At 40.2% G+C, this 72,089-nt stretch overlaps 1 protein-coding gene across 1 annotated transcript; it reads right to left on the reverse strand.

The window, feature by feature from the left end:
• Positions 1-25,006: 25,006 nt before the first annotated feature.
• Positions 25,007-52,548, reverse strand: Dsg1 (desmoglein 1). The gene is made up of 16 exons (XM_057789057.1): positions 52,501-52,548; positions 43,494-43,529; positions 42,897-43,025; positions 41,498-41,653; positions 39,656-39,800; positions 37,867-38,033; positions 36,308-36,442; positions 35,821-36,006; positions 34,180-34,439; positions 33,723-33,862; positions 31,949-32,296; positions 29,471-29,607; positions 29,082-29,154; positions 27,134-27,342; positions 25,222-26,092; positions 25,007-25,158 (listed from the first exon to the last, which is right to left on the reverse strand). The coding sequence occupies exons 1-16, from the start codon at positions 52,546-52,548 to the stop codon at positions 25,007-25,009; spliced, it is 3,192 nt and encodes a 1,063-aa protein (XP_057645040.1).
• Positions 52,549-72,089: the final 19,541 nt, after the last annotated feature.

Consider the following 72,089-nt stretch of genomic DNA (forward strand, 5'->3'; position numbering starts at 1 on the left):
TCATTCGCTCCTCTTTCCTGGCTGTCCTTATTTTATACTAAATTGTATTTATGGGAGGAAAGACTTCACACAATGTGATGGTGGCTTCAGTGAAAGGCCAAGGGGGCAATGGGGAAAGAGCAGCTCCTGGACTGTATTGGATACCATAAAATAAGCATGGTCCCTGTCGGAAATGTACCCACAGTGTGGAAGGAGTGGACTTTAGTGCAGCTGAAAGAGTTTTAGTCTTGTAGTATCGTATTCAACCTTAGACAGTCTGAATTATAAGTTTTGGCTTATTTTTTTCCCAAGTCTTACTTTATTCCCAATATAGGGAAACATGCATTTACTTTTCAGATTATGTTAGAACCACTTTATTAACTGCACAATGCTGTGTTGCTGTGATGTGACAGAATGGCAACACCATGGCAGACATTGCCCCAGTAGCCAGCTCCTCTTTGTCTCCGTTTAAGGCATCCAAACTCCCTTACAAAACCCATTGTCTGTATAAAAGCCGCCTCTCAGCGAGAGGGCGGGAAATGGTCTAATGTTATGTGCTAAAATGCATGTTAGAAATTGAATCTAGTCATTCAGTGAATCCAGTCATTTTGTTGACAAAAATAAATGACAGGCAATGTCTTTTGTATGCATCATAAGTTCTAATGTAAACTCCAAAAGAATAGTACAATATAAAATATGTCATTAGCAAATACCAGAAACTTTTCTTGGCCTTATGTTTTCTTTTAATGCTTGTTCCCAGACTATCTGGTGATTTTACATCAGCCTTATTACCTGGGCTCACTGCAATATTAAAATATGCTGTTCCCTTATATTCTGTATTTAATATTTTATTGAAAGTAATAGCTACAGAGTAAGGATTTTACCCCTTCTCTATGACTTGTCTTTTTGAAGTCAATTTTGGAGTCATTGGTACATCCAGAACCAACCTATTAATGAGCACTTCTTCCTCAAATAATGCTCATAAAAATTATTGAGTAAAGCAGTTACCCTCTTCCTAGGCGTATGTTCCAGATGCCAAGTTCAAGCCTAATTATATTACTTTTGTTTGTAATTGAAGGTATATCAAGCACTGGCCTTTTCGTTTGTAAGCCATGTAATTTTCTATGTAGAAAGGAAGGGCAAACATTTCTCATGCAAGTAATGTTCCAAGGTTTTATGCTGGTCACTCCCGTCACAAAGCCTATCATCAGAACTGGTCTGTGTCAGTGGGGGAATTCCAGATGCAATAGCACCTGGGAACAGGAAGGAAACATGACCACACCCCAGGCAACAGTTATGAAGTACTTTTCCCTGGATACTAGGCTTTAGGAAGGATCCATAAAACTAGGTATTTAGTATGCAGGATGTTCTTAAAGAAAGAGGAGTATCTTTTAAAAATAAAAAGCATTTTAGTCTAAAAAGTCATGAAATATTTTTGGAGCTAGATTATGTGGTGTGTGTATTTCTGTGTGTATCCTGTGTTTATGTGTGTGTGCATCTCTCTCTCTCTCTCTCTCTCTCTCTCTCTCTCTCTCTCTCTCTCTGTGTATGCTGTGTTTATGTGTGTGAGAGCGCGCACCTCTCTGTGTGTGTACCGTGTGTTTATGTGTGTGTGCACACAGTATATTCACAGGGGTGTGAGTGCATGTGCACAGAGGCCAGAGGTCAACCTTGGGTTTTGTTCCTCCCTTGTGCTATCCCTTGCTTTCTGAGTCTTTCAGGTGGCCTGGGCCTCACTCATTCAGATTGACTGGCTGGCCAGTGTGCCCAAGAGGTTAGGGGAAGATTTTTATCCAGCAACTCCATCTCTAGATAGATATTATTGAAAAAGCTGTGCTCAAGTTAGAGATTACAGTATGATAGTAACACTGGGTATCTTTTAGGATATGAAAATTATTCTTATGTAAAATTCCTGCCATGAACAATGCAGCAATTTGAAAACATGAAATTGTCCAGATGGTTTACAAAACATATGTACTATATACAAGTCTTCAGTCACTTACACCATCATCACTGCCATCATCACCGAAGTAAGAGATCAGATTTCATTCCAGATGGCTTGATGAGAAGATTAATAGCCACTGTAATAGCCAGGATAAAGCCAATCATTTAATCCTTTCTAGGGTTGGCTATCTAGTACAAAGGAAAATTCAGACAATGAGTTTTTCCACCTATTATCGTACTTCTGAAAGTTTGCTTGCCAATTTTTTAAAAGACCAGTTGGGTTCTGTGTATCAAAATAAAGTTGTTCACTGTGAGGGCTAAATTAACGAGGCTGAGTTAGTTCTAACGATGCCTTCGCATTTTAATGCCTGTTTTCAACTTCAGGTAAGATAGCATCATCTGTGTCCTTTGTATTTTACTTTCCAAGAACCAGGGTGTTTGATTGGAATGTTTACATCTCATTTGCAGCATGATTGGTCATCATGTGGGGGTAAAATTCTTATCTGATCAATGGCTATGTTTTTATTTTCTTATTAACTCTATAAAGTATAGACCTCATTTGGCTAATAACTGTACAACTTCTAATGATTCCTTCCTAGTAAAATGTATACAACCTATAACATTGCCCACCTCTTTCGATTCTCCAGGATATCTGGGAAAATCAAATTCCATAGCAGGGCATGAACTTCTACTGTATAAGATACCAGTAGCAGCAATTAGTGAGTTTCAGAGTTTCTATTGTGGAAGCAGCTTAGTGACATCATGTCTAAGTGCACAGTCTCCATGGGGCACAATGAGGCCCTGGAAGAACAGAACCTTTGCCAAAGCTCCCCAGTCTCCTTGAAGGGAACCATGACTCAAACCTCAGGCAGCCGAGTCTCCATCTGTGTCAATTGTTCCTCACCTCCCCGTCCAGTTTATGGCAGAAGGACATGATGAATTTCCTTAGGAGGAAAACAGCAACGCACCCTGGTACTGAAGTGAAACATCCCACTGGAAGCTCCTGAGTACCTTTAATTGGCTGTCCATCAAAACCTTGTCATAAGGACCTCTTGTGATTGAGAAGTAGCTGGCACAAAGTGTCAGTAACTCGGAGAGTTTGTCACGCCCTCCTAAGTGTAAGCTACAGTGATGCTCTGGACAGTCTTTGATTTACTTAATGAGAAAAGGGACAGAGCTTAAGGGAAGAAACTAAAGACAAGGAGGAAGAACACCTGCTTTCATGTAATCCCATACAGATTCTCGTCAGTTGTTCACGCTTGTCTGTCTTGACACATCTTATGGAGCTGTAGCAAATGCTTAGGAGCTTATATTGTCCACAGTTACCATGAAAGCCAAACAAAAGCTTCAGTTTTAGTGACAACCGAAGAAGAATGGAGCATCGGGGACCACGAAGATTACCAGGGAAAAATGAGTTAGCACTGCCCAGGTGAGATCCTGAGAACCTGAGTTATGATGTTCATTTCAGATCAAAGAAATGAATGAACTCTTCAATTAAACAATTTTACCATTAAACATGCCTGTGCAGAAAGCAATAAGCTGCATTGAATGCTTATTCGTTACTTTTAAAATCTTGACAGGTGCAGTTTCTCGTGCCAAAAAAAAAAAAAAGTATACTCCAGTGAAAGCAGGAAGTTGGCCCACAGAATTGCGACAGGAGGGACGTTCCGACACTCTGACTCTAGCTAGGAAGCACGAAGCAGCCTCTGGAATCTTCTTTCAGTCCCCTTTTTATCTTTTTATTAATCTTTTCTTACTGGCCATTCCAACAAGGCATTGCACTAATACCTGGCAATTTTTAGAACAATTTTTTAAAGAAATGTTTTAATAACTCGTCTCCTAAATGGAGGCTGGGATATTCCACCACTGTTACCATCCTCATTCAAGCTTGGGCTGTGCCCTTGGGCAGTGTTGGCACCTGTGCTGCCTTGGCAGACCACAGCAAGGCAAACTCCAGAATGACTTACAGTGTTGTCTGGTCAGTGATGTGTTTGCTTCATTCCTGGCCCTGCCTGAATTCCCTGACTGCTGAAAACATGCTCTCTTGAACCTGGATAATGCCGCTTGCCTGAGAACCGCATGGGTACCACTCTACAAGCTTCTGTAGCACACACATGTGAACGTTTCTGAGAGACTGATAGACAGCCAGGCATTTGGTGGTCTTTGAAGAAAGAGCTTTCTGCCTTATTGTTTATCTTATTTTAAGATATCCTTTGGCTGACTTGCTCTATCACTTCATTACCAGTTGACTTAAATCTGAAATCTGATCTTGTCTAAATTGTCTTAATTGATTCTTCAAACAAAATTTTCTAATTGGCAATAGTTTGATACCTCGTCCATCCCAATCTTGGCTTTCTTACAGGAATGGGATTAGAAATAGCTGTCATCCTCTGTCAAGGTTCAGATGCTGGTTTTGTTTACATGGTGGGAAGTGTTCCACACCTGAGCCCCGGCAGAGTGGGATGGAAGAGAGTCTATAACTCAAAACACAGTCCACTTTAAATAAACAGACCTATTAAATGTTTTCTTGTTAGCATTTCCTGTGGGAATGCTTTTATAGTTTAACTTAAAATATTTCATAAGAAGTTGCAACATAATTTTGACATAATTGGTAATCCTCTACTTTGTAATAAACTCACAGGAAAGGGGCTGGAGAGATGGCTCAGCGGTTAAGAGCACAAACCACTCTTCCAGAGGACTGGGGTTTAATTCCCAGCACCCACATGGCAGCTCACTACTGTCTATAATTCCAGTTCTAGAGTATCTGACACCCTCACAAAGACTTACATGCAGGCAAAACACCAATGCACATAAAATAAAAATAAATTATATATAAATAATTAATTATATAAATAAAAATATATATATACATATATATCCTGTTTCAGAACAAAAAGGAACTCACAGGGAAATAATTGGACTTGATCAACTTTAGCGCCTTTCAGATTTCAAGCCCTTGGAATTTTTATAGCACTCTGTCTAATTTCAGTAGAAATAAAAGAGAGTGGAAATGTTTTATGTCCACTTATGGACTTTAGAAATGGTGTTAACTCTGATTTGATGTCATGCTGAGATTAGTCTAATTCAACCCAGTCTTCACCCTGTTTCTCATCCCATCCAGTTCCCCCTGTCACAGAGAGGTCTTGGGGACCTACAGAGACTGAGCTCCTTGCTCTGTCTTTGCAGAAAGCAGATTAAAAATGAGAAAGTCCATGTAGAAAGCTGGAGGTGAACAGAGGAGACAGGAGCTGGACCTTTCTTCCAGACCTCAGTTTTCACTTACCATGAGTAGCATCAGAAGACAAATGTTTCTGAAGAGAAGCCAGTCCATTTCCTTGAGTCTCTTTTGCTCTTGAACCCCAGTGAGAGTCAGTTTAGTCCTGGCCTTGCAGCAGGGCGTGCTTGGAGGTGCTCTGTCAGGAGGACATGGGTGATAACTGTGATGCTCTCTGGGCAGAGGGATGAAGATATTCTATAATGACCCTGTTTCTCCACCCCAAACTCCTGGGCTGGTCTGGGAGGCTGGCATTGTTTGGGTTCTGGGTAAGAACTTAGACACACCTTGATTCTTATTGCAATGAAACCCTTTGTTGGACACCAAAGAAAAATCTTACAGAGCGAGGGCAAGATTTATGGGGAAGATACCCAATGAATAATAAATTACTCACAACATGAAAAATAATTAAAACGCTAGGGCCTATCATCATGGTGAATAAAATTAGAAGGTTCCTTCTGACTGCCAACATTGTAAAATCAAAATTACATAGACCAACAACACACACACAGGTACACACAGACACACATGCGCGCACACACACGTCATGTCCACTACACAATCAGCTTCAAGCAACAGAGGGCTGAGCAGCTTAGCAGAGGGCACTGTGAGAAACCTTTAGCTGGAGACTCTGACAGGGAGAAAGAGTAATAAAATTCTTGGCATTCTGGGGGGGGGGTTCTCTTTTTTGCTTAAGAAGTTCTGTGATTGAAAGACAGTCTCAATTTGAAAGATTTCATAGAACAGGCAGTTAAGTTGAAGAAACTCTGACCCAACTGGCACCAGCATGCTCCTTTCCAAACATGAGCCTATGGGATACAATGTTCGTGAAATTTAGCTTTCTTACTGCTCGTGGAGTTTGCATGAGAAACTGGTGCCAATTTCAAGCCAACTAATTAAGTAAAATAACACAGACGAGAAACGTGTTTTAAATCATCACACAGATTTGTTAAGAAGCTGAACTTGGAAATTAGATTACTTAGGAGAAAACAAATCCCAAAGCAGTTTCCTAATGATCTTGATGTCATTTCCCTCTTTCAATTCCTCTCTTCCTCTTTGTGAGGATACATCTTGAATGGAGTGAGAGTCTCTAAAGAATAAGAAAAAGATGCAGTTTGTCAGCCACACCAACAAACATAAAAAAAAAATGCAGTTAAATGTTCTCTGACTGCTAATCCACACTGATTGGAAAGTTTCACAGGCAAATTGCACTCAGATTCCCCTTCATTGTAACTCATAGATTATTAGGCAGACCACATTAATGGAGTATTTCGAAAAGTGCTTGACCTCTTGAGAAACTTAGTTTAACATTTTTGGAGGCATAGGACAGAGTATAGGCCATAAGAAGACTAGTGTGTTGTGCCCGAAAGAGGAGAAATGAATTATAAGTTTGAAATGCTTATGAAAAAGACAGAAGGGAGTTTTAGTTTTGTTCACATAGTGGGAAAAAGTAAGTAGTTACAAAGAGTCAATACTGGAAGATATCTATCAAAGTGAAGCTTTAATTTTTAGAGTATCTACCTAGTTCAAAGTTATATAAGGTGTACAAGTAAATCAGGTATCAGTTTTAAAATACCTGGTAGCCTCAAAGTTATTTGATGGTAAGTGCTATGGAGAATAAAACCTTTAAAAATGAATTTCTAATTAGAGCACAAACTGCTTTGTCTCAACAAATAGTTGAAAGGACAAAAGAATTTGGTTTGAAATCAGCATTAATTTATAACTTATTTCAGTGTGTTTTAATAGCAGAGCATGCGTTCGGATTGGCATGGTGTTTGGGGTATAGTGTTTAGAATAGCAACACAATAAACATTTACCAAAAATTTATTAACTCACAGTTATGTATTTTTAAAGGTTCTTAAACCAAAACATGGAGGAATAAGCTGTACTCAAGTAACCATTTAAAGATATTCTTTTATAATAGTTTCGTGTGGAAATGGGCTTTCATTGTTATATCTAGGGTAGAGCAGTGTCCACTTTCCACTAACAGTATGTGTGGTTGTTACTGATGGCAGTGAACTGTGGACGCTTGGGACACAGAGGAAGGAAGTGTCCCTTGAGTCCCAGTGTGAAAGAACTCTACACGATGCTGCTAGGAGACCATTGCAAGCAACAGAAGAAATGATTCTTTCCACTCTGTCAACCTTTACATTGGCTGTAGCATCATTGTGGTGTTTTTGAAAATTATTAGTTCACAAAGCATTTGGTTTAGTTTGAAATAAGAAAGACAGTGAGGATTTATGTTAGTCCATGTGGGATAACCCTTGGCTAAGAGTCTGATTTGTTTCTAGTCTTAGAGACACATTGTCAACACATAAGCAGGTTTGTGTCTCAGAAATCTTACATGCAAAGCTGATTAGACTTTGTATCATAGAAGCACTGGAGAATATGAAGTGTCTCAAGTTAATGGACATCTAGATACAGTATGGCAGCCACCTTTCTTTTATTTTCTAGCTAGTCCATCGTAGCTCCTGAATATAAAGCCTTTTTTGATCTCCATCAGAAAGGGAATATCAGAGGTTGTTGGGGCGTATTTAGAAATTTCAGTATTCAAGTGCTGTTCTCTGTGGATAGCAGCCAAAAATAAATATGAGAGACTTAAGATTTTAAGTTAATTAATTCATGTGTGTGTATGTGTGTGTGTACGTATGTGTGTGTGCCACAGCACTCATATGGAGTCAGGTCTGTCTTGTAGGTCCCAGGATTGAAACTTAGGTCATCATGTGTGGCTGTAAGTGCTTTTACCTGCTGAACCTTCTTGCCAGGCTGTGAAAGACTTGATTGCCATAGAAACTGCAGTGGTTCTGCAGAAGGCCCATGCCATTACAGAATGCAAGTCACCAAGAAGAATTCTGTAGTGAACTCACGGTTACAGCCCATGGGCCAGCCAGAACAGAAGGGAACTAAGGAAACAGGAGAAGGCAGCACCCAAGGCTCAGTGATGGTTTTCTCTTTGTGATGGTTTCAAGAAGACCCTGAGGTAGTCTGAGCCACTGTGTCTCACTAACCTGCATCATCCAAATTTCCATTGTTCAGCCAGCTAATGTGGTATTTTTGTTTTTTCACCAATGCAGTATGGAATTAAGATAATCTTATTTTTCTGAAAGAGTAATGTTACCAGTTTATATCTTTGTGCCACATTGGTTTTTAATAATTGTTTTGTTATTGTTATCTACATGTCTAATGGGCAGATGTTATTTTACGTGTTTTGTTTTTCTGAAAGATACATAAAGCTTTCTATCTTCACACACACAATTAATAGAACAAGTATTTTTTTTTAAATCAAGCAACAGAAGTGCCAGGTTGTTTGATTGTGTTCCTGTATTTGTAACTCTTGAGTTTAGTGTCTCCTAAAACCCAATCCTAGAGGTTTTTACTTATGACCATGTATCACTCTTTTGTTGCTGTTGATGCTATGACAAAATGCCAAGGGCTAAACACTGTAAAAACTAAAGAGATTATTTATTTATTTATTTATATTTCTTTTTTTTTGAAATTGAAAAGCACAAGATTGGATGAACCCATTGGTGTGGTTTTTGATGAAGATCTCTGGTGATATTACAACATGGCCAATGGCATCATTGGGCAAGGTACACGTGTCATATAGAAAATTACAAAGCAAATAAGAGTCAGAGTTCAGCCTTGCTCATTTTATAACAACACACTCACTTGGGAACTGACCAGATCCCTCAAGAACTGCAGTAACAGTTTCTGAGCTCAGATCCCCAGTGACAGTCTTGAAAGATGAAGTGTGGTCACGGGTCTCAGCACAGACAGAAGAGCCATTATTCTCTTTCTCCTGGGGACTTCCAGGCACAGTAGGAGCAGAGCAAGAAATATTAGTGTGTGAGGTCCAAGGAGACCTTAGAATCCAGTCTCTCTTCTCTTCTTCCTCTGAGAACTTCGTTTCATTGGCAGCTCAGACAGGCAACGGTCCCATTTCCTGCTTCAGAACCAGCGCAGATTTCTAAGCACCAGCAACTTTTCAGTATTAGTTGCATATGTGAAGGTAACAGTAGTTGATAGCTGAGTGCTACAGCCAAAAATGACTTTCCCATACTTTAGTGTTTACTAAACTCTTGAGTTTGGTAGTCATTCTTAAGAGCAGAATGATATTTTAGCTAGTCCTTTACTATATGCATATCTGACATCACACTAGTGGTATTTTGCCAGAAATGTGCTCCTTGAATTTTGAGGATGCTCTAGCTAGTTCATCATTGTTCACGCTTTATTGTCATGTTTCCAAAACAGCTGAGCACTCTCTCTCACACAACTGTGGGAAACACAGCCAGAACTTCTAACACTTGTGATTTTTAAAGTAATGATACAGAAATTTTTTAATGTGATTTTCCCTAGGACAACTTCTCTTTGGGATATAAAAAGTACCAATAACATACATAGGCCAAGAGACTATGGCAAGAATGTAGAGTGAATATTTTTCCTCACATCATGACAGTATAGGGCTTCCAGAAAGTGCTATTTAGCCATCTACAGACTACTTTTCTCCTGAAAGCTGATGTTAGAGAAAAAGCCATTCAGAAATGTTTATAGTTGTGAAATAGTTTGTCAATCATAATACAATAGTTTTAGAACTGATGCAGGTAGGGAAGTTTTTATTAGCCTGGTCTGGGGATATGGACAATCATAAGCAGCTTTGTTTTTGTGTTGACCCAGAGTGGTTGCTGTGACGATGTGTCTGATGGGTCACCTACAGCACCGAAGATAAACATTCCATGCCCTCATTACAGCTAATATTGGTATGGTGACGAAGGACCAGCCACCAGGTTATTTGTAAGTGTTAGAGATCATGGAGGTTAAATGTTAGTTTCCTGAGGAGTCATGTTAATACCATAAGGGTGATGTTAGTTTGCACCCTTAAATCATACATGCACCCTAACTGAGGTGCACTGCTGATTTTCTCCCTGTGAGGGTGTATTCCAAACACATAGACACAGACTAGCTTGGCTTCTTCTGTATTAATTAAAGTGTGCCGCTTACATATTCACTACATACTAGACTGACAATGGCCTCTTCATTGGCTTCCGAATTCCGGTTTTGACATAGGCACCCGTACCTGTTATTATCACTTAGATGTCACTCTGACTTGCTCCAGGCCACTGACTGTGCCCTTCCTGTGGCAAAGCTATACTGGGTATATTGTTCACCTTTGATATGTTAGCTCTGTATCTGGCCAACTTAAATATAGGACCTGGGCAACTCAGTTTGAGAAAGAAATTCAGGAAGAGGATCTCAAAGTAGGTGTGGCTTTTGAAATGTATTTCTTAGATGATGTGGGGAAAAAAATGAAGATTTCTTGGCCTCTGGTTTACTGGATTAGAATATGGGGCGAGTCAAAGAATTACTTAGTTGTTACATACTCCCAAGGTAATTTGGGGTTTGCTGGCTGGAGTTAAGAAATGTTGACTCACGGGTCAGTGAGATAGTTTAGTGGGTAAATGTGCCTGCCCCCAAGCTTGACAACTCGAGTTTCCTGTTGTGGTGGGTTGAATGAGAATGTCCCCCATAAGACCAGGTGTTTGAAAACTTGGTTCTCAGTCATTGGAACTCTTTGGGGAGATGGTGTAGTTTGCTGGAGGAAGAATGTCACTGGGTGGGCTTTGAGAGTTTATAGCTTTATCCCATTTCCACTTTGCTCGGTCTGTGTCACGTTTGGTGTTAAGAATGTAATCGCTCAGATTCTTGCTCTGACTGCTTCCTGCCATGCTTCTCTAGCCACTGTCGACTACCTTTGTAAGTGTAAGCCCAGGTAAACTCCTTCTTTCATAAGATGCTCTTGATTGTGGTATAGCAAATGGAATACATCTTCAGAATCCACATGGTGGAAGGAGAGAACTCATTCTCTAAGCTGTCTTTGACCCCCTCAAATACACCATGCATATGTGTGCCCATTCCTGCATGCCTACATACACCATATGTGTGCCCATTCTTGCATGCCTACACACAAAGTAAACAGCCTGAGATTAGAGCATTTTAAAGAACTCTTGATTCAGAGTCATTCTCTTATTCTACAGATGGCTCAGAGGAAGGACAGCGTGTAAATAAGAACCTTATTGTCTTCTGCTTAAAACTATTATTTGTTTATTTAGTATGTGTATGTGTGTGTGTGCATACCTATGTGTGGTAGCATCTTTATGTGCCACAGTGTACATGTAGAACACAGGATAACTTGTCAGAGCTGATTCTGGCTTTCTTTCTACTGTGTGGACCCTACTGAATTGAACGTAGGTCATTAGACGTGGTAGATTAGTGTCTTTACCCACTGAGCCATCTTGCTAGTCTGAGGACATTTTTCTAATGTAATTTAGTATATTTTAATATCTTTTCATGGAAGTAGGGAGTATTAACCATTATTTATTTTTATATAGCGGCGTTGCTCCCTTTCCCCTTCATTCTATCTTGTTAATGATATAATTACTGCTAATTTATAAATATGTCAACTTATTTAGAAAATAAGTGCAAGTGACACCTTTAGGGAGTCTGAACTTCCATGTTCCCTCCCCTGTCAATCAATGACGTGGACCCAGGTTTCCATTATCAGGTAATTTTATAGTTGCTGGATGTCCCTATGTTATGATGGATTACGTCAATTTTGGAGAACACTATACTCCTGTCTTAGTTCATTAATGTTGCTAAAACAAAAAGTCAGAGACTGGTGATCTTATGCACATTTGCTTCTTACAGCTCTGAAGGCTTAGAGGGCTAAGACCAAAGAACCACCAACTCCCATGCATGTCAGGGGCTTGCTTCTGCCTCATCAGTGACATCTTGCTGTTCGTTTTCATGGTAGAAGAGGTATGAGCTTCTTTGGGTCTGTTTTTATCAGAGTGATAATCCCATCCGTGAAGGCTCTGTACTATGCCTTAATCATTTCTTGAAGGTCCCACTCCTAATATTATCTCCTCAGGTCTAGTATTATCTGAATCACTTTTCTTTTTTTTTTTTTTTTTTTTTTTGGTTTTTCGAGACAGGGTTTCTCTGTGGTTTTGGAGCCTGTCCTGGAACTAGCTCTGTAGACCAGGCTGGTCTCGAACTCACAGAGATCCGCCTGCCTCTGCCTCCCGAGTGCTGGGATTAAAGGCGTGCGCCACCATCGCCCGGCTTGAATCACTTTTCTTGTTGCCATTACAAAACACCTGGCAAGAAGCAGCTTCAGTTAGGGGTGAAAGAAAGGTTTAGTTCAACTTGCAGCTGGGGATACCGTCCATTATGGTGAAGACGTCACGGCAGAGGTGCTTGATGTGGCTCATTACATCTCGTCCACAATCAAGAAGCAGAGAGAGATGAACACTGGTGCTCAGTTCCCTTTCTCCTTTTTCTTCGGTCCTGGACCACGGAATGGTGGAGCCCATGGAATGGTGGAGCCTGTAGTCGGGGTGGCTTTTCCCACCCCAGCTAACTTTCCCTAGGTAATCTGTCCTCACAGGTCAGGAGGCTTGTCTCCTTGTGGTTTTAGAACCTGTCAGATTGACAATCAATATGAACCATCACGCAGGTTTCAATGCACCGGTTTGGAGGCTAGACAGCACCAATTCTGAAATACAGCTGGAAACAGAGTAACTCTACTAGGTGTGCTCAAAGTTGCACATGGCTGAGGGTCACTACAAATGTGGCCCAACTTACACCTCTAAACTTACTCGAAACATTACGAGGTTTGGGTGCAAGTGTCATTTTTTTTTTTTTTATTAGATTGCAGGGTCCAAGTGCTGGAACTTTGTTTTGCTTTTTGAGATAGGATCTTACTCTGTAGCTTTGTCTAGCTTGGAACTGTTAAGTAGACCAGGCTGGCCTTGAACTTGTGGGAATACTCCTGCTTTTTCCTCCCAAGTGCTGAGATTGCAAGTGAGCCACCACACCTGGCTTCCAGGATTTGTAGATGACAACGTCAAAGGCTGGAAAATTGACTCAGCAGCTAATGCTTGCTTGGAAACCAGGGGGACTGCAATTTGGATCTGTGCATCTGTATAACTAGCTGGAGAGCCACAAATTCCAGCAACTCCAGCTACTCGGGGTCTGATGCCCTCTTCTCCATGAGCTTCCATGAGCAACGGTGTACACACCCACTGTGCATATACACCCACAAAGACTCACATATATAAAAATAGAAATTTAAAAACCAAGAATTTGACTTAAAAGAAACAAACAAAAAAGGGGACATACCTGGGAGATCTTCCTTATTTGGATGTAGATCTCACTAGATATCAGACGTTCTTTGTGTTATACGTGAATTTCATTTGAGGATTAGTTACCATTTTCAAATTCCTCAAGGAGAGGGATGATTTTCCATTCTTATTTTTCTCTGGCTTCCTGAAGCCTGGTAGAATAAAATGCATGGATTCTGCCATTTTTTTACTGAAAAGCCCTATTCCTTCATTTATCATTATTATCTGGCCTCGTTGCACAGGAGTTCCAATGTGCTTCCATATTTAAAGTCTATCCCAAACTGTGGATTCCAGTTTTCTGATGGCTGTCAAATTAGATCCTTATCAGAAGTTAAATATGTCATACCCGTGTGAAAGCAGGAAATACGGGGCATTTAGATCTGCTTCCGCCAGGGCTATTCACTTGCTGTTTCCCCCACCTCCCCGTGCCTTAATTAATTTCTCTTAATTATAAATTTCTCCTTCTAGTTCCTTTGGGAGTTAAATTAGGTATAATTATGTAACAAACTAGTTTATATTAGCTTCTCTTTAAGCAGTAATTCTTTTCAACTTTCTAACATATCTAATCTTTAACATATTTGATATCTGTTAAGATTTATGGCACTAGGCATAGCTATAAGCTGTTTTCTACATGTTAATATATTTTTAATGTTAATAACTAAATATAGGTTTTATTTTTTATTCATTATTCTCATTCATTAACATTTCCTTTCTGATAATTTTCTCCTGTTATTTGAAATTTTATTCTGTTTTAATGTGTTCTTGTCTGTACTGACTTTTCAAGTACATCATATATCTATCATATATCCTGAATATATCTATCATATGTTCTGGTCCCTTTCCCTTGCTTCAGAGAGGGAGGCTTGCGCTCTCCCCGTGAAAGGTTCCTGCAGGCTCACGTTTGTCCTTTTATTCATCTCAGAAGCAGCTCTTTTTCTTGGCAATGAAGTCTCAGCTCCCGCTGACAGAAGATTCTGCACAAATAAAGGGTTGCTCTGTTAATTAGTGTGGAATAAGGCTGCCTGTGAATGAGAACCATGCTGCTCCTGTCTTCTCTGCAAAGAATGACCTCTGCCTGCCCTAGTGACCAAGGGAATAGTCTGAAGGTTGCCTGGTCCTCAAGAGCAGAGCACGATGAAGGGATATTTTGACATACGTCATTGCAAAGAGACTGAGCAACTGTATCATTTTTCCCTTACAGAGGAAATACTTCTCTTTTTTCTTGCAATGATCAGCACTTGGAAAACTTGAGAAGTTTTTATGGATTTCACCTCACCAATTGGGCAGTTTTTAATAGATTGTTTGTTGTGTTGTATCTAAATGTTCTCCAAAGTTTGTATGTTAAAGTATTCGCTTCCAGATAGTAGTATGACTGGCAGGTGGTACAGCCTGTAGGAGTTAGGTCTAGCTACTGTAAGGAGGGGCTTAGGAGGGTGTGCTGGGTACCTGTGTCTTTCTGCCTCTCTGTGTTTTCAGATCACAGTGCAGTGAGGTGAGCAGGTTCTGCTACTCTGTCTGCCATGATGTTTGGTCACACCATAGTTCAAAAAGCAGTCCAGCCGAGCGACCATAGGCTGAAACCTCTAAGGCTAAGCACCCTTTCTCTCCTAAGCTCACGCTCTCAGGCACTTTGTCCTCTCAGCAGGAAGTGACTAGAACCTTGTTCTTTATCTATCTATGGCACTCACTGAACTTGGGACGTATTTCTATTTTACTGTGAGTTTGGTTTGAACAAAATCACATCCTTTACCCAATTTTGAGAGTTTTGTTTTAGAGAAGAAAGTCTTTTTCAAATATTTAGAAAATATATTTTTTTTAATTTTTATTATTTTTATTTTTTCAGTTGCCTTATGGTTTGAAAAGACATTAGTTAGGTTGAATATTTCTGAATACCATCTTTTCCCTGAAATATTTAAAACACTTGACCAAAATGCATCTGCATTCTGACAAAGTTAAGATGTTACTCAATTCACAGAGACCTAATCACACCAAGAAGCAATTCAGAGTAAGCAGCCGTCTCTGAAGGGATGGGCATTTGAGGGATAGTGTAATGTGGTCCAGGGCTCAGTTCTCACACATACATCAGAGCAAGGATGGATTTCAGGATGATGTTGTGATATCCTAAGCTAACCTGTAAGCCCAACTGCCAAGGACCAGGTAACTTCCTGAAATGTTGGGAGTTGTAGTTCTTGAAAAACAACAACAAAACTACATGGGAAGGTATGGTATTGGCCTTTTGGGTTTTCCTTAAATAGCTCTGTAACATGTATTTGTGGGCCACTTGGCTGGGAAGTTCCAGGGAGTGGTTCCTACCAAAGGTCAGTATTTAATATTTAAATAAAGCTTGCTTTAAATTTGGCTCAAAATGGTTGAACTGAGTTTTCTCTGGTGAATGTCAGAATTAAAAATGTGAAGAGTGAACAGCCAGCATTTATTCATATTCAGCAAGCAACTGTCAAGTTTCTATTTAACATGTTAATTTATAAATCGTTGTTTATTTATTCAAAATTTGCTGCTTAAATTTATGCATATATATATATAATCTTATGACAATGCAATTTTTTTGGTGTGCCCCATTTTTCCATTTACAGTGTCTTATTTTATTTTACTTATACTGAATAAATTTAGAAATCTCATTATTAAGCAAACCCATGTTTTCAGATTCTGTCTTGCTTCATGTGGGGCTATGACCTATAGATCTAATTCTGAGTTATTCCATTTTCTGATTTAATTTTTTAACTGTACAAAGTTACATGAGGGCATTTTTATGTATGTGTGTAATATCGTTTGAACATATTCTCCTCACACTCTCTCAGTACCCCCTTTCTCCTTCCCTCTATTCCTGTGAGTTAATCCCCTTTATTCCCCAGTTAGCTTGCTTCTTGCCATCAGCACGTCTATGCTTCAATGTCTCTATACTGTCTAGGGTCCAGAAATGAGAGGAAAGATGACATTTCTCTTTCTGAGACTGATGGTTCATCTAAAATGACTGCCACCAGCCTCCTGCACACAATAGTTTCTTTCTTCTTCATGGTTCTGTAAATGTCCACTGTATATAAGAGCAACATTTTCTTTATCCAATTCTCTGTTGTTGGACATCTAAGTTGGTGCTATTACTTAGTTGTGAATAGCGCTGTATTAAACATTGAGGTCCCTTTTAAAATCAGCTACCTGTAAAGTTCTGTCTCATTCGGAGTACACTGGCATGACGCTGCTAGCGACATATTGGAAGACGCTGGGATCACGGCTGCAGAGACAACTTTGATGAACCAGTCACCTTTATTTCTCACAATAAACAGATTCTCAAACATTCATCTACCCAGATCATTCCACAATAGGCAAAGTCATGTATTAGAAGTGAGTGAGTGCCTGGGCTCCCAACAGGGCAAGCATCTAATTGATGTAGGTGCTATAAATACCAATGTTAGTGACAAGGGAGCCTTTATACCCTCTGGCTTTATTACTCAATACACCAGTACCATGGATCAGGTCTCATCTTTATAGCTAGAATGCCCAAGTAAGTCCTGTCCCACCAGGACACGCCGAGTGTAGGTGACAGATGCCAGGTGACAGACAGATGGTCTTGATAAAGTTCTCTCCATGTTTTGCTCATATCCACCTATTCAAGCAATTAGCATATGCATTTTTTTAACTTCAGTGATGCCCAAGTTGCTTTACCCACCTAGGTGGCAGGTGGTCTGGGTTATTAGCTGGAAGCATATAGATGTACAATCTCCCTTACAGTTTGTATGCTCCTGCGGTGGGCATGAGATTCACCGGCTCCCAGTTGCTGGTCAGCCTGAGCTTCGGTCGCCTGTGGTAATGGTTGGTACTGTATTGTGACTTTCATTGGCTGCCTCCCCTTCTGCTTCTCTTTCCGTGTCTTTCAGTGAGTAGCTCTAACCAAAATCATCCCAAATTCTGTCTTGTGGTCCAGCTCTGACCTAGAATAAGACCACAGCCCAGATGAACCAGGCCTGCAATTGATCAGGGCATTTATCTGAAAGGAATAGCTCACAAGTTGAATATGAAGGGGTTTTCCTGTGACAAAATGTGACATTTGCATCCTGGATGGAAGCACATGTGAGTCCTGTTGAGAACAGAGTCTGGCATTCTGACGTTCTGGGGGCAGAATCTCTTTCCCCTGGGTTTTGTATAAGAGAATCCCAAAGAACAGATAGCACTGGGAAATTGGGGTGTACAGACTGGGTTATTCAGACTGGGGTGCATGGTCTGGGGTGTCCAGATGACTGGGGTACGCAGACTGGGTGCCAGACTAACAAAAGTCAGTCTCCTACGGTGTCAGATTTTATCTTATTCGAATTCAGACACCAACGGTGCGGCAAGAATGTGGCACCATTAAAGGTGTGCACCACCACACTTGGCATTTACATACCGTTTGATCAATGGAATGTTCTTATTAGTCTCAGCTTTTTCTCAAGGTGATGCATAGTGAGATTTAGATTGACGTGACTGACATGGAGTGTGTGCACACCCTTCTCTCAGACATTCTTCCTGGGAATCTCCTAAGAGTAAACCTCGTTCGCTAAGCCAATTCTCTTGCACACCTTGGGATCTAGGATTTAGGTCTCAAACTGAAGTAACATCTAATGCTGGGCAGGAAATACCCTAACCCAAAACACAAAGCGTCCCTAGATTCTCTCTGAGATGAAACCTCAGAAGCCTCCACCACGAGTGTCTCCAAAGACACTCAACTCCTACTCTTTCTTGAGAAATACCGATAGACTCTTGAACCCCGGCTCTCCCATGAGAAGCCCCTACACACTCTTGGATTTCTCTTTCTCTTTTTCTGAGCTCCTCTCCTTCTTTTAACCCCCATTTTGAAACCTGTTGAAAAGTCTTCTGTTGAACTCCAGCTCTGCTTCATACTGGCTCATCCTGAAATTCTTTGCTGAGGCAAAACCAAGCCTTCTGCTTTTGCTGGGTGGAGATCTTGGAAAAGCCCTGCTGGGCACTGCAGGAGGCAGCGGGGAACAGTGCTTCTGCTGCTGCCAAGGTTGACATGGTTGTGGGTTTGTCCATCATCTGTGTGAGGCATTGTTGGTGTCTTTCTTCAGTGACTGTAGGTGCACTGTCATCCCCTTTGCTTGCATGTCTCTGTTTTCTCCCAGTGACTCATGTAATGTGCAATGAATGCCATTGACACCAGAGAGAGAAATCCCATCAGGGCTATCCATACTATACTCCTAAGGCAAATGAAACAGTACACAGAGAATCCTGAAGGGCATCATTATAAGGACTCTTCCACCAATATTCTAAAATACCCTTTTGCCTTCAAAAGATCAACTTGAGACTGCTTTGAAGCAAATTGACTTGGGGTGCACCCAGAGGAACCTGTTTTATTAAACAGCACATCCTGGATCCAAAACACATCTTGCCTCTAAAAAGAATTCCTTCAGCTGTTGACAACATCATGGAGCGATACCTCATGGTGTTATATCCTCTGCTTCAGTGACAGGTCTGTAGAGGAAAGCTGCAGGCACAGGATGGAGCCTGCTCCTACACAGAGGTTCTGTGTGTGGTAGGAGGCAGAGCTGAAAGGGAGGAGCTACCCATGTTATTTGGAGCCCAGACAATTCCATCATAAGCCTCATACTAGACAGGTGGAGCTACTTGACATGCAGGTATAGGATGTGGTATTTGCTACATTGGTTTTGTCCAGTTTATCCTTGCTGTGTCTCTTCTTCTCACTGTTGGAACTAAGATTTTTACTCTGGGCTGTTGTGTACTGACAACATGTAACTTGTGATTTTCCAATCCACAGACTTAGGGGGTTTCCTTGAGAGTGTCGTGCAGTTGGTGGACTGCTTAGTTAGCATACATAAAGACCTAGGTTCAATACCCAGCCCATAGAAATTTAGCATAGAAGACACACCTGTAATCCCAGCATGTTGGATGTGGAACCAGGAGGATCACAAGTTCAAACTCATTCTTGGCTGCCTAGCAGGTTCCAGGGGAGCCTTGGGGTGGATGGGAGAGAAGAGACTTCCTTGAACCTTTGAGTATCAGGACTGTTACTGACTGTGGACTTTTGTGGTCCAATGCGATTGAAAGCCTGCTGCCCGCAGGTCCCAGACCCTTGTGGAAAAACTGCTGTTGTTTTGCTAAATGGACGTGAGAGACCCGCGGAATTTATTCTCTACATAACTTGTTCACACCCGGAGGTTAGTGCTGTGTTAGTTTTGCTCAGAGAATCTCTTCTCTGCAGGTGACTGCCAAGATTCATAACTGGTGAAAGAACTGGGAAAAAGGGACTGATGGAGTCTTAGCCGTAAATGGGATGCCTGTATCACTCTCTTCGAGCTCAGGGAACATCGCAGAAGAGATGGAAAGAATGGAAGGGCTGGAGGGGGCAGAGATTGGGGAGTGCTATACAACTTCCAGACACAACAGAGCCATTGACCTCTTGAACTCCAGCAGCTGTGATTACACTGACAAGATCTGGACAGGACTGGGTCTGTCAACAATCCCTCATGGAAGGGGGAGGGACTCACGAGGTCTCCTCCCTCCCTCGCCCTGAGGATTTATATACACTTGATAGTTGATAGGAAAGGGGAGATGTTTTCTTCAGAGGTGTAGTCACTGGTAAAGTGCCCACGCTCCTGGAAACAAGCCTCACCTGCGCTCATATAGCCAAGCCTAATGAAATACACTGGGACTCCCCCATCACACACCATGAAGTAGAAAGTAGACAGAGAAGAGGAAGGAGATTGGTGAGAGTGGAACTGGAGCTAGAGAGGGAAATGGGAAAAGGTTAAATATGATGGAAAAACATTATACATATATATGAAAATACCATAATAAAATCAAATATTATGTATAATTAGTGTACTGTAATAAGAGATAAAAACCCAAAGGCAGGCTATGGAGACTTGTGAGGTTGCAATGAAAGCATCCTCCTCTATGAGCTGGCCACCAGTCCACTGGGGCAGGGGCAGAATGGTTTGGTTTGAATGTGAAATGTCCCCAGGCATTTGTCACGTTCAGTAAAGCCCGATCATAATTTGAAGATGAGCCAGTATGAAGGGGAGCTGCCGTTTATCAAAGGGCGTTTTTCACAGAGCTAAGAACGTCTGTTCACAGATGGAGACTCTGAGGGAAGGAATGAAGTGAGCCTGAGAGGATGACTGGGTCCTCAAAGGAGAACTGTACTCCACGGTCTTTACAACAGCAATAGGCAGGATTTGGGTCATTTCCGATGTTATTCTCTTAAATGACTGCTAAGGAATTCCAATGAAATCCCGGGGTGGTTTCTGAGGGCCACCTCACAGGCTTGCAATTGCTGAGGTGAAAGTGCAGACAGCAGGGTTGTAGGAAGCTAGGGTACCTTCACTGGGCACAAGGCTAATAGTCTTATTTGTGAAACTTCCAGCAAATGCCAGAGGGTAAGGGGAGGGTATCAAATACACTTTGGCCTTAAGTGTGGTTTATTGCTGTTGTAACACTCTTGTTTACAGAAATATTTCCGTATAAAAGAAACACTGCCTCTTAAAAAGTTTAAATGCAAGCCTTATTATTGTACTTCAGAGTGTGGTGAGTGCGCTGGTGACGGCTGCTCTGTGTGGTCACTAGGCAGTGTTGGGAAGAAGATGCCTACCAGTAGACACAGAATGAAAGGAAGCTAAAAAAAAGAAGAATGAGAAGATATGTAAATATCATGACAGTAAAATAATGATCTCCCTGAATGTGAAATTAAAATAATAACTGGACTTGATACACTCTAATTATTTCTTCTAATCTAAAATCTCCCTAAACATATAATTTCAGGAAGAAATAGAGGCATATTCATCATTTATTGTTGTAAATACAACTGTTCAGGAATTACAAACTGTCTTAAAATAGTCAGCAGACGATGAAGCAAGGGACTACCACCCATATCATCCCCAAGTGTTTACAGTGAAAGAAAGCAGCTTGTCTCTAAACACTGCAAAAGCTGGGCATGAGAATTTAGAAAGCTTGGAAAACAGTGTAAGAAAAATGTGTTAAAGTAAGTACATTTTGGTCAGAATGTGTTTGTGGAAATACAGCTAAAAGGAAGGGAATGTAGAGAATAAAAAACCAAATTATTCATCATTTTAAAGTATTTGGTGGATGGTTGGATGATCTCCTTGAGCTTTGTCCTAACAAATAATGAGCAATCTGGAGGCAGCGGCAGACTGAGCTGCATGGATGTGAGAGCTGTATTGTGGCTACCCCAGGGCAATATGCAGTGAGCCTCCAGACACCAGAACTATCCCAAGGGCTGGGGCTTATTAAACACGTGGGGAAGTGTGCTAAGCACTTGGGAGTTTATTTGGATTTTCAATGTTTTCCCAAACGAGACTGTAATGTTTTTAAGGTTCTACTAAAATCATGCAAGTTGTACCTTGGTTGTCAACTAAATCTTGGCATGAATTTAGAAATAAATGGTATAAATGAAAACATCTACTCAATATAGAAGTGTGATTTTTGAAGATATATAATTAAAATTCTGTTAGCACATTACATTGAGTGAAATAGGACAGTAAAGTCTTTATACATCATGTTGAACAGATGTCCAGATGAACTTATATCAAGACTATCAAGAGTACTTTTTCTGTAAAATTTTCTGTGCACACATAGTGCATCCAACAACATTCATGGAAGAGGTAAACAGCACACAAGGACACTTCTGGAGGTATATATCAAAATCAACTGAGCATGTCATTTGGTTCATATTCAACAATAAGGAATTTGTGGCACACCTTCTTCTGTTCCTAGGGGACTACCTTTTCAGAAAGCCAGATGTTGTAGTATGGTTTATTTTCAAACTACACATGAATAGTATTATATTGCTATTTGCTTCTTTGTCCTTTGGTTGAAAGAAAGCATGTTGGTTTAGGATTCAGCCTGGTTTATGAACCTAAAATTTATCTATTTATTTGTGAGAGGATTCCATGTCTTTCCTTTATTCGTAGAATAACGCTTGTGATTCAGATTAAATCACTGAAAGAGAGGGGCAAAATCCTTCCCAAAGGCCATTCATAAACAACTGCCTTTCAAGGATGCAATGTTAAAAAAAAAAACAAAAAACAATTGTAGTATGAGGGGCTAAACAAAACACTGTTGTACAATCCTGAAAGTAGTTTGATCTGAAGTTAAGTTTCCTAGGAAGATGGAAGATAATTTCTTCATTTAAAATTTTATTTTCCCAGGTCTTATATAACAGACGAAAGCTAATCACATTATTAAAGGTGGCCATATTGTCACTTGTTAGACACCCCTCCAAAATCTTTGGAATTCTGCAGATACCTAAGTAAAGATAGACGGGTATCTTTAACATAAGACAATGAATACACTTTCGGTAGCAGTAGATCTTTCCTTTGTATGAAGTAAATACATAAGTAAAAATATATTAGTTTTATCTGTTCAAACTTCCAAAGTGAGGCATCCCAATTATATTTCAGCAAATACCTTTTGAGGTTATTTCTTAAAAATGGCATATTCTTAAAAATGGCATAATGGAAATTGGGATTGGTATGTAAAATGAAAAACGGTTGCTTAAGAAAAAGAAAGAAAAAGAAAAAATGCCATATCCTCAGTGTATTAACCTAAATGTTAGAAGAAAACAGAAGACTCCCCCTGAGTGACTTTATATACACCTCTACATTTTAGCTTACTTCCAGTTAGCAAAATTTTACACGCATTCTACAGTTGAAATTAGACACATGTGACATTTACAGTAGTCAGTGCATCTGCTCTTATGTAGAACAAAGTAGCTCATCAACAAGCTGGGCTCATCAATCACTCCTAGATCTTTGGCACGTGCTGGAAGTTATATACAGATGGTATGATTCTGTAGCAATGGAGAAATGAGTAGTAAAAGAAAAACAAATCTTTAAAAGTTGCATGTAATTCACTACTCCAGGGCCATTGTTTTCTCTCTCTTTATTTTGTCATATCCCATTTCACTTTAGTGCCCTTATTTTAACATTGAGTTTAAAAACAAGATTCCTCTACCTTGCCATAGTAAATGTACCTGTCTCTTAGAAGGCTTTGGTTCTTCTGAGAGATTTTAACTCAGCTAACACCACATGTCAAACACACAGAAACAACACATCATAAATAGCACATGACTAAATTTCAAAGCTAGAAAAATATATCATACCATAACTTATAAACTGTCTTTAAGTCAGAACACTTAGATGTCAAGAGATTATTGGCAGATCAAATGAAGAATTTCTAAGTCGTGTGCATGAAAATCTTAGTTAAGGAGTGGATTTGTCTAGTCACTTTCATTCTTCCCAAAACAGCATCTGTTCTGGGAAAGGGTCCTGGGTGATCACTCCCCGTGACAGCAGAGGACTATCCGAAGAGAAGCACCAGTCTCAATTAGCTCTAATAGTAGGGTATTCCTTAACTGAACAAACAATTCTGCTCTAACATCCCACTCAAGACAGTTTTTATGTTCCAGAACCAAACACGTTTTTTCCCCCTCAGATCCCCTTATAATATTACCCTAAAGCTTAGCCACACTGCAGGCTCCCCTCCCTCCACCCCACCCCACAGCTCAGTCTTAGAAAACTATTTTATCTTTGAAACTGTGCACCAAAGAGCTGCATAGCAGCGAGTGTCACTTCCTGCTTAGACTGAAGGTTTAATACCGCCCCGTCTGCTTACTGAGGAGGTGACTTAACACCGGTGATGGCAGCCGCATCATGGTCACTTGCTTTGGTCTAAGGTAAACTTGGCAATTTTCCTTTATTATTAATTCACTACAGCGGCAAAGAGAAAAAATGAGCATTTGCCCTACAACCTCCCCAGTAAGCAACACTCTTCAAAATCATACCCATGAAACATAACTGGAACCCGAGACACACCTGTGAAACACAACCAGAGCCTGAAACACCACACCGTGAAACACAAACGGAACCTGGGAAGTCCTTGACTCCACCGGAGACTTAATGAACTCAGTTTGGGCTAAATGAGTCTCACCCTATTGCTACTGTCTGTGGATTTCCTTTTGGACATTATTTCTTAATTTGAAAATTATTCCATCAAGTTTAGATGTGGTCAAGGTAAGGATAACTGGGGTCTTCTACACTTATCTATGTAGTTACAATTTCATTAGCCTTGGCTTGAATCTGTGGGAGGGATTTTAATTTGTATTAAAACAGACAAGGTATGTGGGAAGAAAATGTCAGCCTCTCCTCACCCAAGCGAGCACAGCCACACAGCAAAATCTTTTCGGTTACTTTCTGAACAGCAAGAAGAATTCCCCCAGTTGCCACTTAAAGTCAATGCTTTTACATAACCACATTTTATTCATTCAACATGCTGGCGATGCCCTACAGGACACACATATTAAACAAATAAACAAAACCAACCCTGTAGACCACATAGCCACAAATAAGACTGTGCCTCAAGTTCACCGTCCTTATTTCATCAGTGTTAATATAAGAAAAGTTTCCCAATGCGAGGGAGCACTCTGCCCCATGCAGTGTTTCCATTTTTCTCACTGTGGCTCCTCACCTCGCTCCACAGGTCTCCTATAACCTTCTCTGCATCATAAATTGCACTGTTAGATTTGGGGGGCAGGAGTTGAATGTCAGTCACCACGATGGTGGCGAACACTACTCGGGGACCCTGACTACTTGGTATACTGTACCGTACTGTACTTTGTGATTCGACTCCGAGCCATGCTGGGGGAGGCAGACCCAACTGTCTGGCTAAAGTGATGGTCAGAAGAGCTCCTCATGTGGCCAATAGTGGCTGTCCCGCCCACGCTGCTCATGCCCCCGCCTCCACTGTAGCTGGTCAGCCCGGTGCTTCCACCGCCTACTCCAGCCCCACTCAGACCCCCACCACCAGCACCCATGGTGCTGCTAACCAGGCCGCCGCTGCCTATGCCTCCAACACCACCTATTCCAGTCGTGCCGCTAATGCCACTTACACCGGCACCGGAAACCACCCTCTCTGTCACAATCACGTTGTGGGCATTTGATAGCTCAGGGCTCATGCTCAGGTTACCCACCATGCTGGAGGTTGGTTGGATCACCCTTTCTGTCACAACCACATTTGAAGACTCTCTAGGATTAGGGAGGGTCAGAGAGGTGGGTAGACTCGAGCCTGGGGCTATTACTCTTTCCGTCACGATAACATTGGATCCATCTCTTAAGTCAGGGATATCTAACATTCCATGAAAATCAGCACCAGGGATGGGGCCCACTACCCTCTCCGTCACCACCACATTTGAAGCCTGTCGGTTATCATGAAAGTGGACAGAGGGCTTCAGAGTGCCAGAGGTGGTATATGACTCCATCACAGTGACATTACCATAGCCTAGAGGGTCAGGAATCTGCATAGGGTGCTGTACACCAGGGCCGGAGGGGTAGGTGTTCTCAGAAATTACTGTGGTAGTGCCATAATGTGGGGAGATGGGTGGGTGTCCACTAATATGGGGCTCTGTTTGCTGGGGGCACATGGGCTCAGTGCTCTGAGGAGGCCAAGAAGGTTCGGGGTCTGGATATGAGTCTATTTCTTTTCCCAGGCTGATGTCTGCCAGTTTCTTAAACTTGGGCCCCAGGGTATCCAGGAAGCTTTCATCTAGATCTTCTCCGATGAAGCTGCAACAGCCCACGGAGCCTGCCGGGGAGCCTACACCTTCAATGTCGTAGATGAGTAAACAGTCATTGGACGGGCGTCCTTCATCTTCATCAGCATAAGCATAAGCTTTCTGAATTTGCACAGGAGAGAGAAAATGAAACAAAGAGTAACAACAATTTTAGAGTTGAATGTATCTAAATTCTAATATTCACTAGAATTACTTTAAACATGAGTTCCTGGATGCTTGAAAGAGTTCAGGTCGAAGTTGTTTTAGCTACAATTCCAGGACATTTTGATCTTTAAATTTTTCTGTAGATGAACTTGCTTTAAATAGTGCACTTTGAACACAAAAATCATATTCCAGTATCCACATGCTTATTTTTATCAATAACTTAGAAGGAGGGACATAAAAATAGGGTGCACAGAAAGTTAGTGGGAGGGACAGTTTTGGTCTAAAGGAATACTTACAGTTGACGGGTTCACTCGGGATTGCATTTATTTTTTCATTTTGGCAAGATGAATGCAATGATTCTGGAAGCTAGTTTTGATATTTTTTTGACAAAATGGAACAATTTGATTCTGGATTCAGGTTTTATTGGCAACATCACGTAAATAATTCTTGGGTTGGAATTATAAAAATAGGGGCCATAAACTAACAAACTTTTGGCAATGATAAATTATAAACTGTGTTAAAAAGAGCACAACAAAGTGTGCAATAAAGGTGGATCCTGTTCTGGATGAGAGAGTTCACTGTTCAAAACAACAGCAACAATAGCAAAAAACAAAAAACAAAAAAAGAAACAACAACAAAAGAAAGCAAAAAACAAAAAAGCAACAACAACAACAACAACAAGAAGCCAGCATTGCAGAGTGGACCAGAATGACCAGAGGCTCACGGTGAGCAGTCGGCTGTGAACAAGGCAAGTGAGCTGAAGCTGAGGGGTAGATGCTGTTGTGAGGTGGCACCTGAATCATGAATTAGAAATTCATTCTAGAGACAAAATAGAGCCCATGGCAGGAGAGTAAAATGCTCCGGCCAGAGCTTCAGAAACATTCAGCAGCAAGAGGGGCTGTTGGGCATGAAGATTAGACTACTGCCATGGCCCTCGGAGGAGTCGGTGGAAGCTTGGAAGATGACGGATGGTGAGAAGCACGCGGCTAAAAGCCTTACCTGGCAGAAGTAGCTCTCCATGAAGTTCATGTTGAGACCTCCGTCTCTACATTCTCTCATTGAGTTTCTTCTTAATGTTCCTGAATAGTCTTGGCAGATCTCAGGTGCGGCGGATGTTTTAACTCCATCCATCATTTCAAATCCTGTAGTTCTTTCTCCTCCTCCCAGATCTTGCATTTCTCTGCCACAATACTCATTTGTATAAACTCCTAAAAACATTGAAAACATCAAATTCATTCCTCTAGTTAATGTAAGCTAAAAACTAACTTACTATCATGGATAGCTTCTTCATTCCAGGCTGTATTTGTGAGTAGAGAGATGAAGTGATGCACAAAGGATAGATAATTGTGATATTTAATTCCAAATAATATTAACAAAACCTTACTAGTAATTGGCTTGCTCATTTTAGTTATCTGTTGGCAGACTTCTCTATATGATGCGCTGACAGACGGGCAATGAAGTAATAAACATTTGTGGACTGAATAGTTTGATCTCAAATTGAACTAATTTGTGTTAAGTATCTCTAAACCTAAAAGTGAAATAAGGACTTCAGGGTCCTCCCAACGGGTTCCTGGTTGCACGTGGCATCCTGTAGAAGGCATAAGAGCCACTGGGTTTCCAAAAGAGGCTGTAGTTACGATGAGAAGAAAGATATCTGGAAGTATCTTGGATAAGCTCTTGGGAGTAGAGGGGAAAAGTGTGTTACATGCTTGAGGGGTGAAATAAAAGGTGACCAGAAGCGGGGGATCCACACTAGGATCCACGCTCTATGACACAGCACTCGAACTTGAGTTTGGGGGAGACACACTTTTCATATTCCAATTATCCTGACGCCTTTCATACTACTTTAGGAGCTGTGTGAAAATTCAAAGACTTAATGAAAAATTGGTGCATAAATAAATATTGGTGATTTTGGTGAACTGATGGGTCCCGGGAACCAACTGGGGACTGGTGGGGTAGATGTGATCCAATGAGGACATATTGGCAACACTAACAAAAAATGGAGACATCAAGATGAGAAAATGGGACTGGTGATCTACTGTATCGGAGATATATGGACTATTGAATCCAATTCTACAAAATAGAATCCTTTCTGGTGACTTTTAAAGCACTGGCTGCTCTTGCAGAGGACCTGTGTTTGGTTCCTAGCCCCACATAGCAGCTCACAGCTGTCCAAGTATAGCTGCAAAGGATCTGACGCCCTCTTCTGGCCTCTGAGGGCACTACACACACATTGCGCAAAGACATGCAAGTAGGCGAGCACTCATGCATATTAAATAAAAATAACAAAATCTTTAAAAAGTAATAATTTCTCAAAAAGATTAAAGGAAACTGATGGAATAAGTAACATTTACTGTTAAAAATATAAAATAGACTATTTCTAAAACTATAAAATAGTAAGACTATGTCTATTGACAGAAGAAGAAGTTATTTTAATTGTTCTTTTTAATTACAGTAGTAGCTTCCTTGTTTCTCCTTGGGAATTAGTCTATAGATGTTTGGTTCAAGATGAGTTGTAGATACCCAGTCTTAACTCCATGTAAAGAGGAACTTGCTCATGTGTGCACAACCTTAGCTGAAGGCTTTGGAAGGTTTTGAAAGTGTTTTGTCTACTTGCTTTCAGTTTAATAAATGAAAAAAATTGTTTTATAGGCTAGTGTTTATACTAATGCCAATAGTGGACATATTTTCTCCATTAAAAAAAAATGAGTAGGTAGCTGGGCAGTGGTAGCACATGCTTTAATCCCAGAACTTGGGAGGCATATACAGTCAGATTTCTGAGTTCGAGGCCAGCCTGGTCTACAAAGCAAATTCCAGGACAGCTAGGACTGTTACACAGAGAAACCCTGTCTTGAAAAATAAGGAAAACAAACAAATAAGCAAAAAAAGAGTAGGTAAAGTAAAACAAAACTAAATAAAACAAAAACTGAACCATCCTCTTTCTTACCTGAGTTGTCAATACATTCTATAATATTGGCATTACCAGGTGGCATTTGTGGCACGCAGATGGTAGCTATGCCCTAAAAGACAAGAGACAACATTTTACTATTAATAATAAGTCTTTTCTTTCTCTACTTATGTATTTTTTATTCTAAAATTGTCACAAAATTCCTAAAAGAACACTATTTAGGAAGCTTTTGAATTCTTAAAAGTCAAATCACTTGTTTAAGTCTTCCCTGGTGACTTCTGCCAAGTTTTGATGGCCACTCTTCTTCCTTACTCACTACCCAAGAACCAAGACTCATATAGACTGAATGATTTCCACCATTTTAGGCCATGTCTGGACACTGGGGTCTAGTGAGTCCCCAAATTCCATTCTTACAGATAAACACTTACATCGTGGGGTTCGGGCTGTGGGCCTTCTACTGCCCATGTGTGAATTGCTCCATCAGAACATTCTGGAACAGGCTCAAAGCCAGCTCCACCACCAGGGGCACCTCCGCAATCACAGCAAAGCAACAAGAATGGGACCACTGTGGAAGAGAGAGAAGTAAGGGGTCAGCAGTGGGCTATGTTGAAAGAGAACAATCTGATTTCCAAACATTAAATGAGAATACAACAAATTAATAAGAGTCAGACCCCCAGATAAACATGAGCTTGGAAACACCAGACTTCAGTGGATTTTAATTTGTTTTATTAAAATTACAGATAGAATCATGTGATTAAAATGGTTGATTCTTTTTCCCACCATCCATCAGGAAAACAAGAGAGACTAAAGAAAGTTAAATTCAGGCAGTGCTTTGGAACCTTTGTGCCTGTACTTACTATTCCAATGCACACATTTTCTTTCTCTTTTTTTAAAGGGAAAATCTCATTCAATTACTCAGTTATCCTCACGAAGGTTATTGTCCCCCCCCCCATGGAGTCCTCTTTTCTTTAAATATTTCTCACATAAATAAACGCTGTCATACTTCTCTTTCTAATCTGTTTGAGGTTTCACTCATGTATTCCCTAGTGTCATAGAACCTTGCTAGATCTTTTTGAATGAATGGATACAAAGAGAAGGTGTACAAATGGTAGAAGGGAATAAAGATGGGCATAGGTAAGAGGGGAGGAGAGGAAGAAAGAGAAGGCAAAGAATTTGATGAGTCTTGCTTGTTTAGGTTGGAGAAGCTTCTCGATCCGAAGGCTTATGTATAACATTGAAAGTCTTTATTAGTCACCTTATCTGATGTTGGACAGTGATATTAGGGAAACTGAAAATGAAAGCTAGCTATTATTTAGGGGGTCACCACCAGCTCTTTGGCATTTAGTTTGTTTCAGTAAAACAAAGACTGGACCAGAAATTGTGAGGATTATCTCAACTCTTGTCCACTTCACACTCACTCTGCATTCTTACATCTCCCTTTCTTTGTTTCATTTTGATGAAAAAAAATGTGTTTTTAAACTCATCATCTTTCTCATAGAACTTTTCCTGGTCCTTATTTCTTTTTATTTCTATTTATGATGAGCCAATAGCAATAAATTTCTGTTACTTAACACAGAGCAATTATTTATCTTAAACGTATTTCCAATTCTAGGGACAGTGCTCAATTTTAAACTTCTCTCTCATCATGCCCAAATTTCTCTGTGATTTAGATGGATCTATGTCAATGAAACATCATTTAAAGTCAGAGAAAACCTAGTATCCATTTGTAGCTATTCGCAGCTTAAGAGAAAAGAAGAGCAATTAGGGAGGTGGCTCAGCAGCTAAGAGCTCTTGCTCTTGCAGAGGACCCAGGTTCTGTTACCAGGTTCTGCACCTCTCAACAGCTTCAGTTCCAAGAGATTTGTGGCACTCTCTATGGCCTCTGCAGGCACCAGGTCCACATGCTTTATGTTTGCATATGTGTAGGCACAGTAGCCATATGCATAAAATAAAAACAAATATACCTTTTTGAAAGAGAGAAATGATGGCAGAAAAATATTTTAAAATTTTGTATGTGAGTTATCTCAATGAAAATTTTGTGAATAACTAGTTAAGTAGGTGAGGCATGTTTTACCACCAGTATTTTATGATTCTACACTTGAAAATGGCAATTTTCACATTTTTGTATTTATTTACTTGGAGTTTTGCTCTATATATCTCATGCTTGTTTCAAACTCATGATCCTCCTGTCTCCACCTCCCAATTGCCTGAATGGCAGATGTGTGCCAGCTCACACAGTTGCAGATGTCAACATTTGCGTTAACTTATATGACAGTGTGTAGGCTTCAAGATAGTACCCTCCTCCCTTTCCATTCCAGCTCCCATCATAATCCAGGGCAATGGTGAAGACCACCTGGAACATCCAATGGACTCTGTGTTTGTATTTCTGTCCATAGCTAAAGCTACTGCAGTGGCCCCAGGACGTGCCATGGACTTCACGTGTGCCAGCTTTCCATCATCTAGTGGTGTTGTGAGGGAAGTAGCAGTAATTATTTTGCAAGAACAACAGCAAAACTCATAACTGTTAGGTAGTTCTTGGAAGACATGCCTTGTTAAGTTGAACACCTGCCCTGTTTGGTTCTTTTCATTAAACTCTGACACCTTGCATTGCATGCGATCCTCCAGGATCCAGCCTGGCTTCCTAGCTGATCCCTTACCACACAGACCGGCACAACTTTAAAGTCTTCGCCATGGGAATTCTCTATTTTAATGTGAAGCTTTTCATGCTCTTGGCTTTTTATGTAGACCCTGCTGCCCCCAGTAAATTCAATACCAAGCACAGACATTTCTGGATGATTGCATACTGTAAGAGGATGTAAATTATATTTTATCAAAGAATGAAAATCCTATTTCTTTCCCCATCCTTTTCGAGAGGCCCACACCAAAGGAAGTGTTGGAACACTTACATCCTAGGATTAAGAACCCCATGACGAGCAGCCCGATGCCTGCAGGACCCAAGTGAACATTGTCTCCAGGATTTCGTTGCTTTTCTATTGAACCATCACCGTTATCGTAGCTTTCACCGCCGCCATTGTTGTTATTGTTCATTGATCCTGTGGTGACTTGTGTTTCTTCAGTGGAAGTGTTTTCATTTGTGCCACCTTCAGAACTGCTACCACTTCCGGAAGAGCTACCACTTTCTGTACTGCTTCCTGTATTGCTGCCACCACTTGAATTGTCCTGTGTGTCTCTCTCATATCCAGAGCCACTAAGCTCAATGATGATTGTTCCAGTGCAGGTCCTTTGAAGATTATCTGTAACAAGGTTCACAGTGGAATAGCCATCTGTACACAGCCTAGTAATCGCCAGAAACACAGAGCCGTTTTCTCTTCCCATTTCAACTTGTTTCTGTCTTTATCCCATCAACTCAGTAACTTCCTTCAGTCTGTGTGGCTGTCATGCATCAGTGGTTGGATGTGGCTGGGGGATAACCTCACGTGTAGAGCCACAAGTGTTACCCACTTCTTGTTTGATTTTACAGGGGCTAGGCTGACTGACCAGCAAAAGACTCAGCCCAAGGGTCACTTCCCCATTGCCACTGAGATTACGAGTGGCGACAGACATGCCCAGTTTTTTGTCCAGGTTCTGGAGACTTCACCAACTGATCTGTCTCCTTTGTCCTTCTACTCAGATCTTAAACTAGTATCGACTAGTATTATTTTAACTAACTTAGTCATTATTACCAGCGATATTGTTTACTGGGTAGTTTATAGTGTTGCTGGCTAGATATTACATCTAAACTGAATAATGCAAAACCACAGTCGGATGTGAGTTGAAACCCATAGTGTCAGTACGTAAGGACAACTTGTAGATGCTGTCGTGATCAGTTGTCCTTATGATAAATCTCAAGTTGCTTATGGTCCATCCTACTTTGAATGGGATTTGAAGGTTGTTTTCTAAACTTTAAGCTGCACACACTCTTTCATGCTTAAGTACTCATTTGATTAACATAATTTCTGATGGGTATATAATTTTGTATCAAATGGACGACAGTTTCATTCCTCAGATACCTGTGCATCTTGCTTTCAATAGTACCTGGGGAACACAGTGCTGTTAGCATCTCCGTGCAATCAGCCTTCTATATTTAGCTCTTCCCCAAAGATTACTGGAAGTGGGATCATCAGAGAGGAGTCAGGCCATGAGCTGGAGTTGGGGTTGTGCTATTGCAAGGCTATGATATGAGTCTTACTTTCACTGACAGAGCCCCAGAGCCTGGCCCAAGAGCCGGAATGTATTTACTTAAGACTTAGTCCATACTTTCTGAAGAAAAGAATTAAACCTGTGGAGATGTGCAGCAGGCATAGTTCTAAGGCCACTTATCTGACCTTGAAGGCTATCCCCTGCATTCTATGACATTCATGCTATTGTTACATGCTTTGCTATTTTTATCATTATTGGCATATATTGTTATTGACCCATTTTATAGAAAACTGGGGTGCAGATGGGTGAGATGGCTTCTGTAAGATCTAGGAATCAGTAGGTGATGGGACATGACAGCCAGCGAGTCTCACCTCAGACTTCAGTCTTAACCTCATGCTATTGACAGTTTGCATACACGTTGCTCAACATGACACCTCTTATTGAAAAGGGAATTTCTTTAAAATAGAATCGTAACTTTTAAATCATATGGGAATATTTAAGCTTGGCTTACTCTGGAAGGAAGTTAAATTGATTTCTTACCATCTATCGACAGTACCGTTCCCTCGTATCTTCCATTAAGCATGTCGTATTGTTCCTTAGTAACTCTGTTTCTTAAAGTTATTATGCCTGATCTTGAGCCAATATCCAGCAGGTTGGCCGGGTTATTTCCCATTACATATCTGTACTCAAAAGAATACAATAGAAATGAAAGCTACCATTTAAAAAGAAACTTTGTAAAATTAATTTTTAAGGTAAGTATAAAATAATAGGTTTATTGATTGTGTCTTTTCATAAGTGTGTGTCACACACTTGGTTCTCCTTCATCCTTTTTTCCTCTCCCGCCTCACACCCTGCCATCCTCTGACTTCTCCCAACAGCTCTTGCCTACATATCACATGCAGTCCGTTACCTGCCCCTTCCCCGTTCCCTTAAGGTTGCTTCTTCCCTCCTCACAAACCCCGAAGATTATAACTTTAGCTGGAAAACACCAGCTTACCTAACATTTGTTGAAATTTGGTTTGTGTCCAGGTCTGTGGCTACAAACTCTCCCACTTTGTAGTTTGCTCCCATCTGGCTGTTGATTACAAATGTCTTTGAGCCTGGCCGGAACACCGAGCCCTCCACTACGTTCATCACAGTTACAGTGATCATAGTTGCTGTGATTCTGTACTGAGAAATGATGGACTGGTGGAACTCAGCTACGTTTCGAACACCAATACTAAGTTGCAGATTCTGCGTGGCTTCATAATCTAGTGGCTAGAAAAGACAAAAAGAATTAGTTTTCCTGTGAGAACACCCTTCAGAGGACAGAGAAACCCTCTGAGACTAGTCAGAGTAATTTATTGAGCTCTTCTTTTGGTTATAAAATTGAACATAAATCCATTTGATTTACCTAGTCTACTTTTATTTGTTGGGTATTTAGTTTAAGATAGACACATGCAAATGTAGTAAGGGAAAAATTGAGTTGTCTTGGATCTTTTGTTGAAAAGATTAAAAGCACAGGACATGAATCCTAGTCGCTCAACAGAGCAGTTAAATACTTAAATTCAACATATGATTCAATTCATATACTTGTAGTGCAAAGACAATATATGTGAGCTGACAACATTGCATGTTTCTGAGAAAGTAGCTCTTTTCATAACAAAATATGAGTCAAATATATCAGAGAACTGATCATTTAACTAGTTTTATCCTTGTAGAGTTATTTTTAAAAATTGACTTCAATGTGACTTTTTGAATGTCAATGTATATATACATATATATGTATGTGTGGGTATATATATATATAATCAAGCAATAAGTTTTCTTACAGAAATTGATACCCAAATCCACAATTCATAAAATTTGCCAAATACCTGATGTGTTCCCCATATACCAAATATATTTTTCTTAATGTTTATTGTTATTTTAAATAAAAATATCCATAAACTGAGCTCTCTTATTCATTTAAAATTTTATGCGAAACAATTAGTTTTATTTACAACTTAAAATACCAATTATAGCACCTATGTGTGTTCAGCATGAATGCATATATACATACACATATATACATACCATAATTATATTACCTCTCTATAATTAAAATAAAGGATTTAAAATATACTATATATTTGGGAGAACTATCCTAGTTTTTACATAGAGATATTAAGAACAAATAAGGTAAATAATTTTTAGAGTAATATAAAATTGAAGTGAAATAGATTAGAGATTATTTCCCTAGTATCCAGTCCTAGATAATATTGCTATACTCCTGTGCACACACCCCACAGAGATATAGAGACACACACATGTAATTAAAAATGATAAAAATAAATCTTTAAATAAATACAAATAAAATTTTAACTTTAAAGGTTAATCATACTTGGTTGTTTGAAAGTCCCTTGTTTACAAATCACCCTGATGTGATCTTTGGAGGACTGTATTGAAAAAAAGCGTTTCAGATTTTTAATGTTTATTTTCCTGAAGCAATATAAGCACATATATTCATATTAAAGGTATTTGCATTTTATATAATTTTAAAGCACAACAAATTTATCATTTCCCAGACTCATTAATAAAATGTTGCTATCATTTTAACTTTGATATTTTGAACAAGAAAAGACCACAAAACAAGTTATTTAGGATAATTATGCCATACCTTGACAATCTTCAGAACTCCTACATTTGTTCTTTCGTTCATTTCTATTTCAAACCAGTTTCCCTCATTTCCAGAGATAAAAAAAATGACTGCCTTCCAGTTGTCTGAGAACTCCTCGTCCAAATCAATGACTCTGATCTGCACCAGCTGCGAGTGCAGAGCGTTTTCTTCAATTTTGATGTCATACTGAAACAAGAGGCAGAATATCAGAAATACCAAAATCTCCAAAGCAGGGGAGAGAACCCGTACCAGGCTGTCCACAGCTTGTTAACTATTCAGAAGCAGCAACCTTGCTTATAAGTGCATACTTCATGGTCCAAACCCACTTTTCCTACTGTAGAAACAATTTAAGGAAAGCATGTGTCTACACCAGTGTTGTAGACAGCAAATGTAGCGAGCACACCTGAAAACTGAAGGGGCACCTATAGGAATTGGAATGCAATGAATGTAGAGTCCTTAAATCTAATTCCCAAGAGCAAATGCTTACAGATGACTGCTCCAAGTATGGGATGTTGTCATTGACGTCCAGGATTTTGATGACGCACTCACATTCTGCAGACATGCCATCTGCCCCACCATCACGGTCTGAGCCTCTCACCGCAAGAGAATACTGGCTGTATTGCTGAAAAAGACACATTACAGGCTATGGCACACTAGGCACTGACAGTCTGTCCTACGCAGAGGTCTCTTAAAACACTGGCTCAACATTAACATACATCCACGATAGAAGACAAGGTAACAGAGATGAAACTAGAGACCTCACATCACTCAGTACAGAATTGGTCCCTTCCATTTTCAGTGATTTATCCAGCATAATCTCAAAGAAACAACAGTTTTGTTAAAGACTTCATTTCTTGCTCATGGACTGTCTGAAGGGTGAGACAGGCCAGAATGTTCAAAACGAGAAAGCTATGATCCATCAAGGATACATGTTAGGAAAATTCCACACTATGAACAAAGATTCATTGTGTGCTCAAGGCAAATAAAGAGTATCTAGTGGCAGGTGGAGAAGAAGGAAATGGAGTCTGATGATGTTTCTTGTTTTGGTTCTATTCAGAGGTGCCTCTACACTTTAAAGTCTGTAAAAGTTATGGAACCTTCCTTAGACTTGTGCATAAACACACTAATTCTTATTATTGGTATAACTTCAGGACATCTCTTTATGATCCCAGAATCCCCTGTGATTGTGGAGGGCCATAAAAATCCCCAAAATCCCAGCACTGAGGAGAAGTGGACACAAAGAAGCTATTTACAACTGATACCAGCTGGGAAAGTGAAAGCAGTTTTCTCCGGTGGAATGACACTAGACACATCAATTACACACAAGGACAGGGCCCATGTCCAGGACTAGCTGATCAACACAAAACAGACACCTATTTTTGTGTGTGTATGTGAATCCTTTATTATGATACTTTTATCTTATTATTTTGTTTTAATTTGCTTTGATATTTGTTTTCTTTTGAGAGAGAGAAAGAATGAAATTGATAGGGTAGGGAGGTAAGAATCTAGGAAGATTTGGAGGAGGGAAAAGAATATGATAAAAATATATTGTGCACAAAACGTTTAAATTTAATTTTTTTTTTTTTTGGATTTTTGAGACAGGGTTTCTCCGTAGCTTTTTGGTTCCTGTCCTGGTACTAGCTCTTGTAGACCAGGCTGGCCTCGAACTCACAGAGATCCGCCTGCCTCTGCCTCCCGAGTGCTGGGATTAAAGGCATGCGCCACCACCGCCCAGCTTAAATTTAAAATTTGATATAAAAAAATAGGACTAGCGAGATGGCTCAGCAGATAAATGTAGTTCCCACAGTGCCTGACAACTTGAGAGCCATCCCGTATGCTGGAAGGAGAGACACAGCCCTGAGAAGTTGTCCTCTGATCTTGACAAGCATGCCACCGCTGGACATGACCACACTCCCCCAAATAAAGAAATAAATATAATACACATATGCAGCATTTGAACACATTCTTCTAGTTTTTTCCCTTAAGTACTTTTACCTTTATTACCATCACCTTTTGAATAAAAATCTTTTAAAGATGAAGAATTACCTCTCTGTCTAGAAAATTATTCATTGTTCGTATTTCTCCAGTTTTTCTGTTGATGATGAACATTGGTGACTCTGAAGGTTCCTGTCTTATGATCTTGAAAGCTATCTGTGAGTTCAAGTTATTTGGCTCATCTGCATCGGTAGCGTCGAGTTTCATGACCAACGTGTCTAGAAATCAAGGGCAATTGCCACAATTGGACAAGGAACATTATTATGGTCCAATATGTTATCTGTGATTAGGCAGTGTGCATTCGACTTTCTTTGATTTGTACAACATCAACATACCAATATATTAACTCCTTTCTTTCCTTTTGTCCTGATAAAAAGACCACATTTGAATAGGAACCTAGACATTACTGAAGGGAAATAGAGTCTTTTATTCTCACTCTATTTCTCATTCTAATATAACTTCTTTGAAGCAAAATGCTTATGGTGAAATAAAGTAGCATTAAAACTCAATTAATGTTTTCCCAACTGTGCTATGTGACCTTATTTCTACTGTGTGGTTCTGTCCTTACTTCCCATAGTTATAAATGAGAATTACAGTGACACCACACTCGTGAGAATTCAATAGCAAATGAAGATACTGACTGATGCATCTACTGAGTAATGCACTTTTGATGAATATTATTGTCCATTTTGGGCATTTAGTAAGTGGCATTGTTGTTTAGGTTGGAATTGACTCTTGTGTAGGTGCTGTGTATCTAGGAGCGTACATGAAATAATTGTTTAATCACATACACAGCCCTGTCCTTGTCTTCTTTCTTGATCTAATAAAGGATTCAATGAATGATATTAGTGGGCATGAAAAACTGCAAACATTCATTTATTAATTGGAATTCTGCTCCACTTTCTAAACTGTTTCCAAAATAATTGCCAAAATGCGAGGGCATCTATCCCTTCCTTTTTCTCCTCTTTCCCCCTCTCACCTCTCCCTCATCGATCCATACCTCTTGAATCTTCAGTGGTGTGCAAATGGCTAATATCCATTGCAGTCATCTAGAAATCATTTAAAACCTATGGAACTATGTATGTGAGTTTTATGCAAACAAAACATCATTTGTAAAAGGATGAGAACTCCATAGATCTCTTTATGTTTAGGGTTCCTGGAGCCAAACCCAATAGATAAGAAATGAAGACTGCATTCATTAAAGCATGCAATTATTTCTTGGCCTTTCTTTGTTGTTAATTAAGAAATGTTTTTAGCATCAAAAGAGATGACTTGGAACAGATGTCTTTGAATGACACTAAAATAATAATCTTCTTTCTCTTTCCATTACTCACTGCTCCCTAGTCTCTACTGGCCACTCGTCCCTTCATCCTTCTGCAAGGGTGCTTTGGAAATGAGTGAGAACACATGCCTGGCTTGGCTTGTGTAAAAACAATGACCATTAAAAAGCTCAGTGGGGTGACCAAAGTTACGATGCATGAGCTCTTTGGGGTTTTTCTTCTTCAGCCGAATAGGGTAATCTATCATACATATCAGAATGATTACGAAAGATGAGTATGGAATTCTTCGTGCTTACTGGTTATAGACACAGAAATGCTCTCGATCGTTATTTGATTATTACGCTTTGTGTTGAATAATGTATACCCAAAAAGAGGTACATTTCTTATGTCTGAGTTAACAACAAATTTGAAGTAAGGATGATGACCACATGTGAGTAGGATTGGGTTTTCTATAGTTTCTCTCCCAGTTCATGTTTACCTTGACACAGCTCAGCCCAGTTGCCTAGCAACAGTAACTTAGTCATCAACACATTGTTTCTTTAGTAGTGCAGGTGACTCACTTGCATTAGAATTTTCTTCTATTTGTCCTGTAAATGTAGTCATGGAAAACACGGGAGGGTTGTCATTTATATCCATAACCCTGACTCTGAGCTCCAGTGGGTTCTCCAAATCTTGGCCTTGGGCATTCAGTGCTCTGCAGTAGATCTAGATGTGGAAGAAAGGGATCTCTGGTGAGGTATTGCATTTGTAAGTTCTTACAGAATGAAGGTACTGCCCTGGTACCACATAGGATTAAGGGGCACCATATTATTATTTCCCACTAAAATATAGACATGAGCAAAACATATAATCAATAAGAAAAGGCAAAGAAGAGTATAAGGTGCCAGTTTAAAAAGGTAACTTCTGTTTAAAAAAGAGTAGTAGGGAAGGGCTCTGGAGAGTGTAGTCAGAAAGGGTCAGGGGAGCGCTTCCAAAGCACTGTGGCATTCTCAAGTGATGGGGTAACCATATGGCTTTTTATTCATCATTGCTACTTCCCTTGTGAAGACCGATAGTGAGCATTCGTTTACAGAGGTCATCTGTTCTATGTCACAACGCACTGTGTCTTAAGCTGGACTGCTTTACTGATTTGCTGGATTTGTAGGGAGACACAGTGGAGGGAAGAAGTCAAGAATACATATTTGGACGTGGAGACTAAGGAATTAAAGTAATTCTAGAAATGCAGATGAGCAGTGTGAATGAAAACAGCAAGGACTCAAGGATATTTGGAGTTAGTTTGGAATATTATTTTTTTTTTCAGGGCTGGGAAATGAACCCAGGTTTTCACAAACAATAAGCAAATGCTTGATATGGAGGCTACTTACGTTGCATTCTCAGACCTTTAATGGGATTTTAATACAAGAGGTTAAGATCATTGAAAAGATTGTTTTTATATTATTATTGTTTATTGTTGTTGTTTTTGAGACAGGGTTTCTCTGTGTAGTTCTGGTTGTCCTGGAACTGGCATTGTAGACCAGGCTGGCTTCCACCTTACAAAGCTCTGCCTGATTCCATGTCACAGGTGCTGGGATTAAAGGCATACATCACCACTGTCCCGCTTATTTTATTTTATTTTTTGATTAAAAAGTGTTAACCGTGATGACAGATGGAAATGGAGGCAGTCAATGGCTAAGAAGAACACAAGGGGGAAAGTAGCTGATAGGATAATTCTCTTCAAGACACAAGTATCAATGGGGAGGCAGACATGTCGTGGAGAAAGAGCCAGGAGAACGGAATGATGATCATGTTTTCAAACTCAGCGACGAATATGTCTCAGCCAGAAGACAGAGTGCTATGTATACGTATGGGAGGTATTGCGATAGGTGGCTTGGTTTTGGGGTGAGCTGCTTAAAGAGAAATGAGGCGGAGCATTAGAAGAGAGGTTGCTTAAACTCTGCGACAACTTTTACAAGGAATGCGTGTGTGTGAGAGAGAGATTGAGGCTGAGTGAGTTTCCGAAGTTTCTTTAGAGCTCAGATGATCTTGACCAGTGTAAAATTATGATGATTTATGTTCATAAGGAACCAAGAGCCTCGAGGAGCGCCAGGCTCATAACTTGGCAGTGGAGTGAAAAGAAGGCATCAATTTCCACTGATTTTGTTTGTTTTAAGATAGAGTAAAAGTTTGCCCTTCTGAAGAAATACTCTAGTTTGTCATGGAGCTGATGCTAACTAGCATTTTTACTAACATATAAGGGAAAAGTTTCTATATTAATTTTTTCTCATCTATTGGGGTACCTGTGAATTAAGAAAGATCTCAGAAAACCTGATTTGAGGACTCTTGAAACTAAGTCTGTTATGGTCTAAGATTTTTCCAAGAATAATTTACACCCGCATACAAATAGCGACACAAAGTCCACTTACAATGAAGAAGGGGGTGACTTCACGATCAACGATGGATGTTATATTGATTTCACCGGTTTTTTGATTAATAATGAAGATTCCATAAGGTGGCTGGTCAATCCCGACTCCAGAGATGCGGTATGTCACTTGCTGGTTTGCGGCACAGTCAGAATGAATCTGTACAGAGACACAGGTTAAGACATTACATCGGCTATGTGGATTTCTATATGTGCTGTATGACAACCGTTTTCCCTGAGAACTATTGAATGTGCTGTCTGTAACATCACTTGAGAAGTTTTGAAAACAGGGAAATATACTTGTGGTAGGTCCATGGTCAGTGTTGTATTATTAATGGCAATTAGCAATGGAATAAAATAATTCCATTTCTATGCCCTTTTTAAAAAGTTTTTTGTTTCTGTTTTTTCGAGATAAGATTTCTCTGTGTAACAGTCCTGGCTGTCCTTGAACTTGCTTTGTAGACCAGGCTGGCCTTGAACTCACAGAGGTCTGTCTGTTTCTGCCTCAAGAAACAAGTATCACCCTAAGAAGTCTTTATAGGTGTCATGCATAGATGCCATAATCATCAAGCATTTATAGTTTTATTTTTGTGTTAGTTTTAAACTCTATGCTAGCTCTTTGTCTACAGTAGGTTATTTCTTACCTTCTTAGAGAATTTTGTAATGCTGTTATCACATAATGTTGATTTTTAAAAAACTACTTTAAAATACAAAGATTCAGAAAAAATTAAACAGATTTTTATAGTAACAAATTATTTGAAGGTTTTAATTCTAAAAGTGGTAAAGAAATGGAAAGAACCCACTCCAATAAAGGATCAAAGTCTGGCCTTTTGTCCAAATAAATATTTGACAATGAGTATGAGTATAAGCAAATCTTACAAAAGCGTTGCCTCATCTCTCTGTATGAATGGTTGTGTTTGCATCTGTGTGTCTCTATATGTCTATGGCTGTGAATCTGTGTGCATGGAGGAAGTAGTTTCCTGAATTTGTGCTTTTGTGTACAAAGAAAGGAGGGCAGGGAAAATGATAGAAATTTGAGATTATGAATAAGGCATGCTTTGAAGGTTTATACAGATAAGTAGGAGTTAAGCTCTAATAGGTTACAAAGTAGAGAGCGCCCACACGCTGAGCATGTTGAATTCTAAATCCATCTGTAAACTATGGTCTTATGGGAGTATAGTATAACAAGTGTTCATGTGCATCACTTCCATCAATGAGATGAAACAATGTCTGTTTACCCAAGTGCCCAACTTTAGTGGTTTGAACGTTTAGGAATTTTAGTTTTCATAGTTTAAATGGGGAGGAGCTGTTAGGTCATAACTTTTCGGTGTATGTGTGCCCTTCCAGAACTGTGACCCTATCCATTGGGCTGTTTGGATCCGTGCTTTGTAGTTCACACTTACTTTGGCAATCGGGTTTCTCTTTGAGTTGTCTTCACCTTCCCGACAAGCTGCAGCGAACTTGATCCATTCACGTTTCTGTCTTTTGATGGAGTACCACTTGGTACCATTTTTGACATTATAGTCTCTTGCCTTGAATAGATAGAGTAAAATAAACTGTCTATTAACAATTATTTTTTATTGCTATCCCATTGGAGGTTTGAGAGAAAGAGTAATCATGTCAGGAAGAGAAGATGGTTAAATGGAAAATTAAGAATTCTGATGATTTTAACATTTGCAATAGTAACATTGCAGTAATTTTATAATTAGAAGAATGCAGTTTTTCTTGAGTATAAGTTGTTATTCCTAATCTGTCTTTCCCTTTTGTCTGTTTCCTCTCTCCCTTTCTTCCTTGCCCCCTTTCCTCTTTCTTGATTTTATTTTGTACTGTGTGTTTATTATGTGATTTTGAGACAGGGTTTCTTTATGTATCTCAGGTTGGCTTCTAATCCACAATCTTCATGCCTCAGCCTTGGGAATTCAAGGATTAGAGTTAAGCACTACTATACCTGTCCCTTTATTTTTTAGTTTGGAAAAAAAATAGATTTGTTTTTTTCTTACCTGGATTTGAAATTCACTGTTAACTTCAAGCACCACCTGCAAAAAAGCAGTCGCAGTAGTTTATTTTTAATGAATGTGTTCAATTCTAGGTTAACCGATAACTAAAAATACATAACAATAAAACCAAATGGTGCGGGTGTGAGCTAAGTTAATGGCGGGAGATGCTCCTTAGCTGTTTTATTCCTGACTAGGGAAGTTCTCTCTGCACCAAAGCATGTACTATTGAATAGAGCTCTGCTGAAGTTTCAACTTTTGAGTGTTGCACAGAACTTGTGCTGAAGTATCAGGATATATTAAATTATTTTTAACCTAAAAATTGCAGTAATTTCTTAAAACAACAATATTCACATATCAAATGTGTCTGTATACATGTTTAAGACATGGAAAATGTATATTTAAAAGTTGAACTTTTTTGCATTCGTTGTTTTAAATTGCATTGAGGATCATTTAATACCAGTGTACACCTTTAAATTTTGTAAATATCTTTTCACATAAGAGGTATGGAACTTGTAATTGAGTGTTTTCATAACAGCAAAGCCTGAAACCCATGCACACGATCAGATGTTAGCACTGGTATTAAAAGCTACAGTGTGCATTAAAAATATGAATATTAATAATTTTAAACATGATAATTAGTTTTTCACACCTGGCTTCAGTTTCATTCTTAAGGAAAATATAATTTCAGTTTCCAAGAAGAAGTTTTGAAAAAAATGTCAAAATGAAAAAGTTAAACGAACAAACATATGTTTATGGTCAACATGAGTAACATGAAGAGAATTTTTACCCATGATGCTCTGTCAGTCACTTCAATTGTTACTATTGCCATTAATCTGATGGTAACTAAGTGCAAGGCAATGTGGCCAGTGCACTCTGTCTGTCTATCTTCATCACAAACCCAGTGGTGGCCATTATTGTTATTTCCTTTATACAGGAGAGGCCTGGCAAGTAACTTATGCCAAAATGCAATTCCATACAGTTCAGCCTAAATATGTGTTTATTTTACAATCAAGTATAAGATAGCCTGCTTTCTCAAAAAAATTATTAAGTAAAACATGCACAGGCACACACACACATACACACACATTACCAAGAATGGATATTATATCTTTGAGAACTTCAAAGTTACTGTTTTGATCTGGCCTCACAGTATTCTTATGAGTTCCTTTTTTGTTGTCTTTGCTTTGTGTATGTATTTGTGTCTGTGTGTGTGCACGTGCAGGTGTGGGTATGTGTGTGCATGTGTGTGTGAGTTTGTGCGAGTGTGTGCTTGTACGTGTGTGTGCACGGGCACGTGTGTATGTGCGTGTGTGAGAGTGTGTGTATGTGTGTGTGTGCCTGTGCATGTATGTGTGTGTATTTGTGTGTATGTATGTGCATGTGTGTATTTGTGTATGTGTATGTGTGTGTGTGTTTGGTGTTGAGCACATGTGTTTTCAGGTGAAGGCCTGTGCACATGTGCAGAGGACAGAGAATGACACTGAGTTTTCTGATCCTAACACTCTCAGCCTTATTCTCTTGAATCAGGGCCTCTCAGTGAACCCGGAGAGAGGCTGGTGGCCACCCAGTACCAGCAATCCTGCTGTTCCCATCCCCACAGCAGTAGGGTTACAGACATTTGTGGCCATGCCAGTTTTTCATGTTGATGCTGGGACCTCAGATCCTCATGGGTGAGTAGCAACACTACTCTCACGCCCCGGGCCATCTCCCCAGCCTCACTGGTGCTGCTCTTATAGAAAGAGCAGCCACTGCAACAACTGATACATGGCCACAAAGGAGTTCACGCAGCCTAGTGGTTAGGGTGTCCAACTGCAGTGTTGTCTATGGAGCCGGGCTTGGTACAGAACTCCCCTATTCCAGTGAGTTCTCGCTGCTGTGGGATTCGGGGGGCACTATTCTCGAGCTCTTGCTTGTGGGTGGGACAGGGCTGCAGAGCTGCCTTATCTCTCTCTATGGAAGCATTTCTTCATAGCTACAGCTCTTGTTCTCTTGTTTACTCATCTGCTATCTGGTATTGCACTTCCCTTCCCGGAGTGAAGCGTCAGTGCCTACTGCTTTGGGTAACTGGCCAGATGACTAAGAACTCTTCACAACTTTATGAAGCCAGGTCATCCTCTTTCCCATGAGAAGCAGCTTAGGCAAAAGACCAAGTAGGTTTCACCACAGTGTCAGACTCACAATTGAATGGGTAATTAAAAAACCGCCTAGTCTGCTTTTTAAATGTGGTGGGTTGATGAGTTTTTTTTTTTTTTAAATCAGAGTGTAGAATAAATTCAGATACAAAGTATCAGGCTTTTACAGACAAAACAATGACAATTAAATTATTGGGTAGTCAGAAAAGGATATATATAGTGATTCTCTGAGCTTTATCTCATTTGAGATGTGTGTGGACAGACTGCACACAAACACTTTTCCAGGTGTAACACCAAATCCTTGGGTACCGTAGAAGGATGCTGAAGAATTTTGGTCATGGGAAAGGCATGCTGAAATTATAGGTTAGAAAGATTACTTGGACAATAGTCTGTAGGGGCAATGGGAAGACTTAGAAATTACAGGCTGAAGGCTGTTGGGTCTTCTGCACCAATCAAAACAGAGGTGAGGAAGAGCTAAGTAGATGCAGAGGCAGTGGGAGCCACAGGGAAAGATCAAGGGGGAGATTCTGGAAAGACAGGATTCACAAGGTGAGAGAACAGATGGGATGAGAGATAAAGAGAAGGAGTGATCCCCAGATCTAGCAGTCCAAAAGAGGCCAGAGGTAGGACAACGTTTGAGGTGCTGGAGGAAAGCCACCATTGAGAAAAACCTAGCTTGGCTATAATGTCCAGGCGCATCCACTGTGGTACAGAATTCAATTCTTGTAAAGCGCAGGATGCAGCTATGAAACAGCCCGTGGGTGCGGGTGGCACAGGGAACTCCTGCCTTTGTTTAACTGGGAATCAGTGGAAAGTAGGGGTGTGGAGAGGTGGGGTGTGGCATGGTGGTGGTGGTTTTGGAGGGTTAAGAAAAAGGGAGAGAGATACAGAGAGAAAAATAGAGAGGAAGGAGAGAGGACAGGAAGAAGGGAGAGAGGAAGGGGGAAGAAAGAAAGGCAGGAACAAAAATGTGCTGTACGGATCGGAGGAAGTAAAACGATGCACAGATGGACCAGAAGGGGCACTGAAAGACCGATGCGACGTGAATGTCACGTGATCTTCAAAAACTGAACTGTGTGAAATTTGAGGAAATCCCAGAGTGTCAAGTCCTTTTAGAGAACATTTTCAGCTAGACAAGGCAAAGACTGGCCCTAAAAGAGAACATGGGCTGGGGAGGAAAGGAAGACATACCGTTTCTTTCCTAGGAATTTTGTTGGTAAAAGAGAAGAGAAAGAGAAAATGAGTTTTAGGTGTGGGAATTAGTGAAATTTTCTGTCCTAGCCCTGGCACAGGCATGGCTTTTGTGTGTGTGATGATGGAGTAACTTGGGCTCAGAAACAATCTGGATTTTGTGTGTTCACAGCAATGGCGATTCCCCCTAGAGACAGGGCTTGTCACAGTGTTTAAAAAGACCCTGTTCCCTTGCCCACTGGAAACTTAATCTGTCTGTGCCACAGTATTGTCACAAACATTGAAAACTAAATTCTCTTGGAGCCCAAAAGTTTTGTAACAGCAGTAAATAAAACTCATCTCAATGAGCCTTTCTAGTTACACCTGCTTCATAGCCAATCAAAATATGTTTATTTAAAAGCCACAGGATGCACATTCTTGACACGTCCCATGATTATCCAGCTAAAGTGAATTTCAACAAGTCTTTTTGAAGTCAAAAATTTGTCTTTTCATATCCTAAATTTTGACTTGGAGGGTAATTTTTATGAGGAAAATTTCTTATATTTAATAATAGTGAGGTAGGGGCAATTTGTGAATAAAATGTCTTCGCTAACTATTAGGAATAAGCTATAAAGAACACAAAAATAGAATTTGTTTCTTCACAAAAATAAACAAAACAACAACAAAAACCCTTTTTTGTCTTTTTTTTTTGGATTTCTCTGGCAAAGGATGTGATGTTTGGAATGGCCATACCTCAGTGGGTTGATTTCTCATATTTATTCATGAGTTGCTCATTTCTTTGACAAATGTGTATTACAAACAGCATGATGGCATTAAAAAAGTGGTTCTAGACCCCTTGGGGTTGAATGACCCTTGAAATGCTCTTTGAACAGAGTTCACATATCTGATATCCTGCATATAAGATATTTACATTATTACTCATAACAGTAGCAAAGTTACAGTTATGAAATAGCAGTGAAATAATTTTAAGGTTGGGGGGTCACAACAACATGAGGAGCTGCATTAAAGGAACGTGGTATTAGGAAGGACGAGACCCTGAAAGTTCTGGTAAGCTTAGAATGAAATGTCAAGTGGGTACAGCACTCTTCCTCAAACCATTAGGGAAAGGCAACATGGTTATTTCCACACACACTGATTACCTGGAGAGGAAAAATTTTCAAGTGTGTATGGGAAAAGAATTTCGAGCTATCCCCAATTTCCCTTTTGGTGCTTCTGTTCTGTGCAGTGAGACACTGTGGATCCACCTTGCATTGAGTCTCTTGGTTGAGAGAACCGTGAATGATACAAAGGTTCATCAGACATGGAACTTGCTTTCAAATGGCTTAGTGTCAAAGAGTTGCATAAGCAGCAATCAGCTGTTAATTTGTAGGGATATGATTCCAATTAGACAAGTATAAAAGACTGCACTCCATGCTCGTAGAACAATTAAGAGCATGGATCTCCAGTTATTGGCATGAGAAAAGTTGGACCTGTCTAGGTCCATTACAAGAGTTTGCACGCCAAGCATAACTAGTATGGGCAGCATGACCCAGCACCCTGGAGGGTGTTAACTCAGCTGAAGGAGCAGAAGAAACCCAACCACAATGCCCAGTAGATCAAGCTTCCTGCTTGTACATTAGACAATGTCTCTTGTGTCACCAGGATGTTCATCACAGGGTCCTTGTTGACTGCAGAGTAGAGAAGCATCAGAAAGTAAGTGATATACACAGGGACCCAAGTTCCTTTGTCTGCATTCTCCTGCTGCTTCTAAGATGTGCGTCTTGATTTATCCCCACAGCATGCATGCTTCAGCTTTTCTTGTCACCGAAAGGCCGTCTTTCGCACTGTGATGGCCTACTTCACTGGTGATGGGTGTGACTCCCCACTTGTGCAAAGTTGGAGGACAATTTTACTCCTCAATTTTCAGTGAATAAAGAAAGCTTTCACAAATATCACATCTGTAGAGACGAGCCTGCTTAACTTCAGTTTCTCTCACTAACCAGAGGAATAAACACTGATTTCATTTCCTATAAAATATTGGGTTTAAATGCTATCCTCTGCAATACATAACAATTTAAGAAATGTATAGAAAAACATCAAAGTTTCTCATGAATTGTCTTCTGTTTAGTCTATACTAGCTGTTTAGTACTTTTTTGGTGTCAGTGAACTTTAGTACTTTCTTTTTTGGTGTCAGTGAACATAAATTGAATAACTTATATTATCAGGTTCAAATAAGCTCATTAACTATGCCATAAATGAGTATCATTTTAACCCTTGCATGTATTCTTAAAAAGTTTAACAAAGCTCAAATTGTAGGGTTAGTTTATTGGGTGTTAGTTAATTGAATGAAATAGTAATCCCATAAAATCCTCATAAAAAGAGTAGACCAGAGCCTGGTCTAGTGGTGCATGCCTATAACCCAAGCACTTAGGAAGTTGAGATAGGGAGACATGAAACTTAAGACCAACTTGGGCTACATAGTGAATACAGGGCTAGCCTGGACTGTGGAGTAACATCCTGAATCAAAAATTTAAAATCAAGCAAAATCCAAAGCTATGATTAGCATTACTTTTGTTAAAAGATAGAAGGAGATTTTTCTGTTTTTTGAGCTTAATCTGCTTCTGTTGCCTCTATAGAAAAGGATGTCTTCTGATTTGTATTCATGTTTAGCAGAGTAATCAGATGTGGCAAATTTGCAGACGATTTTTCCCACAATCCCCAGAGTTCGCAGATCTTACTGTCCTCCTTCTCAAGGAGGGGGTGGGTTCCCTTTCATAATCATCACAACCACCTGCACAGATTTTCTTTTCTGTTTGGTGCACAGGTGTAACAGTGTTCTCTGGCAGGAAAGGATTATAACTACTCCCTCTATGTAGATAGATAGACAGACAGACAGATAGATAAATGGATAGATACATGCATACATAAATACATACATACACACATACAGCTAAATACATATATACATACATGAATGATAGATGGATGGATGGATGAATAAATGGATGGATGGACAGATAGTTAGCTATCTATCTAGATACATACATACATACACAGACAGATAGATACATACATACATATACACATGGATGAATGGATAGTAGATAGATAGATGATATAGATAGATAGATAGATAGATAGATAGATAGATAGATAGATAGATAGGAGAAGGAAGAGGATGATGAGGAAGGGGTGGAGAAGGAACAAGAGGAGGGAGAAAATCAACCCATGCCTTCCTTCAGCTTGTAGTACTGTTTAAGAGATGTAAGCTACCATCTATCCAGGAGACATCTGAATTGGTAGAAAACTCACGCAGCAGCCTTGGTCCATTTAGGAACAGTTTCTCTACCTTAGTCTCTCTGGTCTAACTTACTAATTTGGGCAAGGCTTAAAGCATCCACTTCCACATGTGCTGAGCAAGTCATGCAATATACCACCAACACAGAGTTGCCAAGTTCTCTAAGTAGCTTTCTATGAAAAGACTACCAATTTAAACATCTTAAATATATTTGCATTAAACATCTAACATGGATTTTGATTTATTTACTTTGAACAGCAAAGAATACAATGACCTTTTTTTTCACCTTTTCCTTTGGTAAATATAAACACACTCAGTGAGGCTAGGAACAGAAAGCTGGAATTGCAAAATCATCTTCTAAAATTAGCAGTGAAAACAGGACCTTCAAAGAGTTCAAAAATGAAACATTTTACCCAAAATATCCTATTAACTTGAAAATAAAGCGTCTTAATTAACGATAGTAAAAGTTTCTAAAGATGGGCTGGTAAGATGGCACAGAGGTAAAGGGCATGTACTGCTCTTCCAGAGGACCTGAGTTCAGTTCCTGGCATGTGCGTTCACTGAGTCACCATCCTACAGCTCCAGCTCCAAGGTACCCACACACTTCTTGCACACATTTACACAGACTCACACATGTAAGTGAAAATAAAGATACATATTGTAAGGCACTTGAGAAATTTGTGTTAGATTCCACAGTAAATATAGTCACAGACTCCCCCTCTTCCCAAAATCAATTCATAGGTGTGCATGCATGTGTGCGTGCGCACGCGTGAGTGCACACATGTGTACACACACACAGTCTAAGCTTAGAGAATAAAGCACAAATCCTCACAATTTTCTCTCTCCAGGCAGACAATCTCATGAGAACTTTGACAGAATGATATATTTTGTTGATAAATGACTAACCAGGAAATAGGTGTTTGGAGGAATTTCGTAAGATGTGATTAATTAGAAATAATCACATAAATCAAGAAATAAAGATTTACTTATAAATTCAGTAAAAATTAGCACATAAAATAGGTACTGCATTAGTGAATGGAAACACTACAATAAGCCTTAAAGAGTCAAATTTTTATGAAATTTAAAATTAAAGTATTTCATTATTTAGCAATAGACAGATATTCCTGTGGTCAAATGACTAGCTATATAACTCTTCTATCTTTTCCATAGTCCAGGTAATGACATCAACTGAACCTAAGAATCCATTTAAAAACCCATTGAATACAAGTCACATTTGTAGGGCAGCTTAGAACTAAAACTCTTGAGAGTCACTGCTCACCATCTCCCTGGTCTTTTATCACTCATTTCTGAGAACTGAACCCAGGACCTCATGCATGCCAGGCAAGTGCTCCACCACTGAGCGACATCCTCAGCCCTGTGACCCCTCTTGAGAAACAAACTGAAATCCAATTAGCTAGAATATAGCAAACCAAAACTCTAACTTGTTGCAATACGCACCCAACATTCCAGTTCAAAAATTGAGCAAGTAAAAACAAATAAGAAACACATCCTGCCAAAGCTGGAGGGGGATCTACCTGGACTTGCCTTTCAAGGTTCCATTTATCCTCCCGTGAACTTTGAGAGACCTTTATTGCTGAGCATGAAACTGATATATTGGTGTGGCACATTTATCAACTCTAAGAGAAAATGAATGACCCATGGGGGACAACAATAAATAATTGCACTGCGTGGTCTGACCATCAGTGTACGACTCTGCAATATCCTTATTGGAGAACAAGGGCAGCAACGATTACACTTACCCCTTAATTATGCTCATCTCCTCACCTGCTACATTAGCTATAAGTCTCCTGTACTGGCAGTTTTCAAAATTAGCAATGACATTTTAATTCAAGTTGTAAACAAGATGGGGATTTTGGTGTTAGTTGGATGGAGTCTGACAACATCTGGAAGGGACGAGAGCGCTAAGACGGCGAGGCTCGTCGCTCACAGCTGCAATTCTAGTGTTTATAAATCCTTTCATGGCTGTAGAACACACCGTCAGTCTGTCAGTCAAACTACCCAAAGAAGGGGAAAGTGTTTAGATTGAAACCCAGTCACCTGGAATGTTTAGTTCCAAGGCCCCATCCCCACCAACGAGAGCTTGAACAAGCAAATACAGCAACTTGAGGACTTTGTTAAGTTTGAATATTTTCCCAGAGTGACCAAGCAGTGTCTGGAATGTCAGAGATGAGGTGTGATGAGTGCACACTGGGACCTTAATATGATCTGGAGTCCTCAATTAAAAAGAGAAACACCGCTTAAAATCCCAGTTCATAAAAACCACCTTGTCATTAACATAAACTTATAGTGGTTTAGCATAGAAGTGCCTGCAAATAACCCTCTCTGGCAAGCCCTGTTCGGTTATGCTGGGGCTGGAGGGTGAAGGGCGCTTTCAGGAGAATCAGCTTACCTGGAAAATGAGCAGCACCGCAGCTATTCTGAAGGAGTGCCAGTCCATCGCTGCCACTGGCTTCGGTTACATCCACGACCAAGGGAGTTTTGTTTGTTCTTCTCTGCTCTTTTTCTTTCTCCCACTCAGCTGGTGTCTGATTAAAATAATTTCCCAGTAGATGTTCTTACATGCAGGCTTTGAGGTGTTTCTGCCTTCCACTGGGAGAAGGAGGGAAGGTACGTATAACCAGTCTGGATCCCCACCCTAAAAACTTGGGCTGGTCTCAGTGCAATGCTTGACAAGATCATCATTGCTCCCAGGTAAAAACTCAGGGACACACCCTCCTGCCAGCTGAAAAGCTGCTCTCTATGGGGATAGGATGTGCCTCTCCTCCACTGAAGGCAGACAGTCAAAGTGAACACCATATGGGGGCTACTGTTCATGCTATGGGCTTCTTGGTTGTTTAGAGGTTTGCTCCTCGTCAGATTAATAGGGCAAGTATGTTAGGAGTGTCTGCATCATTCATAGGCTTGTACAGTTTATGTTCAGAGCCAAACCCTCAGGTCACAACAGAAAATTATAAGCTTTTCATTATAGAAGATATTAGGAAAGATGCAGCGATTTCCTAAGTTGTTAAGAGAAAAAAAATTGCTAATGATCAGTGAGTTATTTTTTTTAATAGCATTTCCGAACAGACAAGACATAACTCTTACCGTCATTTGGTTCTCTGTGATCTGTCTAAGTCCGGGGAGGCCTCCATCTTCCCTCTATGGATTTTTTACTCACTCTTTAACTTTCTCCTCTTTGAGAGCCTGTCCTCTGAAAACAGTAAAACAAACTTGAAAATTTAGCCAAGGTAGATTTAAAAGAAACAACCACAGCCCCCAGTCAAAATTCTGTTGAAGTTCAGTGTTGAAATTCTAATGAGAACACGGAAGATGCACTTCAGGTAGGTGGGTTAAAAGTCAGGCACGATTCCCAAGCACAGGGCCAAGACTCTGCACAGTGAGCCAATTAGAACACAGGGAACGGCTGCCCACACATGCAGAGCTGCAAGAGCCCGAGCTTAGCCATGACCCATACAAGGCAACGTTCAAAAACTCTCTTGGGAGATCTTCACTTAAATATTGTCTCGGGAACCCTGTTGGAGCTGGATATCTTCGGGGTTTGCTATGGCACTCTGAAGCAAGACCTGTGTGATAATATGTAGATTATTGTCAGAACATGCTAAACGTGTCTCAGAAAAGAGAGAGCTCTCTGGGGGTCCAGTCTACAGAATGCTGTCATTTTGTTCTTGGTATGTGGCAACAGTTACTTGATGATGGTTTGAAGTGTCACCTGGCTCACTGTAGCACTCAGAGGGGTGGATAAAGGGGTTCTGTGTTTGCAGTGAGTAAAGATGTTTGTGGTAGGGATTGGTTGGTGTGAATAAAGAACATAGGAGAGGAGCCGACCACATTCCTCATTAGCAAATGAGAATGAGTCCATCTGTGACACTCTAAACTGTGACTTAGTTTGAATAAGGCGTTAGGAGGTGGATCATGTGGCTGGAGTGACAGAACCCTCACTGGGCACGCAGGACAGGAGGCCTGGTTCTAGGAGGCTGTCGGTGACAAGGGGATGTTCTTCCACCTGGAATTCTGGGCTCGATGCCAGAGAGTGCACGGACCTTCTTCATCCCTTGAATTATCTTTCCCTGAGCCCATCCCTGGCTCCACCTTAACTTAAGGCCCTAGTCCAACAATGCCAACCAACCAGATGGTTTGGGGGACAGCAACTTATCTAGCAGCTTTCTGGGGAGGAGGTAGGGTGGAGCCCCAATCTTTCTGAGTAGTGGCAGTCTAAACAGGAGAGCTAGCTACATCAAGCAGAGTGGGGAGAGTGCTTATGAGTCATCACTTCTCTTCCTTTGCCTCTTTTCTTTTCTTTTTAGCTTTCTATGATGTCTAAGTTTCTACAATGCAGAGCTATTCTCCGCTCTGTAAAATAGAGCAGCTACTGACTGTTAACTACCTACTGAGTGTTTGAAATGGGACCAGTGCAAGTGAGGAAGTACACTGATTTACTTAGTACGTGGCGTAGGCATTTGTACATGTGTGGTATTTTTGTTCCCGTTTCCAACCAGCAAAGCTTTTTTACATAGCCCCAGATGACCTTGAACTTAGTGTCTCCTCACCACAGCTTCCCTAGAAGGGGACTTGCAGCTGTGTTCCACGATATCTGCTTTCCCTTTGGTTGCCTTTCCTTTCAGGAATTCATGAATCGTGGGCCCAGACCCCTTTCCTGACTGTGTACTGCTCCCGTGTCCTGAGGTGGAGGAGAGAAAATATCTTGAAGCAGACTGTGTAGTTCTTTCGTCTCTTTATGTGTTTCCAGTTCCCTCAAGAGGCTCTTTCTCTGCAGCCCCTTCCTCACTGTGGTGGGACCCTTACTAACTTGCACTGTCCTTCACACACTCCAAATTTCCACTCAATATTGGTAACTACGTAGAAGTATTTCATTTCATAAAAAATTTATAAAATTTGGCAGGGGGAGAGGGTATTTTTGAGTTGGAGTTTCCCAAATGAGCTGACCAAGTTCATCAGTGGTATCAGAATTCTGGAGAAGGAATTTCCCTTTTTCTTGATAACATACTGTAAACCTTAGAATGCTATCTAAAGGGACAACATTTCCGCATTTTCTCAGCAAACTTGGGATAGCATAACCCTTTCTTGGAACACGCATGCACGCACGCACACACACATACATCCTTAAGGATAATAGAGTTTAATGATCTTGAAATCTGTTGGCATAATTTATGGAATCCCCTGCTTCTCTAACCTCGTTTTCAGAGTGCCCACAACAGGCATCACATTCAGAGAAACCTTTGAGAATTTGCTATTTTGACATATGTAAACCTCTAGCTTTAATATGTGTCAAAATTACCCTGTCCAGCCCTACACATTGTCTTAAATAAGATGGCAGATGAGGAGATTTCAACCACAGTGCTGCATGAACACAGTCAGCGGTAGAGGCCTGTCCTTCTGAGACTCAGGAGGGACAATGGGGCCGATGAAAGCAGCCAGCGGTGGAGACCTGTCACTCTGAGACTCAGGAGGGACAATCAGGACAGATGCTCTGTCATCCTCAGCTACACAGTGAATTTGAGGCCCATTCATAGGATTTGTTGTACATCTGTCCCAAATTTCCAGTGATAATAGTGTTTCTTAGTTCTCACAATGAGATGATCCCTTAATGAGTTAGCGTCACACACAAAGCTGTCTGAGATAGGCGTCTCTACCGTAGATGAAAAGGACTTCATACATATATAAAAAATAAAGTGAAATTTTATGCTTAATTAGATTACTGGTTCAACAGAGCAGCTTTGGTAGTAGCTATGGGGATGTTTGGGGAAGTTTAAACAGGATTAGTAGAGAAATAGTGTAAGGGTTATTAGGGTAGGTCACGTTATATATTTATTTATACACCCATGTATATATCATATACGCTTAGTTATGAAAGGAACTCTTGTGATAATGTAAATTCCTTCTGGTCATTCAACAATTAAAATAGATGAAATAAATACAGAAAAATCTTAGCAACTCTTAATGCTCAATGATAGCATAAGGTACTCTCTGTTATTTTTGTTTATTTGAACTTTTCATAGTAAGATAAAAGCAGTAGGGTAGAGTGGGCATGAAAACTTATAAACTTAGATCAAATCTGGCTCTCTGCCCATTTTGTCTATAATTGGAATGCTCCAGACTCATGGGGTCTTCCATAGGGTCGATGGTAGTATCATTCTGCATAGGCGGAATGAGTTTGGTAGGGATCAAGTAGTCTGAGAAACTTAAAAATAACCGTCTAATCTTTATAGACAGTGGTGACTGATGCTTGCCCGGAATAGTTTCATTAAAGGCTTGAGGACAGTCCGTGAACAGGTAAATGATTTACTGCAGAAATTGTTGCCTTTGCTGTGTTTTTAAAACTCAGTTCCCACAGCATTTCTTCAGGATTTCAGTGGTTGTGGGGGAGATAAATACAGAACACAGAGGTTCCCATTTATTTACCATTGGTTAGAGTGTGAACTGGTGCTGCCCCTGTGGAAATCAGGGTAGAGGTTTCTCGAAAACCTAAAAGTAGATGGACTGTATAACCCATATATCCCATTTCTGTGCATATCCCCAAGGGATTCTTTCTCCAGCTATGGAGTTGCTTCTCATTCATGTTTATTACTGCTATATTCCCAACAACCAGGAAATGGAAATAGCCTAGGTGTCCATCAGCTGATAAATGTATAATGAAAATGTGGTACATATACACAATGGAATATTACTCAGCTGTAATAAAAATTTTAAATTGTGAAATTTGTAGGTAGATGGATGGAGCTGGAAATATCATTCAGAGTGAAGTAATCCAGACCCCAAAAGACAAAAACCTCATGTTCTCTCTCATACATGAATGCCAGCTTTGACTCTTTAGATATGTGTGTTTAAATCGGAGTACATATAGAAGTCAGGAAATTAGTGAGGCCCGTGGGAGGTGGATTTTGTGGGAGAGGGCTAGAACATAGGTACTATGAAGAGGAAATGGGAATAATAGACAAGGAAAGCCTAAATGGAGTGGAGGTGGAAGGGCAGGTTAGAGGATGGAGTTTGGGGACATTTTAACACTTAAAACCTTTGAAAAATTCATATGGAAATCTACTGCTTTGGAAACTTCACAAAATATAGATCTATAATGAGGGAACTGTAACTAAGACAGTGACAGACCACTTTTTTTACTGGATTTAAAATGTACTCCATAAGATGGGACTCATGTTGGTACCATTAACTAAACCAAAAACCTCTGACTGGCAAGGTCCATAGGTCATAAAACCTAATGCTATTATTCTGCTAAATGGTTATAGTAATAAACTGTCCCCCAAGTTCTTACCTTTATAGACATTTATTAGTGCATCTCTCAGCCTTCATCAAAGTATCTTCCTTTTACAGTAGATGGCCATTAGCACAGAGACACAGAACTGGTCACATGTTGAGAATAAGAAACTGTGGAGTGCTCATCTCTAAATGGAACATTTATATTGCATCCTTTTTCCCAAGCCTGAAGGTCCCCGAGCTCACAGATCTCCAGAGAAACAAAGATGCTAAACGCACAGGATTGTCTTTCCAATAGGGAAGGTGAAATCCGTGTTTTTCTGTCCAAAAAGTTGGAAATGGGAAGTGGTTAATAGCCTGATGATCTGTGTTATTTGTTGGGCCAGGCCTTATTAAGCCTTTCCAACCAAGACTGGAGGTGGCTAGTAACCTAAATGTCCCTTACAATAAGGGATTCCCCCAAGGTCCCACAAGCAGGGCAGGTGATGGCTAATAAGCCCAGCCCAAATGACCTCTATACAGTCTGTAGGATTGAGACCAGACCAGACCCTTAGGCTCTTAAGCTAGTACAGATATCCTATCTCTAGAACCCATCTTCTTGGAAGAAAGGACATGTACCCTGAGTTGAGTTTCGATGAATTAGGCTTATTTGTGCACGAGGGATTATAGTACACCAGGAAACTTAACTTTATTTTTCAAATTAGAAGTCATGATGAAGTCAATCTGACCCAGGATTCATCCTTTCTTTCTTTCTTTCTTTCTTTCTTTCTTTCTTTCTTTCTTTCTTTCTTTCTTTCTTTCTTTCTTTCTTTCTTTCTCTTTTGAGACAGGGTTTCTCTGTGTAGCTTTGGTTCCTGTTCTGCAACTAGCTCTTGCACACCAGGCTGGCCTTGAACTCACAGAGATCAGACTTCCTCTTCCTCCCGAGTGCTGGGGTTAAAAGCATGCACCACCACCAGCCGGCTCTGACACAGGTTTTCATTCTCATCTCTTTGCTGTTTACTTCTTTACTTGACACCTGCAGAGACCCCCATCACCAAGTCACAGAAATTATCAAGGAAAAAGGAGTAGAAATGTAAGATCCAGAGGAAGTAGACCTCTTCAGTGAAACAGTGTCTTTCAGATATTACAGGGCTTATTGTACACATCAACTCCCAGTGGCTATGACCGCAAGACCTGAAATGATCAAGCCAGCCCCAATCCCAGCATGGATGAGGAGGGACTCATGAAGTCCCACCCCAGGCTGAGGAGCTATTGACAACTGATGACGGCTAGGGAAGGGAAGAATCTGCTTTCTCCTAGAACACAGGCCCAGGGAGGCTGCCTATGCTCAAGCAGAGGGCCTTATACTCATGAACACGTAGGAAGCACCAAGTGGACTCAGTGAATTAAAAAACAAAACAAAATGAAAATATAAGAAGCTAGGGGGGGATAAGTGATAGAAATAATTGGAAGGAGGAATTGGAAGAGAGGGAAGGGATGATGATTTGATGAAAACATTATAAGCATGTATGAAATTCTCAAACAATAAAAACAAATTCTGCAAGGTTCTCATCACAAAGATGGTGATAATTTGTCTAGATCTTAAAAGGTCTAGGGGCATAGTTTCCACATGAAGGAAACTAGCTGAAGAAATTTGCAGGGGAGATTTGGGGTTTTCCGTGATGACCACACACTCACAACAAACGGAGAACAAAGGCAGAAAGAAATGTTATTTCCCAAGCTGTAAGTTATGAGAGGTAGCAGGGCTGGCAAGGGGCAGAGCAGAGACCAACTCTGAAGGGATTGATGGCCCTGCTGAGGAACGTGTGTGATAGTCTACAATATGGCAAGCCACTGTGAGGTGTTAGCTTGGCAACATTATGTTTTATGAGCTTGTCCAGGAAGCTTTGTGAGGAACAGTTAGGAAAGGGACACTAGGGAGCAATCATAACAGTTAAGGCAATGAACCTGAGCTAGGAAAGGATGCTGGAGACGTGATGGAGTTGATACAGATGGTCCAAATGGAGGTTCCATGGGAGTAGGGGAGAGGGGAAATGAGGGCATGGGGGAACACTTTTGTTCTTTAGAAATTAGATTGAAAGGGAAGAGAAGTGATTTCAAGTATATTAACATTTTGTCCTGTTAGTCTTTCTGTCTGCCTGTCTCTTTCTCCACGTATATATTTCTTGTTTTGATTTTGTTAAAAGATTTGAATATAAGTTGAGGGTAGCGTGTTACTTTAATTCCAAGTGCTATACTTTTTTATCTTTTAATAACAGACTTTTGCTGCATAATAATAGCCTAAGTGTCTTTGATGCAAGAAGTATCAAAAGAAAAACGATGCTTATCACCCCTGGTACATTGACTGAAAAAAGAATTTGCAAGATCCATGAGCTCGTGGGGCTCCTTGATGAAAGTGGTGAAGGAAAGTGAGCTCTCACTCAGAGATTACTGCGGGCTGAGAAAGACAGGGAAAACAGACTTAGAAAACTTTGACATTGGTCTTCATTTTAATATGAAAAGCTGGAGTGTAAATAAATAGTATGATCAGCAAACTAAAACTTTTGCATCATAAAAGCAACATTGCTAGTGTCACATTATTCAAGTGGAGGAGAGAGAATTCAGTTATGATACAGTGTATAAGGAAAGAAATACATGCCACCGAAGGACCAATTGGAAGAGCAACCTGCTTCGTGGGGAAGCTAAGAAGAGTGGGGAGCTCACGTAATAAAACTTGAAAATCTCCTCAGGGACATGGAGGCAACATGAATTTTAAAAATAGAGGACTTGCTTTGATGCAGAGAAACTCAATATGGAAAGCAGACCCCAAGAGTGTGTGTGCATGTGGTGTGTGTGTTTGTGTGTGCGTGTGTATGTTAAGAAATGATCTCCTGTCTAAAACAAGGACTACTTGTTAGTGCTGAGAAGCATGGTGGGGCTTTTAGAAGGAAATTAGGTTACTCCTTATACCACAGAAATCTCCAACACAGTAAAGACTTCTCTGAAATAGAAGCCCACACCATATTCCCTGCGGAAGCTCAAGCCAGACTAAGTCCCAGCATGGAGAGGGGAGGTGGCCACGAGGTCTCACTCGTAGCTGAGGGGGTATTGACAACTGACAGCAGCTGGAGGCAGAGTCGGGTTTCTTTTCTTGTTTAGTCCCAGGTAAGTTGCTGCACTCCGTGGCAGCACAAGTTTGTACTTGATGGGTAGAGAGACATACAAAAAAGAGGATACAATGTTGAGTGGGTAGAAAAATGGGGTGGATCTAGAGGTAGTTGGGGGAGGGCTGAGTATGCTGAAGACATACAAAGTTATCAAAAAATTAATAATGGTTTTTTAGAAACCTACTGTAGAAAAAATAACTGAGTGAAGATTTAAGTACTTTGAAATGAGAATTGCCCGTGCAAACCCAGAACCCGTAAAGTAAAAGGCTGGTGACTTTCACCAACATAAAAGTTAAAAGAATCTCTGGAAAGTAAACATTAGAACATAAGAAAAGTAGTAAATTAGGGCAAGATCATATGCATGTGTAAAATACAAAGGTACCATTTCCATAAAACAAAATGAGCATTTGCAAGCCACCAAGGAAGACGACGATCCAATCACAGGCAGGAGATGTAACTAGAGATGCCACCCAACAGGATGCACAATGAGTAACAGGCAAAAGGAAAGATATTTGACCTCAGTCAGAAACATAAAATAACACCGACACCAAAACAAATAAGTGTTTCACCAATCAGAGGAGCCTTTAGCATCAAAACATTAGACAATACCTTTGCAGAAGAGGATAGGAAACCCGGGAAGTACCTCTCTGCGTGTGAGAATTAGTGTTGGCTTAATGTGTTGGGCTGGAAATTTGACAGTCTAACAAAAATTAAAAGTGCAAACTCTTTGTTGCAATAAGCTTTCAAGTTATATTTTAATGTTTTTTCTTCTCTATCTCTGTGTGAATGTTTTTTCTTCTCTCTCTCTGTGTGAACGTGCACCGAAACCAAAGTATCAGATAATCCTGAAGCTTCTCAATGTGGGTCCTGATAACCAAACTGAGGTCTCCTGATGCAGCAATTTTCATGCTCTGAATTTACCCACAGGTGTAGCATTTCACAGATTATAAATCACATATGAGAACATTGCTGCATTGCTGATAGAATAGTAAAAAATTATAACAATTTACATGCCAATCATAACAGAGCTGGCAAAATAAACTGTTGTATGTTTGCATAATGGAAAAAACTAGGAGACATATCTAGTTACCAATAGAGGAAGACGCTCATGTCATAGTGAGTGTGGAAACTGAGACAAGATGGAAATGAAAAGTATGTTATGGATACATATTTATATATGCTCAAAACTTTTCTGGAACTTTTCACATAAATCTTCATATAGGAGAAGGGATTGTTTAATTTTATAACCTTTCAAGCTATTTTAATAGTTGACAACTCTCTTATTTTATAATAAATAACGGAAATATTTTATATTTCATGGTGTAAGCAGACAGTCATGTGGAATGCCCATCTACCACAGAGAAGTCTTAGAAGAGTGTCAGTTGAAACGTGCTAGTGAAATTGCACAGAGGACGAAACCGTCTAAGGAGGACCTAGAGAGAGGCAGGAGATGGTACCTGAGGGGAAACTCCTGCTTGCACTTGCCTAGAGAAAAAGTCAGCAAAGAAGACGGAAAAGCTGCTGCAAAGGAGCGCTCACCAGCTTTGTCCAGCCTAATTTAAATCACAGGCCTATAACACAACGGTTTCTAGAAGAGTTCAGAAGATCAGAGAACCATGAGAACGGAGCCGCCCCCTCAGTGTGTGTGTATGTGTGTGTGTGTGTGTGCACCTGTGCCGGCTGCATGTGTTGGGAAGGAGAAGCACATCCATTTTCTCCTACTGCCCTTCTCCCTATTGTTTGAGACAGGATTGCCCCCTGAGCTAGAACTCACATGTTTATTCTATTGGCTGGCTCGGGAGGCCCAGGAATCTGTGTGTCTATGCCCTGCCCTGCACCATCTCCAACACAGGGATTACAGAACTGGGCCACTACACTATGATTTTGTGTGGTCGCTAGGAATGGAACTTAGACTGTCAAGTTTCACCACCACCATTTTATCCCCTGCGCCCTGTACGCAGACCCTCAAGCATGAGCATTTCCTTCTGAACTCTAGCTGTTAACTTTTTGTTTCTCTGCTCTTATATTTCCCATTAACCAAGCATCCAATGTGTCCCATAAGTGTTGGTTCTCTCTCCACTTATAGTTTCCCCTAAAAGTGATCTCACACAATACCAACCTGCAGGAGCTGCATTCAGAGCAGGCCTTTCCCCACACATCAAACCACTACATCTACAAACCTCCTTAATAATTCTCTCAGAATTTGCAAATATAATTCGAACTCAATGGGTCCAAAACTCAGGTTTTCATCATCACCACTGGGCAGATGGAGGATGAAGAGTGCCATCCAACTATTTGTTCAAGTCAGAAGTTTAGAAAGCATGAATATTTTTTTCCTTCCCCTTTCATTTTGATCCATTACCAAGGTCTACTGATTTTTCATCCAAAACATCTCAAGTCATAACCCTTCTCTCCAGTTTGGTGTCTTAACTAAGTGACTGTGTTCCCACCTCTGGGTTGTTGATATAACACACTAACGGGTCTGCTTCCGTTGCGGTAAGTCTGATCTGTTCACCATACTAGTGACTGCAAGCAATGTCAAAGAGTAACCCTGAGACTGCCATTGAAGAAACTAGCAATTTAAAAAACTCACAGACCTTTAGAATAAAGGAAAACAAGAGCTTTTGTTTGAGGTATGTGGTGCATGATTGTCTAGCACCTTCTTGACTTCCAGGCTCAATTTATAATTCATTCTTATACCAAGTAAAAGTGACCATGGCTTTGGTACAGTTTTTTTTTTGCAATTAACATAGAAAATAACATAATTATATGTGTGATTTCTTAGTGTCTATGGTTGCTACAGAACTGTTATGCCCAGTTTCTGAAAACAAAGCAAATGATACTGCTTTATAAATACTTTTGAACTAATTTACAAACGAACAAAAATAAAGTGAGTGTTCATGAATAAAACTTGTGCGTTTCAAATTTAATTGAGAAATATAAGCAGGTGAATTTAAGTACCTAAAAGTAACAAATGAATTTAGCCAGTTCTAGAATCATCTCGAATAATAAGAGGGTGGTCTTTGGAATGGTACCCCACAGATGGACTAAGAGCTGTTCTGGAAGGCAAAGACAATGGAGGTGTGATCGGTCTGATGAGTGCTGATTAAGAAGCAGAAGCCATGAGGTCTCCAGGGGTAAAAAGAGACAGCTGATGTGAATGAGACTCCAGGACAGCAGACTGAAGCCCCCAAACCTTCACTTAGAGCTTACATGCTTAGAAGTCAGATCTCAAAAGGTATAGGGTGTGACTCTGAGAACCGGTGTTTATGGAAGCATGAGTTATGTTCTGGAGCAGTGTGTGTGCTCCCTGAAGTGACAAGGTCCTCGGAGAAGCTCCTTCCCTCCCTTGACTTGTCTTGCTTGCATGTGAATCCAGTAAGTGTGCAGAACATATCAGTTAAATTAAGTCCCATATTTTAGAAACTGATATCGTGTTCCTGTAGTATTTACTTCAACTCTGCCTCGTGGTAAACTCTAAACAAATTTAACCTCATTACAGTTTCTTGAATGAATAAATGAATAACTGGTGCTTATCAAATCATCTGCTTTCTCGTTACTTGGTCTCAAACGACAAGATGAGTGTATATAATGTGTATATATGCATTAGTATTATCCATAACTTTTCTACTATTGATGACCTGAAGGATTCAGTTGCAGTTGCAGCACGTGAGCAGGGAGTAGAGTCTGGCAATTATGACAAGGGTTATAGCAAGAAATCAGAGAACAGGTTTTAAAACATGTTTGTGTCTTGGCAGAAGTTTTTTTTTTTTTTTTCCGACTCAAGCTACTGCAAACATCATCAAAATTCCACGATACCATCAGCAAAGCGCTTTGAAACGCTGATGACTCACCTGTGCAAATTCACATGCAAGCCGCCCAACGTGTATATTCTGAGTCACAGAGTGGTGGAACCCAGGCAGTGGGAAGACACCCAGTGGAATCTGCATATGGTCAGAGACCTTGACGGTGGGACAGCAACGCCCAAGTCTATCGGGAACCTTGGGTCCATGTTTGCCATCAGCTGTAACTCAAACCAAACTTTAACCAAATTCAAGCTATACTTATCACTGGAGATATGGTATTAAATGCCTTGTATAAAAAGCACATAGTAACTGCTTCTGAAAATATACTGAAGAAACAGATTTTGGGGTGGGGGTAGATTTTACATAATTCAATCCATATTTTTGGGGCTGAAAAACTATTTAGATAAACTTTCCATAAAGAAATATTTATTTTTCAAATTTGAAGACCTTTGATGTGGGAACAGGGTTGTTAGTAAGATGTGCACCACGATGTCCTGGTATATCAGAAATATGAGAAAAATGATCAGAGACCGCTGACGCTAGGAAAGTCTCTATGTGAGCTGCTCTGGTCAGTTGACCGGATTTTCCACAGTGTGGCTGCCCCTGCTGATTAGAGGAAATCATCAGCTTCAGAGGAAAAACAGAGAGTTTGAATCTCATGGAACTGAACTCCAGCCTGGGCCTTCTGTGAGGCTTTGGTCAAATCAATGGATGCATCAGGGTTTCCTTATTTGAAAAGTAGACATTAATACCATGTTTAGCAGGCAAGCGAGGACTCATGGGGGTTAGAGGAGAGGGTGAGAAACCACAATGAATTTGAGTAGCTTTTCGCAGTCTGTTGAGCTGCTGAAACATGAAAGGAAGTGGGAAGAGGGAAGCCCATAGATGTGGTTATGATTGGTTTTAGAGCCAAAGGGACACCTTGAACTTGATGATAGGTTCCCAAATCCCAAAGTGCTCTCATGCTCTTTATCTTACTAGAGCTTTCCAGAGCTGTGCTGTGTCCTTGAACAAACTCAGCCCCATTTAACCTTAGCCTCGTCATCTGAGAATCTAGAAAAGGATTCTCAGCAGCAGGGGAGGAGGGGGCTAGGGGAAGAAGAGAATCATAGATGGGGAAAGATTTGGTAGAGTAAAGGTTGCCATTGACCTCCTGAGCTCTGCCGGCGAAGGGTGCCTGGGGTCACTGTATTTCTGGGAGCTAAGATCTGAGGTTCAAAGTGAGGCTTGTGGCCTCTTTCACACAATCTGTTGGAAAAATACATGAGCGTCAAAGAGAATTAAAATGTTATGTGGCAAATTTTATTTCTTGTTTTGGTGGTTGTTTTCAAGACTGGGTCTCACTATGCATCTCTGCCTTCCCTGGAAGTCACTCTGTAGACCAGGCTGGCGTTCGACTCTCAGAGATCCACCTGCCTTTGCCTCCCGAGTACCGGGAATAAGGGTGTGTTGGCACCCTGCCTGGCAAATTCCGTGATAGAAATTTGCATACAATTATATAGGAAAAGGCAAGGGGGCCACTAACCAGAGAGAAAGCCTCCCCGCCTCCCCAGAGGACTAGATGTTTGAGCCATATCAAGAGGGAAGGGGAGAGGTTCTGTAGATGGACCTGATGGGAGGGGGAGAATGTGTCACCCTAGAGTTGTATCAAGCCTGGCTAATTGGGAGAGACAGACTGGATGCCTGTTGGGATTAACCTTGCTGTAAACGGCCCTGTCGTCTTTATTCCACTGTCATTCACAAGTGAACTTCCTTTTCCAGCCAGAGAGTGGGCTGCAGAAGCCTCACAGGGATGGCATGCCGCGTGGGCTGCATTCTCTTCTCTATCCATTTCCTCACCCAGATCCGTCCCTACAGGTGGCTTTGCAATCACCAGCAGCTTGCTCACTGCAGCCCACATCAGTTAGCTTTCTGAAGGCCAAGTATAACTTTCCTGATGTTTGTTCAACAATTGCTCTTTGTTCATTCACTAGGCATCTTGGGACTCTCTATGACAAGCATTTCCTCTTTAGCTCCGGTTGAGGGTGACAATCCTAATTTTGAGCTTTCATGTCCCTTTTATTTACACAACTAGAATCCAAAATGCGCTTTTTCTCTTTTATTTATTTTTATTTTTTATACTCTATTATTTTTAATTGAGCTTTATATTTTCCACACTCCTTTCCCTTCTTCCTTCCTCCCCTCTTTCCTTCCCACTCTTCCCCCAATCCCCCATGCCCAAAATCCACTTTTAAAATCAAGAATTCTTCCCCAAATGTTTGCTTAAAGTTCATTACTATTTCTTTTAGTCATGAATGTTCTGTTGGGGGTGGGGTGGGCATCTTCTCAACCTGTCTCTGTGTGTGTGTGTGTGTTAGTGCATATATGTTTTTGGTGTGTTATGTGAAGCTCGGTGTGTTAAATACTCATTCTATTTTCATGAATATCTTTTTTTTATTATTAAGACTTTGAGATGAAACCAGGTGTGATGGCAAATGACCTTAATCTCCCAGCATTCAAGAGGTAGAGACAGCAGATTTCTGGGAATTTGAGGGCAGTCTGGTCTACATAACAAATTCCAGGGCAGTCAGAATACATAATAGAGAGAGCATGTTAAAAACAAAACAAAACAAATAAGACTTTGGGACCAAGAAGGTTTCTTATGCAGTGACATGTCTCTTTTGAAATGTCTACATTTTTTTTTTCTGATTCTAGAAATGATGGTCTTTTGGCCTTGGATTCAACCTTACCAATAACAGGCCTTTTTAGATCAAGATTCTAAAAATCTTGGTAAGAATCAGCTTGAACTTGAGGGATGTGTTACTTCTTTAAAAATAAGCCTTTTCTAAACCTACCCCTTTACCGGCAAATTTCAGTTTTCTTTACAGCTGAATAATATTCCACTGTCTGTATGTACCACATTGTTATTACACATTGATCAATTGATGGGTATCTATGTTGGTCCCATTTGCTATTGTACATGGAACAGCAATAGCCATGAAAGAGCAAGTGTCTTTGTGGAAGGTTAGGGAGAACTTAGGGCATCGCTCAGAAACATCTGGATCAGATAGTTCTCATTTTACTTTTTTGAGAAACTTCTGCATGTTCTCATGTGCAGACAATAAGCTTATGAAGCATCCATGTGTATGTTTAAATGGATGTAGGTGTGGATAAAGCCTAAAAATTTAGAAAGGAGACCAAGAGAGAGTTAAAACAGCTTATGAGGAAGGATGTGGCTTGGGCAAAGGGACACATGAAAAGAGAAAAAGACAATTGGAGGCTATAAGTCGGGATCAGGGATGGCAAGAGGATGGGTGAGATTCGGGAAATAAGAATCATCAAAATACAGAATGTCACAATGACACCGAATGACTTGCACATATTTTTTTAAAAATTTAAAAGAGAAGATGTTAGTGCTGTGGGCTCAGCGGTTCAGACAGAGGAGGCACCTCACGGTGTGAGGGGCAGCACAGGTACTGCGTCGGCTTCGGAGTGAAGGCAGGTGCTCACCATCATACTCTGCCTTCGGGAACGCGCACTTGGAGCAAGAATCTTCGTAGATTACTGAAACGGTAAGGAGAACTTAAGAGCAGAGTAGTTTGAAGAAGTGGTAGGTTTGTAGACTTGCCAGTTTGTGAAACTGGCCATTTATTGATTCAGGAAGAAGCTACATTTCTATTGTCAGGTGCCATGCTCTGTATTGGGATTCAGTGTACTTATGAGGAACTCACGGTCTAGAGAGCATTGTTTCATATTTTTATTAGTATCATTTGTTTAATAAGGTTTATAAATCTAATCATTAAGCTGGAGATTTGATGGACTGGATGGATTGTAAGGAGCCTTTGCTGCTCCGTCAGCAGAATTTAAATCATTGTTAGATGCAAATCTGAACATCGCCAGCTCACGATGTGGAAGAAACATCTTAGAAATACTCCCAAGTATTTTCAGAGTGTGCCCTCCTTGTAAAGTCCTGTAAAATTAATAAAATACTAATTAAATCAATTAGTTAAAACTTTAGTCATTGAGAATTTGCTTGACAGATGTTATTGTAATTTGTGCTACCATAAAACTTTTATACAACTGTAATGTCTATAATAATTATAAGAGAATTTTTATACATTAAAATGTGCAAGTTCCTGAGAACCAATAGCCCCAGAACTTTGAAAGCAAATGGAGGAAATACATGGATTTAAGTCAGTTTGTGAGGGCTGGGATGCAGTTCAGAGGGTAAGAGACTCCCCAGCCCACACAATTTCCTGGGTTTGACCACATACACAACATAAACTGATTGTAGGGCTTGTAACCTCAGCGCCTGGATGTTAGAGGCAGGAGGATGAGCAAGTTCAAGTCATCTTTGACTACATAATGAGTTTGAAGCTAGCCTGGAATACATAACACTATGTATCAATTAAAAATAATAAGATTTATTTTATTATTTAAAATAATAATCAAGGGTGAGTAATTCATTATTACTATATTTACTCATCTCATGGATATTAGTTTGATACCTACACCCTAATGCTCACATACTACAGAATACTCTATGGAATTTGATGAGTATGAAAGTAATAAGCTACTTAACAAAATACACAAATAAATTAATTTCTCCTTCATTTTAGACAACGTTGTTAGTATTGAGCTAAAATGTTATCAGTCATGGTAGAAATATGATCAGGTAAGAGTTCGGGAAAGTGGCTGAAGCACCAGTGTTTTTGTTGAGAAAAACTGGAAGTTTAGATTTCCTCTGATCTTCTCTTTCGCTTGATGTCTTAACTACCCTCTCCTACCACAACCATTTTGAGAAATTATAAAACTATTAAACTTTCCAGTATGGGATACCTTTCCTGTATAAGTGTGGCTGCCAGTTCTCATCACCCAAGCTTTACCTCAATGGAGAGCAGTCCAGAAAACCACAACTGAACATGACGCGAAGATCAATGAATTGTGGGGACTCATGCCCCAGTAGACACAACTGCACCGTAATTACTGCATTGGGGATGTCGCAGAAGAGGAACAGAAAGATAGTAAGAGCCAGAATACGAGGAAGTCTGCTGTGGAACAGATGTCCCAGAAATGCTGAATAAATAAGATCAGGATAACGGCAACATCAACAGACATGCTAGTGTGGAAGGGGGGAATCTCATGGGGTCCCACCTCCAATAAAGAACTATAGACGCCTAATGACTGCTGGGAAAAGAGCCTTTTCCAGGGATCAACACTAGTTGTTCAGTACAGAGTGGTCAGCCTTGGAACCATATACACACAAACTACAAAAATTGACTCAGTAACTTAAATTTATAAATATATATTTGTGCAGATACATATGTATACGTATGCAACAAATAACAATCAAAAAATTGACTATTAGTTTGAGAGAGAGGGTATAAGATGGGTTTGAGGGAGGGAAGTGGGAAATGATGTAATTCTTTTACAGTTAAACTCGCTTTAATTTAAAAAACAGAAAAATTATCAAACTTTCTAAAATTAAAAAAATCCAAAAATATGTTGAAAATTACTTAATTTCATTGTTTTCTATCTAAAATAAATACATGTTCTGAAAGAGTATAAAATCATTAATATATCACATACATTTTGCTATACTATTGTGATCAAAAGATTTTCAAACTGAATGAAAATAGTTGAGAAACCCCCTTAGCTTTTAAATTGCTGTATATTTTGCATAAAATTCTTGCTTTCTTTGTAATCATTTCGAAGAGAAATAGTCGCCACCTTTTGAAACATTTTCTAAAACGGACATTCTACATAGTTTAGTTAACAACTCTTGAATTTTTGGAAGCTGTGGGACTTGATGGTAAATTCTGGCTGCTTTTATGTTCCAGGACCCATCTACAGGCACTCAGCATATGATAGCTATGAAGAAATTAGCTGACTGTGACATCCTTGCCCATCTTCTCCACACAGCCTGAGCACTCTTACTTTCTAGAGCTCCAGAGATATCAATAAAGTGTTCACGGAATCTAGCTAGGCAATGATCCTCCTACCCCAGATCCTGAGGAAGTTGTTGAATTGCGAAGGTGATACATTATAGAATTTTCTAGAACCCTACTTGTGAGCAGTATTGAGATAAAAAAGTGATACATGGTTACCAAACTCTCTAAGCTGGGGTGACTATTTGGATAAAATATTAAGCCATTCATCTCAGAGTGATTTGCTTTTAGAGACATTAGTAGAAGCTGAGTCGTCTCCCTTTTCCTGCCTAATGACACGTTCAGTCCTTTGGTGACAACTCTCAGGTAGGACCACAAGGACAAAGCAGACACCTCCCACTGGCATAATGGTGCATGTTCGTGTTGAAGTGGAACAAGCCTTGCATAACTTGGGAGGTTTTCCCACTGTTTTACAGCCTTTGGTATCTTATCCTACTGGCTACAACAGTTGCTTACATTAATATTACTATTATTTTTCTAAATTAATAGGTCTGGCCCAGGGTGTGCTCAACAAGAACGTGTTAGACTCGTTTTTTCTTTGCGTGGGTGTGCCCTGCTCACGGAGCTTCACACTCTACCTGCTCTCTCTTGAGCAACTGTGAGGCACATGAAACAGTTTGGTCGATGAAGGGTTGCAAACGTTTATACACAAAGAAGCATTAAGAAGCTAAGCCGACTCAGTCTCACAATATTGTGGCATTGAGGAGCAGAAATTTGCTTGGTGATCTTTAAGGAACTTGTGGGTAATTTTTATCAAGCCTCGCTGCCGTTTATCTTAAAATAAATTATGCTTAAGTCTTATCGATCCATCTCTGGATTGCAGAGTTCTTTCCTCCAAAGCGAATTGTTTTATTGGACAAAATAGGGCTGCTCCTAGCCATAGCAATGTGAGAATCCACGAAAGAAGTGCCCATGATAAGTACATTTTCTTCTAAATTTCAGAGAAAAAAAACAACCCCAAAACATTGGAATTGTGTTAATCGGTATGGCTCTTGACACAAACATTACTTACTTGGTGCTTTTTTGCACGCTGAAACTCTTGGTCTGGCATAAGAGCAATTTCTTGCTTTTATAAACACTAGTGAGTTTGTTCGACCCAGTGTGTATTCTGTATATTTGAAAAAGAATTAAATCTGGGCTTGGGAACAGCTATTGCTTTAAGGTAGTGCTGCCCCTTTACAGAAGTCACTTAGGGACTTGATGGGACAAGAAAGACCAGTCCTAGGTTGACTGAAGTCCCTTGACTCCCGTCATGCCTGCTGCCACACGGGGTCCATCTCTCAGTTCATTATCTCATAGATATGGCACTTTGGCTTGGGAAAGTATAACTCAGACGTAGTGAGACTGATATCAGTGCTACCTGACGATGCTCAGAATGATGAACCCACTTGTGGGCACCCTCCAAAGGAATAGAGACCAAGATATAACTGTTAGCTTCACAGTTAGAGTAGGGGAACCACAATTAATAGTTAAAATTGAGGACAAAATTTACAGAATTGGAGTTTTATTGTTTTTCTTAACATGTGGAAAACATTTCTGTTCAGTTTGCTAATCCTCTTGATTTTTGTTAATGTTCTCGAATTTTAAAAATGCTTTTATTTAACTTTTAAGAATTTCATACAAATATCTTGATAGTATTCTTTCCTCCCCCTTAGTTCCTTTCTCTTTTTTTTATTAAAAATTTTATTAAAAATTTCCACCTCCTCCCCTCCTCCCATTTCCTTCCCCTTCCCCCCACCCCCTCCCCCTCCCTCTCCAGTCCAAAGAGCAGTCATGGTTCCCTGCCCTGTGGGAAGTCCAAGGTCCTCCCCGCTCCATTTTAGTTCCTTTCTAATGCTTCCCCATGTCTACACTCCCAAACTCATGCTC

This window comes from Chionomys nivalis, chromosome 14, assembly GCF_950005125.1.
Source record: "Chionomys nivalis chromosome 14, mChiNiv1.1, whole genome shotgun sequence".
NCBI classification, from domain to species: Eukaryota; Metazoa; Chordata; class Mammalia; order Rodentia; family Cricetidae; genus Chionomys; species Chionomys nivalis.

Bases quoted from the DNA above. Each gene is read 5' to 3' on its own strand.
- Dsg1 (XM_057789057.1), bottom strand. From the start codon at position 52,548: ATGGACTGGCACTCCTTCAGAATAGCTGCGGTGCTGCTCATTTTCCAG. The intron at 34,440-35,820 runs GTATGGCATAAT...TGTCTTTTCTAG, and splicing joins GAGTTCTGAAGATTGTCAAG to CCACTAGATTATGAAGCCAC. The intron at 25,159-25,221 runs GTGGGGGTCTGA...GCTACAGTGGAG, and splicing joins CAGCACCATGGGTGCTGGTG to GCGGGGGCATGAGCAGCGTG.